This window comes from Asparagus officinalis, chromosome 1 (assembly GCF_001876935.1).
Source record: "Asparagus officinalis chromosome 1, Aspof.V1, whole genome shotgun sequence".
Lineage (NCBI taxonomy): Eukaryota > Viridiplantae > Streptophyta > Magnoliopsida > Asparagales > Asparagaceae > Asparagus > Asparagus officinalis.
Window position 1 is genome coordinate 103,689,209 of NC_033794.1, and position 72,089 is coordinate 103,761,297.

General features: G+C 39.4%; 2 protein-coding genes across 11 annotated transcripts in view; both read right to left on the reverse strand.

Moving 5' to 3' along the window:
- On the reverse strand, nt 31,424-60,367 carry LOC109828831 (altered inheritance of mitochondria protein 21-like). 9 transcript variants are annotated; one of them, XM_020395790.1, is made up of 12 exons: nt 60,319-60,367; nt 60,156-60,241; nt 59,968-60,049; nt 59,270-59,457; nt 57,574-57,980; nt 57,267-57,333; nt 56,788-56,933; nt 44,578-44,710; nt 43,733-44,381; nt 43,278-43,376; nt 39,027-39,175; nt 31,424-31,713 (listed from the first exon to the last, which is right to left on the reverse strand). In XM_020395790.1, exons 8-12 carry the CDS (start codon nt 44,695-44,697, stop codon nt 31,528-31,530), a joined length of 1,203 nt encoding a protein of 400 aa, XP_020251379.1. In that variant the 5' UTR covers nt 44,698-44,710; nt 56,788-56,933; nt 57,267-57,333; nt 57,574-57,980; nt 59,270-59,457; nt 59,968-60,049; nt 60,156-60,241; nt 60,319-60,367; the 3' UTR covers nt 31,424-31,527. The 9 variants fall into 9 exon arrangements, with proteins under 9 accessions (XP_020251379.1, XP_020251377.1, XP_020251378.1 ...); XM_020395788.1 differs by having other exon boundaries at nt 60,156-60,365; XM_020395789.1 differs by having other exon boundaries at nt 44,578-44,706; nt 60,156-60,359.
- LOC109828833 (protein transport protein SEC13 homolog B-like) overlaps nt 69,835-72,089 on the reverse strand; it is a 5,388-nt gene continuing 3,133 nt past the window's right edge. The window contains exons 2-3 of one of the 2 annotated variants that reach the window (XM_020395798.1): nt 71,649-71,751; nt 69,835-71,161 (exon numbers count right to left, since the gene is read on the reverse strand). In XM_020395798.1, the coding sequence (XP_020251387.1) occupies nt 69,958-71,154 (1,197 nt within the window). In that variant the 5' untranslated portion in view covers nt 71,155-71,161; nt 71,649-71,751 and the 3' untranslated portion in view covers nt 69,835-69,957. The remainder of the gene's footprint in view (nt 71,162-71,648; nt 71,752-72,089) is intronic. The other variant, XM_020395797.1, reaches the window with a different exon arrangement.

A 72,089-nucleotide genomic window follows, 5' to 3' on the forward strand; every position in this document is an offset into this window, starting at 1 on the left:
CATGACCTTGATCATGCTTTGCTAGGAGTGGACAAGAAGCTAGAGAATATGACAAGTGATGCATAGTTGAGGTTGCGGAAGACGCATGGTGCAATTCTACTCTCTCTTTCATATGAAGTGGAGTACCACATAATGAAGGAGAAATTGCACTTGATAAGAAAAAAAACTCGAGGAGTATACATAGCTAAGATTAATCTAGCAACTTGTACTAGAAGCAGCAATTATGTGCATTGTGGATGAAGGAATGTACAATAATGTTGGAGCGTTAGGGAAACTATAACAGGATAGTGATCGAGTTAGCAATGATGGAATTAAAACTTAAAGATGATGACAAAGTGGTAATCTTGCTGAGTTTCCTTCCAGCGAGTTACCAATATCCAGAGACATATCTAACCATAGGCAAGGCGACAATCACTATGGATGAAGTCAAAATAGTGCTCCACATAGACGATTTTTAGCAGAGATAGGGTGTTCGAGGGCCGGTGGTGGGTTGGTAGCACATGTGTGAGGGACGAAACCTTCAAGCAAGATGACTACGGACTAAATAGTTTCCCTTCTTCTTCTTCTTCTTCTTCTCCTTTTTTTGTGCCAATGGAAGGTTCATGTGAAGCAAAACTACTTCAAATGAGTAGAGTGGTCAAGGGAACAAAAGGTGGAGGATAGAACGATGGCCTAATCTTCATATGCATTAGGTATTGAGGAAAGTCAAGGAGTGAATGCATTGGTAGTTTCGAAGGATGGATATCAATTTGTTAAGGAGTTAATAGTTTTTGAGAACAACACTTTTTGGGGTAGTTGGGTATTATATTCTAAAATATCAGCTTATATATGTTCCCAAGCAAGCCTATTTGACTCCTAGTGCAAAGAGTCATGGACACTATCTACATGGTGGATGTTACAAGGTGCAATATCACAATTGCACAAGCAATCTTGGTTGTGGGAAGAAGGGGAAGCATGATTTCTTTGAATAATGTTCAGGTAATCTCAAAGGTGAGGTAGAATCTAATATCAATTAAGGTGCTTGACTCTATGGAGTACCGACCTAAGTACAGGGAGGAGTCATCATGATATATCATGGAATGAATGTCAATGTTATTAGAAAGAGGTGTGAAGATGACTTGTATCAGGTGTCTAAAATAGCTGGTGTTCAAGATGGAACTTCATTTTCAGAAGGGCTTTGACCATAAAGAAGAGGGGCATGCTTCGAACTTGAATTCTAAGAGAGAGCTGAAATGGGTGTTTGACTCCAAAATGGAAGAGTCTAGGAGAAGATGGCAACAAATCTAAAGCCGAGCTTAGATGATGCAACAATAGGGACTGATGTCAAGTTGATAGCGGACTTAACATCAAACAGCGAGTGATGATCGCTCTAGTACAATTGGAAGAGGGAGCTTAAGGGGATTTCTTGAAGGTGTTTGTTCTTTAAAGTTTTGCAAGTCTACTGCAAAATATTACAAGGATTGATATCTTCAAAGGTGTCTTCGTACAAGAGTCAAGACTAAGTCGGAAATTGTAGGAAATAACCTGTTCTTTCAACCCTAGACGAAGACATTGAAAAAGTTAGAAACAAAGCGGGAAGCGAAACGAGGAGAAATGAAAGGAAGCAGTGGCAATGGGACCAACCAGTCTAACTAGCAGGACCCCCTCCTAGTTTATCGGCCAGTCAGACCGGTCTGACCGGTTATAGGCTGGTTCAAAGATGTTTACTATTTTGGCTTGTTTTTAAATTCTATTCGGCTTAGAACTCTTATTGGGTTATGTATCCGGTTTTGGAGGCTGTAAAAGAGGCCTTCCATGTCTAGGGTCGGATGATGTAAGCCAAGAAGATTGCATATTGTAAAAGAAAAGTAGAGAGAATCAATGAGAGAAATCTAAAATTTTGAGAGATATTCTGGTGAGATTGAAAGGGTTTCTTGTTGAATCTTTAGGGATGACAAAAAAATTGTATCTTTTTGATCTCTGATATCAAGAAGACAGAGATCTATTCTTGTGGATGTAGGCGATTGCTGAACCATGTAAGTCCTGTGTTTTTGCTCTTGTTCTTTCTGGAGCATATTGTTCTTCCTCTTTAGTTCGAACACAAGTTTCTCGATGTTTCCACATTGCCCATTGATCGATTGGTCTATGAATAGGAGGATATCTAATCGGATGTTCAATGACGCTTCCGCAGCTACACTTCCACATTGAACACTATTTCGCGGCTAGATCGGTGTCAAGTTGCGGGTGGCGTGTGCCAACAGCGTAGTCCCATTCGTTTAGGTAAAGAATTATTTTGCATCAACAGATAGTTTCCGTGCCTACTTAGAGCATCATTTTGCATCAACAGATACCTAAGCATTAGTTAATATCTTTCTCCAATTATACTTAGTCGCCCTGCACAATTGATCTACTTCTGGCGGGTTGTACAGCCGTTGGGGAGTTATTATATATGTTGTCTACATATGTTTCCGAGCTTGGGCATACACGCACAGGCAGCTCATAATGAATCTCACATGAAAATGAATAAGAGCGAAGTATTTGTAATAAACAAGTGAAAAGTTGAGGGGAGAAGGTAAGGCAAAGCACGGTACCTGTGTGCTACTGTAGTCCGCTTTGTTGGATTATAGAGTAAACAGAGGAAGAAGTCTTGACAGGAAAAATTCTACACTTCTTAATAATTCAATTACAACATGCTGAATTTATATCACAACAACTAACTTTAGACTATCTAAACTTGGTACCCCACTACCTACCCTTCTGTTACAATTAGGCATCCACTAAACCCACTACACACACAACTCATGACTTAACTAAATATAGAAACTAAATTCAGCAGTACAGGTAAATATGGAAACTAATTTTGTACCCCACTAACTCAGGTACATGCTACAAAATACATCACAACACATTCCGTCCAGATCTCTAAATCTGGAATATTCAGACTCTAATTTTGTATCAATATTCAACACTCCCCCTTGATACAAAATTGCCAACTCCAAGTGCTGATCGAAATTGTTCAAATTTGCTTCGTGCCAATGCCTTTGTAAGCACATCTGCTACCTGCTTGTCTGAATTGACATATCTGATCTCAACATCACCATTTGTCACAAGGTCACGAATGAAATGGACACGTATGTCAATATGCTTGGTCCTTTCATGAAATGCTGGATTTTGCGCCATTGCTATTGCTGATTGGTTGTCACAGAATATCACTGTAGGCTGCTGCTGTTCCTGCTCAAAATCAGCAAGTATACGTCTCAACCAAACTGCTTGACATGCCGCTGAACTGACTGCTGAATATTCCGCCTCAGAGGTTGACAAAGCCACAGTTGCTTGCTTCTTTGAACTCCATGAAACTGCACTGGTGCCGAGAGTAAACAAGTGCCCTGATGTGCTCTTTCGATCTTCTGCACATCCTGCCCAATCACTGTCACTGTAGCCGATCAGGTTGAAGTTTTTCGAGCTCCCATACCATACACCATAGTCTGCTGTACCTGCAATATAATTCAAAATTCTTTTGGCTGTGCCAAAGTGATGCTTTGTTGGGTTTTGCATGTACCTTGAGACCACTCCAACTGCATAGGAGATATCAGGCCTTGTGTGAGTCAAATACATCAATCCTCCAATTAAACTTCTGTATCTAGTGGCATCAGCTGGGCCTGAGCCATCATCTTTTGCTAACTTTTCATTCACATTCATAGGTGTTGATGCTATTTTGCTTTCTTTAATCCCAAACTTCTTTAGCAAATCACATGCATACTTCCTTTGTGACACAAAGATGCTACCTTTTTCTTGTTCCACCTCCAACCCGAGAAAGAAATGTAATAACCCTAAATCTGTCATTTCAAATTGCTGCTTCATGCTATTTCGAAATTGTTCCAGCAGTGTTTCATTAGAGCCCATATAAATCATATCATCAACATACAAACACACAATCAAAAGCTCTTCTCTTCCATTCCTTTTGATATAAAGATTGGGCTCACTTTTGCTTCTTTCAAACCCAGAATTTATGAAATAAGAATCAATTTTGCTGTACCAAGCCCTTGGTGCTTGTTTCAAACCATACAAGGCCTTTGCTAATTTGTACACATAGTTCTCTTTGTCTTTCACTTCAAACCCTTTAGGTTGCTCAACATAAACTTCTTCTATCAACTCACCATTAAGAAAGGCTGACTTAACATCAAATTGGTATACAGACTTCTTCAATTGAGCTGCCAAAGCTAGTAACAAGCGTACTGTCTCAAATCTGGCCACTGGTGAGAAGGTTTCTTCATAGTCTATACCATACTCTTGTACATAACCTTTTGCCACTAATCTTGCTTTGTATTTTAATATACTGCCATCTGGACCAAATTTAGTCTTGTAAACCCATTTAACTCCAATTGCATTGCGATCTTTTGGTAATTCCACCAACTTCCAGGTTTGGTTTTGCTCAATTGAGCTCATTTCTTCTTTCATTGCTTGCACCCATTCCTTTCTTTCTACTGCTTCTTCATAGGACAATGGATCTGCTACATACAAAACTTGAGTTACTTCATACAATTCTTGTGAGGATCGTACCTTTCTTCCTTGTGTATCCGGATCAACCATCCGATTTGAAGTGCTACTCGAGCTTGGGCTGCTTTGTGGCTGCTCACTGCTGTCTCCTTCTTCTTCTTCATCTTCTATTTCAGCTATTGATGTGTTGTTCTCCGCAATAGACCAACTCCAGCTAGCATTCTCATCAAACATGATATTTCTACCGACTATAATCTTCTTTGTCACCGGATTAAACAACCTATAACCTTTAGATTGTATGCAATACCCAATGAACACACACTTTTCGGATTTTGAGTCCAGTTTTTTTCGGTTTTGTGTACTTATGAGAGTGTAAGCAATGTACCCAAAAACACGCAAATGCCCCACACTGGGCTTCCTTTCAAACCACGCTTCAAACGGTGTTTTGTTCATCACTGCCTTAGTTGGTGACAGGTTTAGAACATATACTGTTGTTGCTACTGCTTCAGCCCAAAAACTATCCGGCATATCTTTAGATTTCAGCATACTTCTTGCTAGTTCTACTACTGTGCGGTTCTTGCGTTCAGCTACACCGTTTTGCTCAGGTGTGTATGGAGTGGTCAGCTGCTGTAACACCCCTTCTTTCTCACAAAACTGCTTGAATTCTTTTGATTGAAACTCACCACCACGATCTGATCTTAGAGCTTTCAGCCTAGCCCCTGTTTGTGTCTCTGCCATGGCTTTGAATCTTTTGAACAACCCAAATGCTTCACTTTTATAACTAAGAAAATATACCCATGTCATCCTGCTGTAATCATCGATAAATAACATGAAATACTTACTTTCTCCCATGGATTCAACCTCCATAGGCCCGCACAAGTCAGTATGCACCAACTCGAGTACCTTGGTTCCACGCATCGACTGATCTTTTGGAAATGGCAGCTTCGATTGCTTGCCAAACACACATCCTTCACATAACCCGATTTCACCAATTTCGGGTAACCCATTCACCATTTTCTTTTGATTCAACACTTTCAAACCATTCATGTTTAGATGACAATACCTTAAATGCCATAGCTCGCTGGAACTAATCTCCTTGACTGCAAGTGCCTTGTCTTTCACCTTGGCTATCTCCATAGGGAACAAGTTGTTTTGTGTCTTCTTGATTGTTGCCATCGTCTGATCCGTGGCTGCATCTACAATTCTGCAGTTGTCACCTTCAAACTTGATGGTACACCCGCTGTCCATCATCTGACCGATGCTGAGTAGGTTCTGGGACAGTTGAGGAATATAGTACACATCATGTAGCATCCGTATATTGTGACTGCTGGTCTGCACGGCTACTCTTCCTTTTCCTTCAACATGAATCTCTTTATTGTCACCAAGCATTACTGCCTTCTTGTATGACTCATCTAATTTATCAAACAGATGTTTGAAACCCGTCATATGGTTTGAGCACCCGCTGTCTAAAAACCAGATTTGATTCACATCTGATTCTTCATCGGTTTTGGCCATGAACAACCGTGCCTGATTGCTCTTCTCTTCAACAAAACTTGCATGTCCTTCTTCTCTTTTCTTCTTGTAGCAGTCGGCCTGCACATGACCGGGCTTGTGGCAGTAATAGCACTCCACGTCTTGACCTTCTTCTCTCTGTTTCTTGTAGCAATCGGCTTGCATATGCCCTTTCTTGTGACAGTAGTAGCATTCTACATCTTTCTTCGGTTGATTAGAATGCGGTTGATTGTAACTTGGCTTACCTCTGCCTCTGCCGCCTTGACTGCTTCGACCTCTGCTGTTACCTTGGCCTCTACCTCTGCCTTGCTGTTGGCTTCTTGAGGAATCGCCCTTGGTATAGAAAGCTTTGGTGTCGTCCTTCACTTCTGATCGGTTGAGACGAACTTCATGGACCTGCAGTGATCCCATCAACTCATCAAACGTGTAGGTGGACAGATCTTTGGATTCTTCGATCGCCGCCACCACATGATCAAACTTGGTTGTCAAGCTGCGCAACACCTTCATCACAACCGTTTTTTCTGGAAGATCTTCTCCACAGCTTCGGATTTGGTTGACTATTGTTGTAACTTGCGTGAGGAAGGATTGAACTGACTCGCCTTGTTTCATGTTCAATGTCTCAAACTCTCGTCTCAAGCCCTGCAACTTGATAGCTACCACCTTGGAACTTCCCTGAAATGCGGTTTTCCTCAAACTCTCGTCTCAAGCCCTGCAACTTGATAGCTACCACCTTGGAACTTCCCTGAAATGCGGTTTTCAGAGTAGACCAGGCCTCGTTTGCTGTTTCTGCTGCTGCAATCTTCGCAAACACCGATTCATGTACGGCTTGCTGAATGAAGAAGAGCGCCTTCGCATCTCGCTTGGCTGTGTCGATTGGTGTTGGATCAGGATCCGGTATTCCCTTTTCTACTAGTTCCCACAAGCCATGAGATTTCAGCATAGTTCGCATCTTGATGCTCCAGAATTCGTAACTCTCACCCTTGAACAAAGGTACCGTCTGTTGAGACATGTTGATGGTTGCATTGTTACCTGCTTCGGTCATTGGATCAATCCTTACGCTCTGATACCACTTTGTTGGATTATAGAGTAAACAGAGGAAGAAGTCTTGACAGGAAAAATTCTACACTTCTTAATAATTCAATTACAACATGCTGAATTTATATCACAACAACTAACTTTAGACTATCTAAACTTGGTACCCCACTACCTACCCTTCTGTTACAATTAGGCATCCACTAAACCCACTACACACACAACTCATGACTTAACTAAATATAGAAACTAAATTCAGCAGTACAGGTAAATATGGAAACTAATTTTGTACCCCACTAACTCAGGTACATGCTACAAAATACATCACAACACATTCCGTCCAGATCTCTAAATCTGGAATATTCAGACTCTAATTTTGTATCAATATTCAACACGCTTTTGTTCTTGTTAATTTGTTGCAGCGTTATGTGAAGCAGCTGACAGCAACATTCTAGATCATGAACTAGCAAGCGAGCATGAGCTATGGATGGTCAAGTATATGTGAGTCTATATAGATGAATACGAGAAAGAAAGAAAGAAGTTTAGAGATATTTCTGAGCAACGTCAAGTTCACAGATGATTTCAACAAGGCTGGAGGGCATAACTCTGGGTGTGAATCAATTCGCCGATCCCACCAATGAAAAGTTCTTAACTACTTACACTGACTGGAGAGTATACCCCAGAGCAGAGCTTGAGGAGTCACTCAGGTCCGTCAAGTATGAGACAGCTACGGAGACGGTAGTAAATGCATCCGGCCCTTCTAATGTTGATTGGAGCCGCGAGGGTGAAGCTACTGCCGCAGAGAATCAAGGATAATATGGTAACTAAAACTGCTCATCTTGAAGTACATTATTGCATATGATAGTATAATTATTCTCAACAATTAGCCATTTTAATATCGAAGAAGCAAGGATCTTGCTGGGCATTTGCCACAGTGGGTGTGAACGTGGGACCCATAAACCACGTGAATGAAGTGAGCTGAGAAAAAAAAAGGAACCGCGTGAAGGAAGTTTTGCTGTGCGTAGGCCCACCCGAAAATCATGAAACCCGATTCCACATAGGCTATAAATAGCCTAGGGTTTCGTGAGCATAGTGTGTGCGAAGGAGCTGGGGAAAATCATTTGGCGGCTGCGGACTTTTCGCTGTGGGCGTGAAAAGCAGAGGCAGGAACAGTGCGGCGGCTGCAGCAAAGAAAAGAAGTCTTAGGGCTTCGTGAAGAGAGTTTTGTGCAGTCTCTTGTGCTGATTCTGTAGAGAGTATTTGTGTGAGGGATCTGAGAGTTTGTGAGAGGGTTTTATTTGTGAGATTGTAAACCCCAATTGTATCTCTCCCTCTATTAGTAGATCTCCCTCCTCCTTGCCCCGTGGACGTAGGCTATTTGCCGAACCACGTAAAAGTTGTGTTTTTGCTGTGATTTGTAATAGCTTGTAGAATCCCTCGACAGGTCAGTCCTAGAACTGATGAGAGGAAGAGCTCGGGATCGTCTCTTTCGAAGGCGATACAGAGTCTGAGCATCAATAATACAAAAATTGATGTTCCGAAGTTCGACGGCAAGATCAATTTCGGTTTGTGGAGGTGTCAGGTGATGGACGCCTTGGATGCACAAAATTTGGAGGAGACTCTTGAGTTACAAGAGAAACCCGCTGATATGGAGGACAAGGTTTGGAAGAAAATGAATAGTAGGGCTTGTGGAGTTATTCGGTCATGCTTGACGCCGGATCTTATTTATGACGTAATGAACGAGACGTCGGCGAAGAGAATGTGGGAAACACTCAATGAGAAGTATCTGACGAAGAGCATTGAGAATCGGCTTCACTTGAAGAAGAGGTTTTACCAATTCAAGATGAAGAGGGGAGTTTCCATTCGGGAGCATGTTAACAACTTCACGAAGCTAATTTCGGATATGGCCAATGTAGATATCATGGTTGAGGATGAAGACAAGGCGATGCTACTATTGTGTTCGTTGCCGGAGGATGATTTTGGAACGTTTGTTCTCACTATGATAAATGGAAGAACTACGGTTAGCTACAAGGAGGTGACCTCAGCTTTGGTGAATTATGAGTTGAGGAAGAGTGATGGCGAACCCTCCGAGAAGGCATCGGGAGATGCATTAGCAGTTCGAGGCCGTGGTCCAAACCGTCGTCCAGGTGATCGCTCAAGATCGAAGTCAAGAGGTGGCCATAGAAATATTGGTAGGAATCAATGTCGCTTTTGCAAAGAAGAAGGACATTAGAAGAACGACTGCCCAAAGTTGAAAGACAAAGCTGGGAAGAATAAAGGGAAAGCTGTACAAGCTTCGGAAGTGAATGTTGTCAAGGCTAGTGACGATAATTCAGATACAGATTCTTCAGGCTATTCCTGCTCTGCACTACCGTCAGTTTGTTACGCTGACTCTACGGAGTGGATGATGGATTCTGGTGCTACATATCATATTTTCCCTAGGAGGGATTGGTTCTCCAGCTTTGAGGAGTTGGAAAGAGGGGATGTCATGCTCATGGGTAATGATCATGTATGCCCTATTGGTGGTATTGGTACAGTACGGATCCGAATGTGTGACGGGGTGACTCGGGAGCTGAAGGAAGTGAGATTCGTTCCTCAGTTGACGAAGAATGTCATTTCGCTTGGAACTTTGGAGGCAGCTGGCTATAAGGTGATCTTGGAGAATGCTACTCTGAAGGTCACAAAGGGGTCCCTGGTGGTGATGCGATGTGTCAGGGAAAACAACATTTACTACTTGAAGGGCAAGACAGTAACAGGGGGTCTGGCAGCTTCGATTACCACAGAGGAAGATACTACCAGATTATGGCACATGAGATTGGGACACACTGGTGATAAGTCCCTGCAGGTATTGGCGAAGCAGGGGCTATTGAAGGGTGCGAAGACCTGCAAGATGGAGCTGTGTGAACATTGCATACTTGGGAAGAAGACAAAAGTGAGATTCGGCACCGCTATTCACAATACCCAAGGTATATTGGACTATATTCACACAGATGTTTGGGGCCCTTCCAAGCACACATCACTTGGTGGGGCCAACTATTTTGTCACTTTTATTGATGACTATTCCAGGAGGAATTGGGTATACCCGATGAAGCATAAACATCAGGTCCTGGATATTTTTGTGGAGTGGAAGAAGAAAGTGGAGCTGCAGACAGGTAGAAAGGTAAAAACTCTACGTTCTGATAACGGTGGAGAGTATAAGAGTGATCCGTTTTTGCAATTTTGCCGGGATCACGGCATTAGGTGACACTTCACAGTACGTGAGACACCGCAACAAAACGGGGTGGCTGAAAGGTTGAACCGTACCTTGCTGGAGAAGGTGCGATGTATGATGACACAGAGTGGATTGTCAAGATCCTTTTAGGCCGAGGCATTGGTTTATGCGAGCCATCTCATGAATAGGTTGTCGTACACTGCGATACCGGGGAAGACTCCGTTGGAGCGTTGGTCTGGTTCGGTAGCTAGTGACTATGAGTCGCTTCGGATATTTGGGTGTCCAGCTTATTACCATGTCAGTGATGGTAAATTAAATTCGAGAGCAAGGAAAGCAGTCTTTGTGGGATTTAGAGATGGAGTTAAAGGCTTCAAGTTATGAGATCCACAAGACAAGAAGATAGTTATTAGCAGGGATGCCACATTTGACGAGGCGTACATGATGAAACCTCAAGTTCCTCAGCAGGTGGAGGAAGACCAGACAGTTGGGATATCACAGCAGGTGGAGGATGATGTGAATCCACCCACTCCAGATAACATTGTATCCATTGAGGCTCCTACAGAGGTGACACTGGAAGGAGATGGGATGACAGCTGGGCATTTAGAGGATACAGTGGATGTTGGGACTCAGGAACAGGGTCATGTTCAGGAGTCCATTGCAACTAATAGACCAAGAAGAAACATTCGTCGGCCAGCTAGATATAACGATGTCATGGTTGCATATGCTTTATCAGCAGAAGTCGTTGATGATTTGGTTCCTTTTACATTCAAGGAAGCAGAGTCAAGCTCTGATTCGAATAGGTGGAGGGAAGCCATGGAGGAGGAGATGTAGTCTCTTCATAAGAACGGCACTTGGGAACTTACAAAGCTACCGAAGGGTAAGAAGGCTATTGGATGCAAGTGGGTATATGCAAAGAAAGAAGGATCTTCTATTGGGGATATTCGGTACAAAGCTAGATTAGTTGCCAAAGGTTATGCACAGCTTGAGGGCGTTGATTACAACGAGGTATTCTCACCTGTTGTAAAGCATTCGTCGATTCGTATTTTATTGGCATTGGTGGCACAGCTGGATTTGGATTTGGTCCAGATGGATGTGAAAACAGCCTTTCTACATGGAGATTTAGAAGAGGAGATCTACATGACAAAACCTATGGGGTTCAAAGCTGCAGGAAAGGAAGAATTGGTATGCAAGCTGAAGAAGTCTCTTTACGGATTGAAGCAATCGCCGCGACAATGGTACAAGAGATTCGACGGCTTTATGATTGGCCGAGGGTACACGAGGAGCCCATATGACCCGTGTGTTTACATGCACAAGCTACAGAATAGTGAGTATATCTATTTGTTGTTATATGTTGACGATATGCTCATAGCTTCCAGGAATACTTCAGCTATTAGAAAGTTGAAAAAGGAGCTGTCATCGGAATTTGAGATGAAGGATCTTGGAGAAGCAAAGAAGATATTGGGTATGGAGATTGAGAGAGACAGGGTGAAGGGGAGGTTTAAGTTGACACAGAGGAGTTACTTGCAGAAGATGCTGAAGAAATTCAGTTATGATGGCAATGCCAAGGTGGTGAGTACTCCATTAGCTCCCCACTTTAAGCTATCAGCTAAGATGTCACCTGTTTCAGTTGAGGACCGGGAATACATGTCCAAAGTTCCATATGCCAATGTTGTGGGTAGCTTGATGTATGTGATGGTGTGTACAAGACCAGATTTGTCACAGGCCGTGAGCATGGTATCCAGATACATGCACGACCCCGGGAAAGGTCATTGGGAGGCCGTGAAGTGGATTCTACGGTATATCAAAGGTACCGTGGATGTTGGTTTGGTATTTCAGAAGAATAAGAAGAACGGGCAGGATTGTATTGGTTACGTGGATTCTGATTATGCGGGGATCTGGACAAGTGTCGGTCTACTAGCGGATATGTATTTACACTAGCAGGAGCACCGGTGTGTTGGAGATGCACACTTCAGTCTACAGTGGCTCTCTCCACTACGGAGGCAGAGTATATGGCGTTGACTGAAGCTGTGAAGGAGGCTTTGTGGTTGCAGGGATTATTGGAGAACTTGGGGATTGCACAGGAGACCCTTCGGGTATATTGTGATAGCATGTCAGCTATTTATTTGGCAAAGAACCAGGTTTATCATGCACGCACGAAGCATATCGATGTCAAATTCCATTTTGTTCGTGACGTTTTGGATGAAGGAGACGTCATGTTAGAGAAGATCCACACGAAGGACAACGCTGCAAATATGTTGACCAAAGTTGTTTCAGGTGTTAAGTTTGGTCATTGTTTGGAACTTTTGAACATTCTTCGGTGTTGAGGCCTTTCGAGACCATTGGATGAACTACGGGAGGCTTGATTCCTTAGGCAAGAGGATACGTAGGCAGTCTTTATGATGCAGCCGGTTTGGATTAGTTGATGGGAGTGAGATTATTTGGACTCTCGTTCGGGTTCCCGACTTGTTGTCGAATGAGTGGGACATTTGGTTTGGTTGGTGTCGGCTCAGTTTTGGAAGAAACTTCACCGAGGTGGAGAATTGTGAATGTGGGACCCATAAACCACGTGAATGAAGTGAGCTGAGAAAAAAAAGGAACCGCGTGAAGGAAGTTTTGCTGTGCGTAGGCCCACCCGAAAATCATGAAACCCGATTCCACATAGGCTATAAATAGCCTAGGGTTTCGTGAGCATAGTGTGTGCGAAGAAGCTGGGGAAAATCATTTGGCGGCTGCGGACTTTTCGCTGTGGGCGTGAAAAGCAGAGGCAGGAACAGTGCGGCGGCTGCAGCAAAGAAAAGAAGTCTTAGGGCTTCGTGAAGAGAGTTTTGTGCAGTCTCTTGTGCTGATTCTGTAGAGAGTATTTGTGTGAGGGATCTGAGAGTTTGTGAGAGGGTTTTATTTGTGAGATTGTAAACCCCAATTGTATCTCTCCCTCTATTAGTAGATCTCCCCCCTCCTTGCCCCGTGGACGTAGGCTATTTGCCGAACCACGTAAAAGTTGTGTTTTTGCTGTGATTTGTAATAGCTTGTAGAATCCCTCGACAGGTCAGTCCTAGAACTGATGAGAGGAAGAGCCGATATCTCACTTGGTTGAGATATCCGCTTCAAATTCTTGTTTCCTTGGTGAGACGGGAATTCTTATCGATCTAATCTCTCTTGTTGTGCTGCCGAAGTGCTGCCGAAGTGCTGCCGAAATTTTCGCTGCGCACAACAGTGGGAGCAGTGGAATTACTAAAATCTCGAGAAATAGACTCTTCGTTTTATCAGAATAAGTGTTTGATTGCAATCAACGTGTCTATAATTGGAGGGGAGGTCGTGTGGGAGAAGCCTTGAGATCGATACGTGAGAGATGAAGGCGTCTCAGGCCAAATTAACTATCCGTATACAGCAGTTAAGGGCGCTTCGACACATACACACGGAACGCGTTCCGTAGATATACATTCGCGGTTACGCAAGCATACCAAGAAAGAGTACTGAGAAACTAGACTCAATCACGCAGTTCTTACTGGGGGATATGAGAACCTGGGTTCCCACAGGTTTTGGACTATGAAGAACTCGTACGTACGGTCCACAATGGGGCGAGAGCATGTATCAGGGAAAAGAAGCTGGATGCCGGTGGAGTAGAAGGGTTATGCGGTCTTGCTGCGTTTCCATTCTACCCATTCTACCTGATTCCATAGTTATGCCGTTTGCTTGAGAGAAAAAAAATAAAAAGAAGCAGATCTTACCTCACTAGCTCTTCAATTAATTATCTGAGTACCTACTTGTGTGCTGTATGTCGTATTTGTTTTGCTTGGCACAGCATAGCTGTATATTTGAATTAGGAGTACGATGAGCTGCATCAGTGGCTTGTATGTTAGCACAAGTCTAAGATTTATGGACTGCTTGATTAACTATCATCCACATTGTTTATTTTTGGATTTATGTTGTGTTTATTCATTTGTAAGCAACAACAATGTTTCTAGTACTGTTTAGTAAACTCACAAACTTTAGGGAGCACATGTGAAGTCTAGTGACTCATTGGGTTGGAGTCAACTTCTCAAACATAGAGATATGGTCATTCTTCATTGGAGGAGTCCTTGTTAGAATTAATATAAAACTATAATCATTGATCATCATCATAACTTCAGCGTTTTTGTATAATAGTTAGAGGAATTTAATTCAGAATGATATTAGAGTAAACCAAATTCAAATCTCACCAACCATGACTTTAAAGTGGAATTTCTAAAATTTACACCGCTACATACCTAGGTCTAGATTTTGACCCATAAAAAAAGACGCTCAACCTGCAAGGCCATGTTAAAATTAGTATAAAACTATAATTCTCAGTCATCACCGTAAATTTGGAGTTTTAGTCTAATGCTTTGAGGGACTTAATTTGAAAGTCCTCTTTGCAAACTCAAAACAAACTAAATTGGTGTGCTGGAGGTAAATTCAAAATTTGTAAAGCATACAAAACATGTGAAGATCGTGGGGGCCACCACGTGCGGAGAGCGGCTTCTTTCCGCGTGAGATAGCGATTCGTTTCTGCTGCGTGTGATGGCCCACCCGATTACAATTATGAAGCTGCTATAAATACCCATGCTAGGGTATTTTTCGATGATGTGCGAAGTGAGGGGGCAAAAGAATTGCAGGCGGCTGATTTGGACGTAGTGCAAGTGAAGGCAGGGGCGTGCAAAGTCAGCTGATTTTTTTTTCTTTTGGTAGCGCGCAGGCAGAGGGGAAATTCGATGCTTGGCGGCTGTGTTTGGTGAAGAAAATCACAGCGGCCTTTGTGTTAGGGTTTTGTGCATCCCCTTTTGAGAGAGATTTTGTGTGAGGGGTCTGAGAGTTTGTGTGAGGGTTTAGATTAAAAGATTATAAACCCTAGTTGTATCTCTCCCTCTAATAGTAGATCTCCCCCCTCCTTGCCCCGTGGATGTAGGCAATTTGTCAAACCACGTAAAATTGTTTGTTTTGTGTTTGTGACCATTGTAATAGTTGGTCAGTCCTAGAACTGTTTGAGAGAAAGAGCCGATATCTCACTTTGTTGAGATATTCGCTTCAGATTCTTGTTTCCTTGGTGAGACGGGATTTCTTATTGATCTTTCTCTCTTATTGTGCACCAGAAACTCTGTCGAAATTTCTGTTGCGTACAACAAGTGGTATCAGAGCTCGGGCTACGCTTGGGCTATTTGGAGGAGTAGATCGATTTAAAAGCTCGTCTAGGGCTTTGTTTGGTGATAAAGGTTGAATCTTTTAGTAAAAGACTCTATCTTTTTAGTTTTGGATCTATTCTTCATTCGTTAGTGTGTTGAGAAAGATGTTGGGGAAAGAAGGTGCTTCGGGTGTCGAGGGTGGTGCTTCAGGCGCGAAGACCATTCAGAGTTTGAATATCCACTCAATGAAGATAGATGTGGAGAAGCTAAATGGTACAAATAACTTTGGATTATGGAGATGCGGGGTTTTGGATGCGCTGAATGCGTAGAATTTGGAGGATACCTTAGAGTTAGATGACAAGCCAGATGATATTGAAGAGAATGTTTGGAAGAAGACGAATCGAACGGCGTGTGGTGTGATTAGGTCTTGTTTGACTCAAGATCTAAAATATGATGTGATGAATGAGACTTCTGCGAAGAAGATTTGGAAGATTCTCGAAAGCAAGTATCTGACAAAGAGTGTTGAGAACCGCTTGCATTTAAAGAGGAGACTTTATCGTTTCCAGTTGAAGAAGGGAACCTCAATTAGTGATCACATGAACACCTACACAAAGCTTCTTGCGGATTTGGTGAATGTGGATGTCAAGATTGAAGATGAGGACAAGGCGTTTCTATTATTAAGTTCATTGCCCGACGAGGAATATGAGATCTTCGTTCTTACTCTGATTAATTGGAATGCATCTCTTTTGTATAGTGAGGTGACTGCTACACTTGTGAACTATCAACTTCAAAAGAAGGATAAGGAGGCTTTAGTTGAGCCGGTAGCAGAGGCGTTGGCCGTAAGAGGGAAGAATCTGAACCGGAAGAATTAGAAGTCACAGTCTAGAGTAGGGCATCCTACAATTAGAAAAAATCAGTGTGCTTGGTGCAAGGAGACTGGTCATTGGAAGAAAGACTGCCCAAAGCTCGACGAATGGATGAACAATATGCAGAAGGGAAAAGGGAAGCAACCATCATCAGAAGCAAACATCGTTATATCGGATGGTAATATATCTGACTCTTCTATTTATTCGCTTTCTATCGGTCCTACAGATAGCTATTCGGAGGAATCTGAATGGATGGTGGATAGTAGTGCGACCTATCATGTGTGCCTTAGAAGGGAATGGTTCTCTAGTTTTGAGAAGCTGGATAGTGGTGTAGTGTACATGGCTGATAACCATGCATGTCAGATCCTTGGGATAAGAAGAATTCGCATCAAGATGTTTGACGAGACTGTTAGGGAGTTATATGACGTGAGATATGTTTCTTCCTTGAGGAAGAACTTAATCTCGATTGGATCTTTAGTTGGAGAGGGTCTGAATGTTCGAATTGAGGACATGGTTCTCAAGATTGTGAAAGACTCTCAGATTGTGATGAAGGGCGTCAGGAGGAATAACCTGTATTACTTGACTGGAGGTATAGTGGCAGGTGGAGAAGTGACGACTTCTATTGATTCGACTAGAATGCGGCATTTGGGGCTTGGCCATTCCAATATTGATTATTCGCATAGATTGAAAGAGGGTGTGAAGACCTGTAGTTTGAAGTCCAGTGAACATGTTGATGTGAGCAAGAAGACCAAGGTGAAGTTTGGCACCTCTATTCACCGTGCTAAGGGTCGTTCTAGAGGAGTTTACGTGGATGTTTGGGGGCCTTCCAATGGAGCATCATTGGGAGGTAATAGGCGTTTGGTTTCCTTTATTGGTGGTTGTTCTATGCGTGTTTGGGTTGTAACCAAATCCCCATTGGGGAAAGTCCTAGTAGTCTCTAATAGATTGAAGAAGTGTATGATAGACAAAAAGGTAAAGGTACTTCATTCTAATTTTGGTGGGAGGTACAAGATGGACTTATTTCTGTATTGGAGTCGAGCTCACATTATTTCGAGACACTTCATTGGAAAGGAAATCTTGGGGCAACGAGATAGGGTGGCAAATTTGGAGAACTGTGCCTTGCTGGAGGAGGATCTATGTTTGTTGTCAAGAAATAGTCTGCAGAAGAGTTTCTGGACTAAGGCTTCGACATATTCGAACCATCTACTAAAGAGTTGTCAACTGCTGTGATAGGAGGTAAAACTCAATTAGGTGTTTGGTCTGGTAGTGTCACTTCGGTTGAGGCTTCGATGATGGAGCTATTTGACTCTCAGCAGGTGAAGAGTTTTGGACAGACCTTAGATGTATCACAGCGGGTGGAGAGGGATGCTACTCCACATTGGGTGAAGATTACTCCAGATCATACCGTATTGTTTGAGATTCTAGCTGAGGTGACACAGCTTAAGGATCATTTGAATTTAGGTGCAGATGATGAGTTGGGTTTTGATTCGGGTGCAGCTGATAGATGTAGTTTGGATATGGCCATTGGTTCACCTCAGGTGGAGGTATTTGATTCGTTACACTTTGGGGTCATTTGGAGTTCTATCAGGCACAGAGTTGATGATATTGGAGAAGGGTTACGAACTCTTCTAGTTGATTGAGGTCGTTCGCGGTCATTTGGATGAACTATATTCGGCTTGATTCCTTGGGCAAGAGGATACGTAGGCAGTCTTTATGATGCAGCCGGTTTGGATTTTGATGGGGGTGAGATCGATTTGGTGAGTTGATACCGATATTTGGAGAGTGTTCGCATTCTCATTTGGGTTCTCGACTTGTTGTGGATTGAGTCTGTTGTCGTAAATTGTTTCACTTCGTACTGGACGTAACAAGTGAGACATTTTGTTTGATTGGTGTCGGGTCAGTTTTGGGAAAACTTCACCGAGGTGGAGAATTGTGAAGATCGTGGGGGCCACCACGTGCGGAGAGCGGTTTCTTTCCGCGTGAGACAGCGGTTCGTTTCTGCTGCGTGTGATGGCCCACCCGATTACAATTATGAAGCTGTTATAAATACCCATGCTAGGGTATTTTTCGATGGTGTGCGAAGTAAGGGGGCAAAAGAATTGCAGGCGGCTGATTTGGACATAGTGCAAGTGAAGGCAGGGGCGTGCAAAGTCGGCTGATTTTTTTTTCTTTTGGCAGCGCGCAAGCAGAGGAGAAAATCGATGCTTGGCGGCTGTGTTTGGTGAAGAAAATTACAGCGGCTTTTGTGTTAGGGTTTTGTGCATCCCCTTTTGAGAGAGATTTTGTGTGAGGGATCTGAGAGTTTGTGTGAGGGTTTAGATTGAAAGATTATAAACCCTATTTGTATCTCTTCCTCTAATAGTAGATCCCCTAGGATCCCTCGACAGGTCAGTCCTAGAACTGATGAGAGGAAGAGCCGATATCTCACTTTGTTGAGATATTCGTTTTAGATTCTTGTTTCCTTGGTGAGACGAGAATTCTTATTGATCTTTCTCTCTTATTATGCAGCAGAAACTCTGCCAAAATTTCCGCTGCGCACAACAAAACAATGCTCTCCTTCTTATCATTTCCCCTCCTACTTAGACTTAGTCCAACACTGTTTGGGGGATGTTAAATTTTCCCAAACATGCGTTGTGGGTCACCATCCATCAAAAATTGCTGACATTTGACAGATTGAGCAGAATGTGGGTTCCCGAAACAAAACTCTACTAACTTCGTAAAAACAGTATTGAGAGTCATCATCATCAATGTTTTGAATGCGTGTCCTATGTTGAGAGATGAAATTCTATTATGAGTTGGCTTGACTTGAATGGAAAGAGCTGCAACTATAATGTTGTGTAAGTGAGGTCTGACAATAATTTGCGGATGGAAATAAAATATTCGTCGTGATGTTCATTACAGATGGATCTTTGGCTTATCCATACGTATCATGCATGGATTTATCCCTTGCAGTGCTAATATTTCAACCAGTGATTGCCATAGCCTGAAAACGCAAACTTCTCTCGAGCAAATTATTGATAAGTTATACGCACAAGAGAATCCCTAATGTATAGAACTCTGAAATAGTAACTAAAATCTACATCTACTTAGGGGAGTCCAAAGGAGCCACCTACCTGGACCTGGCCGGGTGGTCGGCCTGGATCCGGCTAGGCCAGCGCCTGGCCCGGACTCGGGAAAAGCCTGGAAATCCAATCCTAACCGGGCTCCAGGCCCCAATCCAGGTCGGTTTAGTGAAATCTACCCCGGGCTCGGCTTAGCCCAGCCAGAAAAATGGTCAGGCCGAAGTACCCGAGTCCGGGTCTGGTCCAGACCCAGACATGGAAACAGCGGGTAGCTGTTGGACTTAGTCGGGTGTCTAAGCCCGGCCTAGTTCGGGCTGAGAAAATAGCTAATAACATGTATTTTTGGTCATTTGACCAAAATACCGCCAAAACGATAAAAAGACCAAAATTTGCGAGTATTTTGGTCATTTAGTTAGGGGGATACCTCTATAAATAAAGAGGGTTTTCATTTGATTTTATCATCCCAAACTCATCCGCTTCTCTGTAATACTCTCTTATCTCTCTTATATTCTCCAATTCTCTAATTCCAATGGCTTCATCCTCCGATTATGAAGTGCAAATTCTGACTCCTAAAATGAGTCCTACTACTCCTACAGCTACTCCTACTACTACCAATGTTGATCCCAAATCTAGTGGCGATAACCAATAGCTCCTAAAAGGCCGAGATCTGATGTGTAGAGTTTTTTTGAGAAGATAAAAGTCACTATGGATCAACACGGCACCACCAGAAGGCCAAATGTATGTTGTACAGCTATATCTTTGAGGCTCATCATAACAACGGCATCAACCACCTTAAACACTATTTGAAAAAACACAATAGAGCTCAAGAAGCAACGTTTCAAGGAGACATCTGTCAGTCTCTACTCTCTCAATCATCTACCTATGGTAGCCTCGGCTCCTGAAATACAACGTAATTAAAGCCAGGAAATGCATCATCAGATTTATTGTTCTTAAAGACATTCCTTTTAAATTAGTAGAAGATGATGCATTTGAGGGTATGATTAGTGATAGTTTTATCTCACATTTTAAAAAAAAAATTCTCGTCAATCTTATCAACGTGATATTTTAAAACATTATCATGAGGAACAAACAAAAATAATTTCTGATTTTCAAAGCTTGAACTGTAAATTTTCTCTAACTTCTTATATTTGGACTTCTAGAGGCATAAACTGGTTATTTATGTATCACAGCACACTGGATTGATAACACTTGACTAATATTTAAAAGAGTTATTTCTTTTATTAAATTTGAAGATTCACACATTGGTGTTAATGTTGCAAGTTTAAAAATGGAAGAACTTTCAAAATTAGAAATTTTTAAAAAAAAATATTTTCTCTTTCACTAGATAATGCAAGTAATAATAATGTAACTGTAGATCATATCAAATCATCTTTGATATTGCTATGTCATAGTGATATTTTTTATATTAGATGCATGTGTCATATTTTAAATTTAATTGTTCAAAGTACATTTAATGAAATTAAACTCATAATAAAAAAAGTTAGGATTATAACTTATGCTCTTAATGCTTCTGAACAAAGACTTAAAAGATGAAAATAATTATTTTAAAGAAAATTTTAAAACATAAGTTAATTCTAAAAGATGTTGACCACATGTGGAATTTCAATTATGCAATGTTAAATGTAACAATAGAGTATGAAGAAATTATAAATGATTTTATTGTTTTTTATGCTTCTAGTTCTTGCTCTGGTAGTATGTATGGATTAACCGATGATGAATGGACAATTATATGTGGTGTAAAAGAGATGCTATAAGTATTTTATGAATCTACTATGTTATTATCTAGTTGTTGTTATCCAACTATTACTCAAACTGCATTACAAGTTTTAAGTATTCAAACTTTTTTTACTACTTATCACATGGATAATTATTTTAGAAATATGATTATTAAATAGAAAGTAAATTTAATAAATATTTTAGACCTATTCCTATTACTTTTGATTTGGGATTCTTATTGATCAATGCTTGAAGGGTATTGGCCTTCAAAGTTTGTCAAATTCTTTTAGAGAATATGATAATAAACACTGATAATGGTCAAATTATTATTGTTCTTACTCATCATAACACTATTAAATATTATTTCCAAAGATTATTTAATGAGTATGTAGGTAGGTTTAGTGTAAGTACACCTCAACCTATAGCTTCTACAAGCTCAAGAAAAGGCAAAGGGAAGATTTTTGATAGGCAATTGATGATAGCGAGGCTAATTGATAGTAGCGGTGGATCTGGATCTGGATCATCATCAAGAGAAATTTTTGAAGTTAAGCAATATTTAGCTGCACCTTTAGTTAATTCTCAAAATAATGTTGATTTCGATATTTTACAATGGTAGAGAGTATATGGAAGAGTTTCATATCATATATTTTTCATCATGGCTTGTGACTTACTAACAATGCAAGTTTCTATAGTAGCTTTGGAATCCACCTTCAGCATATTAGGATGTTTGATCGACGACCACAGAACATCGTTAGTCCTGTCTACCATAGAGAAAGTAGCGTGCCTACAAGATTGGTAGAGATCGAAGAAGAGAACTCAAGGCATCGACCAGAAAGCTAATATTGAAGATAGACTTAATGAGTTGATAATTTGAGATAGAGAGAAGAAAGTATATTGTAATTTTTATTTTTTAGCTATAAATAAGTGATAAATTATTTTAGAATGAGTTAAAAATGATAGTAATATAGATGAGTAGATGTCAACCTAGTTGGGATGTATTCATCTATTGTGATGCGATAATTTTAAAAAAAAATTATAATTGTTAGTGATTAATAATAAAAAATTTATTTTTATCATTTTAATTTCTGTGATATTTGCAAATTATATAATTATAAGTGATTAATAATATGATTGAATTTTTGTCAAAATTTAGCATATTTTAACTACTCTAGAAATTCCTTTCTTTGTAAAAAAATAATTTTAAAGCAATTTTTTGAAAAAAAAGAAAATAAAAAAAGGAAAAATCTAGGCTAGCCCGGGGCCTCCATGTCCGAGTCCAGGCCACCCATTTTACCCGACCTAGACACAGATTCTCAGGTCAGACCGGGCCAACCCGTTTGGATAGGCCTACATGTATCAAATCCATCATAGGCTGTTATCTTCAAGTAGCTCCCCAGTCATTTGCACAACAAAGAGGAGAGATCGTGTGCAGTTAAAAGTCGCAAGATTTATTAAGAAGTATTGCACACGGTAAAAGCAAGATCGAAATCACTCGATATTTTGTAAAAATTATCACACTCCTGCAGAAAATCTACACAATCACATTAAATTACAAGTGATGCAACTGAAATTGGCATCAAGGCCGAAGAGTGAGCTAACAATATTATCCATTCATTATAGATAGAATGCGACATGTGACATGTCCTAGCTCAGATGGATATAATGCATCCCATAATCAGCTCCACACACTGTATGGAGATAAAACTGGGATGAATTTGTTAAGGGCATGTTTGGTTGTTTCTTAAAAACCAAAGAAAATGAAGTTGGGATGTGTTGTCCTTTTATTTATTTATTTATTTATTTTATTTTATTTGGGGGGGATGCGGGGTGGGTTCCGAGAAGAGAATTATAAAGAGAGCTTCCTCGCACTTCCATACAAAAAAAATCCATGAAATGGTTTTACTTAAGTATATGTCACATCAACCAACAGAAGGATGCTATGTCACCACTTGGTTTGAAGATGATTTCAAGGATGAACCAAACAAGAGAAAAGGAAGTGTTAAGAGGAAATAAGTTTCCTATTATACTTTTCTTTGGGTATTGTTCCCAATCAAACAGCCTCTAAGTACAATAAAAATAAAACTTGAGCATGCATGCCAAAGAGCCTACGAAGCACAAACATAGCTCATTGTGGAATTTGTTCTGCGCAGCGGACGAATCACAAACCAACGAACGAGAAGAAAGTAATCAAAATAACCAAAACTCAAGTGCCAAATAGCAAGATAGCGGATTTACGTGGTTCAGCAATGTGCCTACGTCCACGGTGCAAGGAGAGGGAGATTTTACTAATAGAGAAAAAGAAAATACAAATAGGGTTTACAATCTCACAAAATCTCACAAATAAAACCCTCAAACAAAGCTCTCAAATCTCTCACTAATTATCCCTCAAAAGTGCTCAAAAACCCTCCCAATGTCTGCTCAAATTCGTCCCTTAAAACCCTAAGAAAACGTGTTCCTATTTATATCAAAACAGAAACTCAAACTAATCAGGAAACTGAAACAGGACCCAAATCCGCGATCCGGTCGACCGGGCATGAGCATCCGGTCGACCACAGGACCCAAATCCGCGATCCGGTCGACCGGGCATGAGCATCCGGTCGACCGGCCAGAAGGTCAAAATTTAACCCTGTAAAACAAATAGGGTTCAGTAAAACAAACAGGGTTCAGTCGACCGGGCTTCTCCTCGCGGTCGACCGGCCAAAGGGGCTGATTTCTTAGCCTGTAGTGTGCACGTTTTCGGTCGATCGGCCTACACCAAAAATTGTTCCTGCTTCATTTTTCCTGTTCTCTTTCGCCGTTTTCGCTGTTTCTACAAATCTCCACCTCGATGAAGTTTCCCCAAAATTGAGCCGACCTCAAAAACAACCATCCATCCCACTTGTTGCGTCCAATACGAAGTGGAATCAATCCACGACAACAGACTCAATCCACAATAAATCGAAAATCCAATCTCAAAGAATCTCCACCGTGTCGATGTCAATTCATCAAATTGGCTGCATCAAACTGACTGCCTATGTATCCTCTTGCCCAAGGAATCAAGCCTCACGTAGTTCACCCAAATGGCTGTAAACGACCTCAATCAACTTAAAGGATTCTCAAACCTTCACCAACTTCACGACCGTCACCAAGTGTCTTCTTCCAAGACCATGCACCCAAGTGCTCATAATGTGAACGGTCTGTGACAAATCTTGGCCTTGTATACACCCTTGCACCAATCAAGCTACCTAATAGCTTACAACACACAAACGGGTCAATCAAGCAACTGGTGTAAACTCTGCCAATACTAACAAATCTGCAGCTGATGCACCCCTGATGGTCTCAAAATGAAAAGACAAACTCTCTTTCAAACTTGCATCTCTTCACACCAACTTTGTCTTGGAGCTTAACCCCTCAACCCTATATGTAGAAGAAACACTATTATCAAACATCTCCACCTGAGGTGAGCCAACGACCATAGCCAAATCTAAACTGTGTCCACCTGCTGCACTCAAATCCTGATCCTGAACTTGACCCTCCGGTTCTTGATCCTCAAACTCATCATCTGTATCAACAACAACTATATGATCCTCAATCTGTGTCACCTCAGCTGAAATTCTAAACGATACAAAATGATCTGGAAAACGTGGAGTAATCTCCACCCAACATGAAGTAGCATCACTCTCCACCCACTGCGATACATCTATTATCTGTCCAAAACTCTCCACCTTCTGATAGTCAATAGCCTCCATCATCGAAGCCTCATCAAAAGTGACATTACTACTCAGAACTACAAACTTCATTGCACTTGGATCAATTTTTACATCCTTGATGTGACAATAGGCTAGGCACTTAAATATCCGAAGCAACCCATAATCTGAAGCAACTCTACTAGATCAAACTTCCGATAGAGTTTTACCTCCAATCACAGCAGACGACAACTTGTTAATAAAATGACACGAATATGTCAAAGCCTCAGCCCAAAAACTCTTCTGCAAACCACTGCTTGACAACAAACATTGAACCTTCTCCAGCAAGGCATGATTCATCAACTTCGCCACCTCATCTAGTTGCCCCAATGTTCCCTTTTCATCGAAGTGTCTCAAAATACCTTGAGCTCGGCACAAACGCAGAAACGGATCCCTCTTGTACTTCCCACCAAAATCAGAACAGAGTCCTTTGACCATTCTGTCTGTCTTAGTCTATACACTTCTTCCACATGTTGAAGACTACTATGACTTCACTCAAACGTGACTTGGTTACAACACATACATGCTTAGAACAGTCATCAACAAAGAAAATCAAATATCTATTACCTCTCAATGATGCCTCCTCGGAAGGCCCCCAAACGCTCACGTAAACCACATCTAGAAGTCCCTTAGCTCGGTGAATAGAGGTGTCAAACTTCACCTTGGTCTTCTTGCTCACATCACAATGTTCACAGGACTTCAAATTGCAGGTCGATGCACCTTTCACTAATCCTTACATTGTCAAAGCTTGCAAGGAATCAATACTGGAATGTCTCAGCCTCAAATGCCATAGTCTAGTCAAATCAATAGAAGTCGTCAGTACTCCACATGTCACCGTACTTCCAGTCAAGTAGTACAAGTTATTCTTCCTGACGCCCTTCATCACAATCAAAGAGCCTTTCACAATCTTGAGACTCATGTCCTCAATACGAACTTTTAAACCTTCTGCTCTTCCACCTAACCCCAAGCATAGTCTGGGGCTCTAATACCACTTGTTGTGCGCAACGGACGAATCACAAACCAATGAACGAGAAGAAAGTAATCAAAATAACCAAAATTCAAGTGTCAAACAGCAAGACAACGAATTTACGTGGTTTGACAATGTGCCTACATCCATGGAGCAAGGAGGGGGGAGATTTTACTAATAGAAAAAAAGAGAATACAAATAGGGTTTACAATCTCACAAAATCTCACAAATAAAACCCTCAAACAAAGCTCTCAAATCTCTCATCAATTCTCCCTCAAAAGTGCTCAAAAACCCTCCCAATGTCTGCTCAAATTCGCCCCTTAAAACCCTAAGAAAATATGTTCCTATTTATATCAAAACAAAAACCCAAACCAATCAGGAAACTAAAACATGGCCCAAATACGTGATCCAGTCGACCGAGCATGAGCATCCGGTCAATCGGCCAGAAGGTCAAAATTTAACCCTGTAAAACAAACAAGGTTCGGTCAACCGGGCTTCTCCTCGCGGTCGACCGGCCAGAGGGGCTAATTTCTCAGCCTATAGTGTGCACGTCCGGTCGACCGGCCTAAGCCCTCAGTCGACCAGCCTGCACCAAAAATTATCTCTGCTTCGTTTTTCCTGTTCTCTTTTTCCGTTTTCGCCGTTTCTACAGAATTAACAAGTGAAAGGTGGGAAAAGGTAGAACAAAATGTGATTCAAAAGCATGACACCAGCGTGTTACTGTAGTCTACTTTTGTTCTTGATCTTGCAGGGTTATGTGAAGCAGTTGACTACAACATTCTTCTAGATCATGAACTAGAAGGAAAACATGATCTGTGGATGACTGAGTATGGATGAGTCTATAAAGATGAGTCGGAGAGAGCAAAAAGATTAGAGATATTCTGAACATCGTCAAGTTCATAAATTTCACCAATGCGGGGGAGCATAATTACACTTTGGGCGTGAGCCAATTCACCGACCTCACATGTGAAGAGTTCTTGGCTACTTACACGATAGATTATACTTAGGAGCCAGAGTTTGAGGAGTCACCGAGGTTAATCAAGTATGAGTCCATAAACCTGCTGGCGTTGATTGGAGGCTGGAGGGTGTGGTTACTGCCATCGAAGATCAAGGCAAATGTGGTAATAAAAATTGCTCATTTTCTATAGAAGCATGTTCAATTTAAAGTGTACATTGCATTACTATTATTATGCTTAAACACCATTCTAATTCCGAAAACTATAGGATTGTGCTAGGCATTTGCTGCGATAGGAGTAGTTGTAAGTTTTATTCATCTCACCGAAGTTCCACTCTATAGGGTATCGGAACAACAAGTACTATACTACAATCCTCATGGCCACGGTTGCCATAGAGGTACCCGTGAAGAAGCCTTCAGATACGCCGCATCCCACAATAGCCTCACTCTCAAATCTTACTATGCATATAAAGGAGTGAAAGGTCAGATACGCCGCATCCCACAATAGCCTCACACTCAAATCTTGCTATGCATATAAAGGAGTGAAAGGTCGTTGTGATGAAAGCAAGTTAAACTGGGTTCAAACTTGTGGTATTAGTACTACTTAGGCTATACTGAGAGGTTGCTTATGCACATGATGTCAAGACAGCCTATCGTAAGCTTCAAAGCGGTTTTAGTTTTATCAAAGAGGCATTTTCGATGGACCTTGTGGGACTGAACATGTTAAATTAGATAGTTATTGAATCATGTTTATTTAATGGGATACTCGGTAATTAACTTGTGACCATATCCAGTCTCATACACTATATGTTCTGCTCCTTCTCATGAATAAATTTATTGGTCTATTTCCTAACATGATATCAGAGCACAGGTTATGAAATAGATCTTAACCTCAGCCCTCCATCTAAAAGTCATTCTAATATCCACGACCAATGCAAACCCTAACCCTAATCTACTCCAAACCCTAACCCTAATTTTACTGGTCCAGCAACACTACCAAGGCATGTCGTTGCCACCGGCAACCCTCCCAGCCAGTGTCACCGGCTCCTACCACCGCCCATTAGCCCTTCACCGCTGACCGGAGGGACAAGATTTGCATTACTGCTGCAATTTTCTGTCTAGATTTGTGCTGTTGCTACTTTTTATTCCCAGATCTGCCAAAATCTTAGTGTTTGCTGTTATTTTCTGCCTATAGGCTGTTTTCTACACTGTTGCTGCTATTTTCTGAGATCCTGCTGCTGTTTTCTGGCTGTGGGCTGTTTTCGGCACTGTGACTGATGTCTTCTACCCTATTAATGTTGTTTTCTGCCTGCTGCTGCTGTTTGAGGTGGCTGCTGCTATTGCTTGCTGCTGACCTTTATCTTTTGAGGATCTTAAGTCAACTCAAACCTCTGATTTCTGATTTTAGTTGCTTTATGGAGTCAACTTGATGCTTCTTATGAGATCAACATGCTAATTTATTTATCTGGTTATCTAACTACTGATTCTAGCTACCTATCATTTAGTTATTTAATTGGTTTCATGGCTTCCGTAGAGAATTGGATTGTGTTTATTACATCTTCTGCTTGGAGACTACGGCTCCCAAGACTTTACTGGGAACAACTGTGAAGCTAGATGGATCTAACTAATTGCTGTGGTCTCAATCTTTTCAAATTTTTATTGGTGCGCAAAACAAGTTGAAGCACCTGTTAGAGGATCCACCAGCTTCTACAGAATCCAGCTATACTGATTGGAGATCTGGAGAATACTATGTTATGACATGGCTTCTAAACAACATGGAGGAGAAAATCAGTTGTGCCATTATGTTCTTGAAAATAGCTAGGAAGATGTGGTATACTCTCAAGAAGATGTGTGGAAATGAGAAGAATATGTCGAGGGTATATGAGCTTTATATATGAGAAGAATACATGCAAGTTTCAAAACACTTATGATCTGATGCTATTCTGTGTGCTTTCCATTTGATTAATAGAAAGCCATCTTTTGTTCTTAATGAGAAAATTTCTTTCCAATGTATTTATCCTACCAAGAGCATGTTTTCTATTGTTCTTAGAATGTCTAGGTGCACATGTTTTTATCAGGATTTGAGACCTGGTTTCGGCAGGCTATATGCTAGATCTATTAAGTGTGTCTTTGTTGGTTCAAAAAGAATGTGTTACAATCCATGCGCTGAGTTCTGGAGTTGAAACTAAACCTATAACAAAACCTCTACTAGTGTACATTCGAAGACCAAAACTTCTTGCTTCTTCATAACTCTCAGCTGAATCTCTACTTATAGCTACAGATCCTACACATCATCAATTCTTTGTTCCTTCTAACTTTGATCTTCCCATTGCCCTCAAAAAAGGTAAACGATCTACAATTGCTCATTCAATCTCTCATTTTATTTCTTATGATCATCTTATCCTGTAATTTCTCCAGTTTGCTTTGTCCTTGTCTTCTGTATCTTTACTAGGTCTTATCAAGAGATAACGCTAGTTCCTGCTTGGAAGCAAGCTATGGATGAGGAGATATATGCACTTGTTTCTAGAGTGATTGCAATTTGGTGCTTGCTCCTAAGAGGGCTAACATAGTTCATTGTCGCCGGGTTTGTACTTTGAAGTATCGACCGGATAGTTCAGTGGATAGATATAAAGTCAAGCTGGTTACTAAAAGCTATACACAGACGTATGGAATGGACTACTTTGACAACTTCTCACCTGTTGCTTGGCTGAATTTTACCCGTATCCTACTCTCTATTGCTGTTAATATGGAATGGCCCATGTTCCATCTGAATGTCAAGAATGTCTTTGTATGTGATAATCTACAGGAGGTTTATACAGGGCAACCTCCAGTGTATGTTGCTCAGGGGGAGGATATTGTATGCAAGCTGAAAAAGGCAATTCATGGGCTCAAATAGAGTCCAAGGACATAGTTCAACAAGTTTAGTAAGATATTTTCTGGTGTTGATTTTCAGAGATGCAATTCAGATCACTCTGTCTTCATTCATCATACTACTAGTGGATTAGTGGTCTTAGTTGTATATGTTGATGACATCTTACTAACAGGGAGTGATATAGTTAGCCTAGCAAAAACTAAGGAGTATATGAAGAACAACTTTGCGACAAAGGATATGGACAAGCCGAAATACTTTTTTGGGATTGAAATGGCTCACAAAAAACATGGGTAACTTCTTTTTCAAATAAAGTACACCTTGGATCTTTTGGAAGAGATAGGTCTTATAGGGTGCAAGCTTGCAAGTATCCTAATGGAAGCAGAGGAACTTTGGTGTGAACATAGCAAACTCTTTGAAGACGCTAAACAATATAGGAGATTGATTGGCTAGCTAATATACCTTACAGCTATTAGGCCTGATATATCTTATGTTTGTTTGAGTTATGAGTTGTTTCATGCACAAACCTAGAGAGGTTCATTGGAGCGGCTTCAAGGATCCTTGCTTATGTAAAAAGTTCACCTGGAAAGGGGTTATTGTATAAGAAGCATGGTAACGTACATATCTTAACCTATTCAGACTCGGGCTATGCAGAAGATATGGGAGACAGAATGTCTACTAACTGACAGTACCATTGTTAGAGGAAATCTTGTGACTTGGAGAAGCAAGAAATAGGATGTAGTTTCTCGCACTAATGCGAAAGCCGAGTATAGGGCAAGGCACATACTACACGTGAGATGATGTGGTTGGGAAATCCAATGCTAGAACTTGGCTTTTTACAGCCTCGACCAATGCTCATGCACTGTGGTAATCAGTTTACTATCTACATTGCCAAAAATCTTATTTTTCATGAATAGAAGCATATCCAGATTCACTGTCATTTTATTAGAGACGCAGTGATGAAAATGTGATTTGTAATCCCTTTACACCTACCTCAGAGCAATTGGTGGATATTCTCACTAAGGCGACGTCATCCCAAGTTTTTTTCTATGTTGTGTAGCAAGCTGGGCATGATTGATATCTATGCTCTAGCTTATGGGAGCGTTAAATTAGATAGTTATTAAATTATGTTTAGTTATTGGGTTAGTGGGTAATTAACCCATGACCATATCCACTCTTGTACCCTATATACTCTGCTCCTTCTCATGAATAAAATTATCAGTTTGTTTCATAACAGAACATTTTACGAAAATTGCTTTTGGTTCTCCAAGTTTAAAAACTTGCTCTTTCACCCTCTTCCACATTTTTTATTCAAGCTTCTAATTTCCTTGACCCAAAATTCATCCCCTTCAAACATGTTTGAATGTACTTTAATACACCCTCACCCTCATCCTCTCATCTTCCTCATCTCTCTCATCAACCCATAATTTAACCCTCCTCCTCCCCCTCCTCCTCCTCCTCCTGCTTCTCCCTCACAGATCCATGTACTATCATCGTTTTCAGTTTACTACCTCTATAGTTTTTTGTTGCAAATAGACCCCTAGGTCAAATATAGTATTAACCAGCAATCCAAAAAAAAGAGGAGTTAATCTACTCAAAACTAATAAGAATACCACACTAATCCAAACAGTAATCTATATCACCAGAAAAAATTTTAAAACCATTATGATGACCACCATCTCATTGGAATGAAGAAAATGTATATTGGCACCATGCTTAAAGGCAAAAAGAGAAAGCTCCCTGCTAATATACATTTTATCTCAAACCTAGGAACATGGCCAAAATTTTCAATCAAAACAAAAGATCTCTACTAATATCCACTTCTAAAGCTAAAATGATAGAAGAAGGGCATAAGCCCAATGTTAAGCCAGACTGAGGACATTCCAGCCTATTATTAAATTAAATGTCTTTTATAGGTATAATTGCAGCAAGTTTACCTTCAGACTTAGGTATTTATGCCATTCTGCTATTTTTGATTTACAGAAGCTCCCATCCTGAATCAATGGATTCTTGATTTGACGATAAATTAAGATTAAAATCTCCACTAGAAGCAAATGAAGCAGAACTCATCTGTTTGATTTGCGCTCCTGAGTCATTACTCCTGTACTGATAATTTGCAGAGTTATATCCCTTCCGAGAAGAAAATATATTCCTGAGTTTTTTCTGAAGAAAGTAGAAGAATGTCAGTTGCCAGATATTAACAACTGGACAGAAAAAGGCATCAAACTGGTAAGATGTCAGAAAAAGGCATCAAACTGGTAAGATGTCAGAAAATATATTCCTGAGTTTTTTCTGAAGAAAGTAGAAGAATGTCAGTTGCCAGATATTAACAACTGGACAGAAAAAGGCATCAAACTGGTAAGATGTCAGAAAGTAAACTTCTTAAATTTTATCTTAAAAAAATATTTTCCCCTTCTATATATCAATTCTATCCATATAATCTAGTATATCTATCTAGTCTATTTTAGTATCTAATTTCACAATGCACATGATATTATGTTATGGAGAAGGAAGAAAATAAGTAATATGCCAACATGGCTATTAACAATCAAAAAAGAATATTTCTTTGGGGATAAGTAATATGCACGATGAAATTATATACTAAATACCCTCTGCTATCCGGAACCAATTATGCAGCAGCACTTTAGCTACCTTATGAATCCAGCAAGATTCAAGCCATATGGGTCCTCACAAAAACTTGAAAAGAAATATTAAATGTTTATGAGAAACCTTAATCAGGTTCGCAAATTTATTTGCACAAGAATAGTAATTTTTCTACAATTGAAAATCATCAAATGTCAATTGTGTCTACTATTCTTGTAATTTAGTATTTTTCAATTTTTAAAGCATCAATACCCAGAATATTATAACTCCGATTTGGAAAAAATGAATCTCCTAAAACTATCAAAACAAAACTGCAACATACAGCAAGGCTTAAAGCCTTGCTTGATATATTCTAGAACTATTTTCCAGTGCATGTCATCTAAAAACGCTAGTCACATGCAAGGCTTATAAGAAGGCGAGATTAATTGGCCCTTCGAGAGACTAAATGAATAAACCACGTCATGAAACATAACAGGAATAAAATGGGTTTTTTTTTAAATGACAAATTTTATATCCAAAAATAATAATGCTTATTTCAATGTTAGTCCCTTAAATCTTTTATATTTATAAATTAGCCTCTAAATCATTGAAACTGCTATTATGTGCCTCAGTTCTTAAGTTATATGAAATTAGTCCCGAAAATCAGTAAAATTGCTATTAGGTCTCCCAATTATCATAAGATGTTTCAAATTAATCCCGCAAATTGCTACTACTCTTGATTCAAGGGACTAATTTCAAACTATATTTAGCATTGGGGGACTTAATATTAATATTAATATTAATATTAACTTCAATGATTTGAGAGACTAATTTCAAAATACCTTAAGAATTGGGGGACCTAATAACAAGTTCAATGATTTAACGAACTAATTTCAAAATATAAAAGATTTCAAGGACTAATATCCAAAAAACCAACATCTATCTATCTATCTATCTATCTATCTGTATACTAAAGTAAGGCCCTAGATAGCCACTTGGCAACTTGTGGCTATTTTGACTTTAGTTTGGTTTTTTTTTTTCTTTCTTCTTCCTTTTTCAACCTATTTACTCATAAAAATAATTACTTAAGTAATTAGCAACTAAACTTTTCATCTCTACCACCGTTGTTGAAACCCCTTCAAATTCTTTAACCTCACTCATTTAAATACCTCTTAATTTAGTAGCCCTTTAACACCTATTAATCCTATCAATTTCATGGATCGTAAACTCATTCATATCCCATTACATAACCCCTCCCTCTATTATGCATATACATAATCTCATTTTCATCTGGTAGGCCCCTATCGACATGTTTGATTAGTTCCCTTTTATTTCTATTGTGGAGAGAAGCTTTCTACATTTAGTTCTCTTTTTTATTTCTATGGCGGAGAGAAGCTTTCTACTCTTAGCAATGGACACAATGAGTTGAAAGTAAGTTGTCTCTAATTATAATATACTTTCTTACTTGGGCAGTTTATTTCACTTTACTCTCTTTTTTCATTCTACTTTGCCCCTTATTATGAATATAATTGATTTAATAAATTTCATGCATAATTCAAGTACTAATGGCTAAAAGAAAATGCTTAAAAGGATTATCTCAACAATAAAAATTGTTGTTGTCTTTTTCAATATAAATAATTATATTTGGAATTGTGGGGGGCACAAGCGGAACTTTTCTCGTGAGGAAAAGCAAGTGCTTCGAAATTGCTTCTCAAAGCCGCGTGAAGTGACACCTGCTGCGGGAAGAGATTGGCCAGCTAGCGAAAATACGTGAGAAGATAGCGTGGGGACCACGAGCGTAAGAAAAGCCATGTAAAGCGATGAGTCCAGGGGACAAAACCCGATTACCCGATATCATTTGCTATATATATAGCTTCGTTTCTCTCCTAGGGCGGTGCGCAATGGCTGGGCAAAGGACAGAGGTTTTGCGGCTACGGAGAAAAAGCAAAAGAGGGCTTCTGTTTTGGCAACTGCAGCAGGGGAAATCATAGGGTTTTGTGAAGAGAAAAAGAATTTTGGAGGCTGACATTTTCTTGAGAAGAAAAACAAAGAGCCTATTTGAGGGTTTAGATTGTGAGAGTTATAAACTCATTTGTATTCTTTTTCTCTCTAATAATAGATCCCCCTCCTTGCCCCGTGAACGTAGGCAGTTTGCCGAACCACGTAAAAATTGATTTATTTGTGTTTGTGGCCATTGTAATAGTTTTAGGACCCCTCGACAAGTCAGTCCTAGAACTGATGAGAGGAAGAGCCGATATCTCACTTTGTTGAGATATTCGCTTCAGATTCTTGTTTCCTTGGTAAGACGAAAATTCTTATTGATCCTTCTCTCTTATTGTGCACCAAAAACTCTGCCGAAAGTTTCGCTGTGGCCCCCACAATTTGGTATCAGAGCAATTGTAGGGGCAACAAGCGGAACTTTTCTCGTGAGAAAAAGCAAGTGCTTCGAAATTGCTTCTCAAAGCCGCGTGAAGTGACACCTGCTGCGGGAAGAGATTGGCCAGCTAGCGAAAATGCGTGAGAAGATAGCGTGAGGACCACGAGCGTAAGAAAAGCCATGTAAAGCGACGAGTCCAGCGGACAAAACCCGATTACCCGATATCATCTGCTATATATATAGCTTCGTTTCTCTCCTAGGGCGGTGCGCAGGGGCTGGGCAAAGGACAGAGGTTTTGCGGCTACGGAGAAAAAGCAAAAGAGGATTTCTGTTTTGGTGACTGCAGCAGGGGAAATCCTAGGGCTTTGTGAAGAGAAAAAGAATTTTGGAGGCTGACCTTTTCTTGAGAAGAAAAGCAAGGAGCCTATTTAAGGGTTTAGATTGTGAGAGTTGTAAACCCATTTGTATTCTTTTTCTCTAATAGTAGATCCCCCCTCCTTGCCCCGTGAACGTAGGCAGTTTATCGAACCACGTAAAAATTAGTTTGTTTGTGTTTGTGATCATTGTAATAGTTTTAGGATCCCTCGACAAGTCAGTCCTAGAACTAATGAGAGGAAGAGTCGATATCTCACTTTGTTGAGATATTCGCTTCAGATTCTTGTTTTCTTGATAAGACGAGAATTTTTATTGATCTTTCTCTCTTATTGTGCACCAGAAACTCTGTCGAAATTTTCGCTGCGCACAACAAGTGGTATCAGAGTTCAGGCTACTCTTGGGTTATTTGGAGTAGTAGATCAATTTGGAGGCTCGTCTAGGACTTCATTTGGTGATAAAAATGGGATCTTTTGGTAAAGACTCTTTATCTTTTTAGTTTTGGATCTATTCTTCGTTCGTTGGTGCGTTGAGAAAGATATCGGAGAAAGAAGGTGCTTCGGGTGTCGAGAGTGGTGCTTCTGGCGCGAAGACCATTCAGAGTTTAAATATCCACTCTATGAAGATAGATGTGAAAAAGTTTAATGACACAAATAATTTTGGATTATGGAGATGCGAGATTTTGAATGCGCTGAACGCGCAGAATTTAGAAGATACCTTGGAATTAGATTGCAAGTCAGATGAGATTGAAAAGAATGTTTGGAAGAAGATGAATCGAACGGCGTGTGATGTGATTAGCTCTTGTTTGACTCAAGATCTAAAATATGATGTGATGAATGAGACTTCTGCAAAGAAGATTTGGAAGATTCTCGAAAGTAAGTATCTGACAAAGAATGTTGAGAACCGCTTGCATTTGAAGAGGATACTTTATCATTTCAAGTTGAAGAAGGGAACCTCAATTAGAGATCACATGAACACTTACACAAAGCTTCTTATGGATTTAGCGAATGTGGATGTCATGATTGAAGATGAGGACAAGACGTTGCTGTTATTGAGTTCCTTGCCTGACGAGAAATATGAGACATTCGTCCTTACTTTGATTAATGGGAAGGCATCTCTTTCGTATAGTGAGGTCATTATTGAATTGGTGAATTATCAGCTTCAGAAGAAGGATAAGAAGACTTCGACTGAGTCGGTAGCAGAGGCGTTGGCCGCAAGAGGGAATGGTCCAAACCGAAAGAATTGAAAGTCACAGTCTAGAGTAGAAAAAGATCAGTGTGTTTGATGCAAGGAGACTGGTCATTGGAAGAAAGACTGTCCAAAGCTCGACGAATGGATGAAGAATAAGCAGAAAGGAAAAGGGAAGCAACCATCATCAGAAGCAAACATCGTATCGGATGGTAATATTTCTGACTCTTCTATTTATTCTTTTTCTATCAGTCCTACGTGTAGCTATTCGGAGGAATCCGAGTGGATGTTAGATAGTGGTACGACCTATCATGTGTGTCCTAGAAGGGAATGGTTCTCTAGTTTTGAAAAGCTGAATAGTGATATGGTGTACATGGCTGATAACCGTGCATGCCAGATTCTTAGGATAAGAAGAATTCGCATAAAAATATTTAACAGGACTGTTAGGGAGTTAAATGATGTGAGATATGTTCCTTCTTTGAGAAAGAACTTGATCTCGATTGGAGCTATGATTGGAGAGGGTCTGAATGTTCGAATTGAGGACATGGTTCTCAAAATTATGAAAGACTCTCGGATTGTGATAAAGGACGTCAGGAGGAATAACCTGTATTACTTGACTGGAGGTATAGTGACAGGTGGAGAACTGGCGACTTCTATTGATTCGACTTGACTGTGGTATTTGGGGTTTAGCCATTCTAGTATTGATTCCTCGCATAGATTAAAAGAGGGTGTGAAGACCTGCAGTTTGAAGTCCAGTGAACATGTTGATGTGAGCAAGAAGACCAAGGTGAAGTTTGACACTTCTATTCACCGTGCTAAGGATCGTTCTGGAGGAGTTCACGTGGATGTTTGGGAGCCTTCCAAGGGAACATCATTGTGAGGTAATAAAAGTTTGGTTTTCTTTGTTGGTGGATGTTCTAGGCGTGTTTGGGTTACAACCAAATCCCCTATGGATAAAGTCCTAGTAGTCTCTAACAGTTTGAAGAAGTGTAAGATGGACAGAAAGGTGAAGGTACTTTATTCTGATTTTGATGGGAGGTACAAGAAGAAGTGTAAGATGGACAGAAAGGTGAAGGTACTTTATTCTGATTTTGATGGGAGGTACAAGATGGATCTGTTTCTGTATTGGAGCCGAGCTCACGGTATTTTGAGACACTTCGTTGGAAAAGAAATCTTAGGACAACTAGATAGGGTGACAAATTTGGAGAACCGTGCCTTGCTCGAGGAGGATCGGTGTTTGTGGTCGAGCAATGGTTTGCAAAAGAATTTCTGGAATGAGGCTTCGACATATTTGGATTATTCTATTAAAGAGTTGTCAACTGTTGTAATTGGAGGTAAAACTCTATTGGAAGATAGGTCTGATTGTGTCACTTCGGTTGAGGCTTCAATGAGGGAGCTATTTGACTCTCAGCAGGTGGAGAGTTTTAGACAGACCTTAGAGGCATCGCAACGGGTGAAGAGTGATGCTACTCCACATTGAGTGAAGATTACTCCAGAATCCAGATCATACTGTATCATTTGGGATTCTAGCTGAGATGACACAGCTTCGGGATCAATTGGTTTTGGATGCAGATGATGAGTTGGATTTTGATTTGAATGCAGCTGGTAAACGTATTTTGGATATGGCCATTGGTTCATCTCAGGTGGAGATGTTTGGATTATTTCAGTTTGGGACCATTGGAGGTGCTATCAGCCGTAGACTTGATCGTGATGTTAAAGAAGGGTTACGAACTCTTCTAATGGATTGAGGCCTTTGGAGATCGTTTTGGGTGAACTACGTGAAGGCTTGATTCCTTGGACAAGAGGATACGTACGCAGTCTTTACGATGCAGCCGGTTTAGATCGATTTGATGGGTTGATACCGATATTTGGAGAGTGTTCGCATTCTCGTTTAGGTCTCGACTTGTTGTGGATTGAGTCAGTTATCGTGAATTGTTTCACTTCATACTGGACGCAACAAGTGAGGTATTTTTTTTGTTGGTGTCGGCTCAGCTTTGAAAAAACTTCGCCGAGGTGGAGAATTGTGGTGGCCACAAACGAAACTTTTCTCGTGAGGAAAAGCAAGTGCTTCGAAATTGCTTCTCAAAGCCACGTGAAGTGACACCTGCTGCGGGAAGAGATTGGCCAGCTAGCAAAAATGCGTGAGAAGATAGCGTGGGGACCACGAGCGTAAGAAAAGCCATGTAAAGCGATGAGTCCAGCGGACAAAACCCGATTACCCGATATCATCTGCTATATATATAGCTTCGTTTCTCTCCTAGGGCGGTGCGCAGGGGCTGGGCAAAGGACAGAGGTTTTGCGGCTACGGAGAAAAAGCAAAAGAGGGCTTCTGTTTTGGCGACTGCAGCAGGGGAAATCCTAGGGCTTTGTGAAGAGAAAAAGAATTTTGGAGGCTGACCTTTTCTTGAGAAGAAAAGCAATGAGCCTATTTGAGGGTTTAGATTGTGAGAGTCGTAAATCCATTTGTATTCTTTTTCTCTCTAATAGTAGATCCCCCTCCTTGCCCCGTGGGCGTAGGCAGTTTGCCGAACCACGTAAAAACTGATTTGTTTGTGTTTGTGGCCATTGTAATAGTTTTAGGACCCCTCGACAAGTCAATCCTAGAACTGATGAGAGGAAGAACCGATATCTCACTTTGTTGAGATATTCGCTTCAGATTCTTGTTTCCTTTGTGAGACGGGAATTCTTATTGATCTTTTTCTCTTATTGTGCACCAGAAACTCTGCCGAAATTTCCGCTGTGCACAACAGGAATCATCTTCTTTTTGATAAAAAAAAATGTGCCTTAAAATATCCCGCAGCATTGCCCCAGTACAAGACTAGTTAAGATGTACTAAAATGGAGCCCTTTATGGGTATACCCATGGACAACTGAGCAAGCATTAGCAAGCAGTATAAGAAAACGCATGTTGGCAGCAAAAAATACTTAATATGAAATACAAACATATCTCAGGTTACCTTGAACGGCATATTCTTTTCATTATTTTCAGCAATATAGAAAAAATCTTCATTCTTTATGGACTCAAATTTTTCTGTTTCTGAATTCTGATTAAGCATAGTAGAGGTACCAGAAGACAAATCGTCCCTGCCATCAGAATCTGAAAATTCTGCAACATCCAAAAGTACAAAGACCATAAGTATATTTAGTGAAAGTTAAGTATAATAAAAGGTTAAGGATACCAATTATCCGAAGGTTGGCTTTTATGCCAGATAGAAAGAAAACAATTCAGATACATTCTACCAATATTTGCATGTACTGTTACATATGGAGAATTTTCAGAAGGCCAAGAGTATTATGAGCAAGAAAAAAGGATAAAGCTAGACAATAATAAAGTACACAACTGTAGAATAAAAACTCAGCACAGAGAGCTAAGATCACAAGCTGGATATAAGTTGTGTCCTTTCCCTCAATTCTTATGGTAAAAGATCCAAGTTTTAGTGATTGGAGGGTTCTCTCCCTCTATTCCTTTCTGTTTGCACTTTGTTACTGGTTTTTCATTGAATTTGTTTATTATATGACTGATGTTCTTGCAGTCTTTTTTTATCCTTTTGCTATTTTTTTATTTTTTTTTGGGGTGGGGCCGCGGAGGTGTTTGTTTCTTCAGGTGGGGAGGGGGATTGTGCCCTCACCCTGGCATGTAGCCGCATTTTCTTAGTAGAAACTGTTTTCCTAAGATTTAAAATAGCAGGATTTTATGGGAACACAAATAGAAATAAGATACTAAAGCCATAGATGAAATGAAGCCATGGATATAGGCTACCATTTGCAGAATAGTGGTTCTCTGGCGAAAACATATAATACCATTTGATGCTTTTAGAAAACTTATTCAAAAGACATTTTCTATTAGTTAACCTGTGATGTTTAAAGTTAGAGATGAATTGAAGCTGGGGATGAAGGGTACCATTTGTGGAATAGCAGTTCTTCTCTGTAGAAAATTTCTAAACCTTTTGGATGCTTTAGAAAACTTATTCATGAGCAAAACTCTACGTGTTTACTTTGATTTCAGAAAAACTTTTGTGCCTTCATCATCTTCAAGTCCTTCTCCGTTCGTATATGAAAGTTTAGTCCAGCATTCCATATAATGCCACACCTAAGTTAAACAGATACGCGTACGGTATGGATGCGGGCATGTGTACAAGATACACCGAATTTGTAAAAGGTAGGGCATGTGGATACTGCTATACGTACATATATACATATCCATTTATATATATGTATATCTATCTGTATGTGTATGGGCATGTTTATGTGTATGTGTATGTGTATGTGTATGTGTTATGTGTACATGTATGTATATATAATCATTTACAGGAGATCATTGTTAGTTTCTCATTCATTGTTATGAACATTAAAATTTCTAGAACAGTTTTATATTTATTTTATTTTTTTTTTGTACATACATATACAAATAAGAAAACTGATTATTGTTTAACCCGCTACCCAAAACACCCTTTAAATCATAGTTTTGAACTGGTACAAGCTGAAACAAACTTGACCTATGTCCAATGAGTTTCAAGAAGTGTACGGTATGTGTGTGATATACATCCAAGAAGTGCATGACAAGTATTTTAAATTAAAACATGTGTTATATAATTGAGTACATGTTTGAATAAGTGTATGTATATATCCAAGGAGGGGTATTTAAATTAAAACATGTACTATGTAATTAAGTACACTTTCTTTTCGATATGTTGGTGAATATACAGTATGGGCAACAAATTCCAACTATAGATTATGTGCAAGTGATACACCATTATGTACTGCCATAAATGTATATATATGCAAGCTCTATTTTCAATCCTAATCTATGAGGTTTGGTCTTGGCAGTGGCAGAGCCACATTCAAGTGAGTGTGGGCAAATGCCCCCACTCAAAAAGTTATTTTGCTATATACCCCTTCTATGTAGTAACTCTAGTATTAAGACCCTAGCTAAGTATTTGGCCCCACTTAATAAAGAGTATAATTTATTTAAACTTACAAATGGACTACAATAAAATTAAATTGTAAATACCCTAATAGTTATGTGCCTAAGAGACCAAGTGGGGAAAATGCCCCCACTCAAAAAAATTGTTTTGCTATATACCCCTTCTATATAATAACTCTAGTATTAAAACCCTAGCTAAGTATTTGCTCCCACTTGGTCTCTTAGGCACATAACTATTAGGGGATTTACAATTTAATTTTATTATAATCCACTTGTAAGTTTAAAAAATTATACTTTTTATTACAATAACATGTACTTTAAATAGAGCCCATATTGTATAGTGGATTTTTTACTAATTGCAATTAATTTAATAAGGCCTATTTAACTAAATAAATATACCCATTAATTAATCCTAATTATCTCTAATTGATCCTTCTTCCTTTGTCGTCATTATGGATAAATCCCTTTTGAGAGAAAATCAAAACGAAAGGTGCGACTACAGGAGAGATAGAATGATTTAGGAATTTTCAGGAAAGAATAGTTACAATCTTTAAGCTTTATATGTTCTAAATACTTTGCATAAGATTCTATTAGAATTATTTTTGCACAAGAGCAAATCTTGAAAATTGTGATATAGTGGGTAAAGCTTAGTTGCTTAATAAAAAAAACATGGCCTAACAATGGCTAGAATCGATCGAAACACGTTTTCAGTGGAACTTTTATTTTCTATGTTATTATTATTATCTCAATTTATAGTAGTAGTTTATTGTATCAAATTATACAAAATAGCATTTAATTGTATATTTTTAAATAGGACATGGATAAATTTTGAAAAGATCATAACTATCAAGATAACGTCGAGAGTTCTTTAAAGCAATGACGTCTGATGTTATATTTCATGTATAATTTTTTGCCCCCACTACCTAATGGGTCCTGGCTCCGCCACTAGGTCTTGGAATTCCTGAATGCTTCAATTATCTGCTTCTAGTGCAGATTTATTCACCTTCTTTACAAACTCTGGACATTCAGAACAGAGTAGCATATATCCTTTATGTTCTCACCACCTTACAACAGGTGGAGATAAGTTTCTGACTGTCAAAACTATATTCTTAATACTGACTATAACCGATTCAAAACCTCATGTCTTACGTGGTGAGGCAATGGAAATGCATATCCATTTTCTTATTTATTTATTGGTTCTTACATTTATGCTATATTAGTTTCATTAGGGAAGTAGCCTACCTCAGCTGGGTTCATCTGCTCTCCTTTCAGTCGGGTAATTTTTTTGCTCCTTTACTTCTTTTATAGCAATTGCAAACAAGAACAGATCTCCTGCAGGTCTTCCAACGGGCTCAGACATAAACCTTAATTATTCTGAAGTGATAAGAGACTGCAGCAAAGGAGTTATTTCTGCATGACAAGATCAAACCGAAAGGAGGGACCTCCCCTAAAAGCTACATGTCGAGCACATCAGACAAATGGCTCTTTCATGACTCTATAACACACTACCTTATCCTTCTCAGTTTGGTGATCTCTTTTTAATGTGAGGCCCCAATTCCAATAACTACCTTTGCTGTTGAAGCTGCAGCTATTTTTTGTGCTTGGGAATAGGCAATAGCTTCAGGAGTTACTCACAGACTCAAAAAGCTACAGCGCACTTCCCTGCCTTGATAACACGGAATTTATCTTTCTTAAGATTGTTTCAGTGGGGCTTGCTCTGTTTGGTTGAACAACGACAAGAACCTAAGACTTGGCCCTTCGATTTCACCATAGAAAACCAACTGATAAGTTCTAAAGGGCAATAAAAAGATTCAGGAGTGACTTTCACTTCCTTAAACCTGATTTTGATGAAATTTGATACTAGATGCAATGCTTTCCTTAAGATGCCCACGTAGTTTCTTATATTTATCCTATATGAATTTTGTTAGCTGCGCTTATGTTCCCACAAGCTAGGCGCCATCTCTAGATTCGTGAGATCTATTCTACACAGATTTTCTTGGACGACTTTGACATAGGAAATTGAAATCATCCACCAACATATCATTATCCAGATTGTTTTCCCTTAAAAAAACTTAATAGACAGTACAAAAAAAAACTCTCTGTACCCCAATATCGTATGTATGCACCATGACATATAGCAATATTCCTAATCAAAATGCAAAAATGCAGCTGCAGAGATGAATTTGAAATGTCATCCAATTCTTCTGTGGACAAGGCATATGTGGAGAGCTAGGACCAACAAACATTTAAAAAAATAAGGTGAGAATGTAAATAAAGAAAATACCATTTTCCTCAAATTGCCCAGAAGTGTCAATTTTGTGAGGCCTGACCTGCGGCACATAGTCATTTTCGCAAAATCCCATTGTGTGCAGAGAGGTGCCTGCTATTTTATTAAAATATAAAACAAGAGGTGAGAAATAGCAACAGAGGAAATGAAAAAGGGATATTTTGTATGTATACTCCTTAGATTATGTATATTTGAAAATAAATAGCCCTCAAAGAGACAAATCGTCAACTTTGATGGGCTAATTTGTAACTGCCATGTAAAAATATCAACAAAATAATAAATTTTTTACTCTTCCTATCGAACAAAGTTGATTTGTTGATTTGGGGTGTGTTTTTTTCCAAAGTTGATGATTGCAGGGCAGCTTAGCAAATACTCATGATTTAAGGGTTAAATACACAAAAAAAACGCAGAAAATCATGGTTTCAACTCATGTTCCTTGTTAAAAACAATACCATTATCTTCTGCTGGTGGAGCAAGGACTGAAACAGTTAATGGTCCTCCATCAAGCTGGAGCTTAAGTCGGATGCTATCTTGTTCATGTGGGCTTGTGGGATCATCTAAAGGTTCCTTGCAATTTTCCCCTGTGTTATCTAAAGATTCCTTGTGATTTTTCTCTGAGTCATCTGAATATTCTTTGCAATTTTTCTCTGTCCCATCTGAAGATTCCTTGCAATTTTCCTCGGTCTGATCATCTGGAAGTTCCTTGCAATTTTCCTTTGTGACATCAGAACAATGTCCAACTCCATTTGAAAGTGGCTCCTCGTTGATTCCATCACAAGAAATTCCTTGAACGTGTACTTGAGCTTTAGACTCAGAAGAAAGTTCTACTCGATCTGAATCTTTTGACAGTGAAACAATTGGTTGCTTCTGACAGCTAGCTGGTAGATTTTCACTAGAAGAACTCTTCAGAAGCTCTACTGACAGTTCACCGGGAACCTTACTGGTCGTAACATGCTTCGAATCTAAATCAGAAATTGGCCCTTCATCGTCAAACAAACTTTCATTTTCCCAATCACGTACTTCTTCGTATATCTTTTTTATATGTTCACCAGCAGTATTGACATATTTATTGCAGGTGTCAACATAAATGTTGCAAGATGTCTGTGTATAAAATATATAATTATTATTCAAAAATAAAAAAATAAATTTAAGATCCTTTCAAAATCAGTGTAAAAGAAATTTACTGAAAGTTTAGAGATTTAGGATAATACCCAAATCAAGTACCATCTTACAAACATAACTTAAGTACCAAAGTGTAATAATTAAACGCTTTTTAAGGCTCAGAAACGAAACAAACCTCGAGCGATTGACATATGCTTTTAACCCAGGATAACCCATCACTTGCAAAACCCATATTGAAGAGAGATGATTCTTCTTCAAGCAAATCACAGCTTGTGTTCTTCACCTCGTTTGTCATTTATTATATCTACCTATATTATAATCACAATAGATAACCTCAGCTGTTCAAATAAAATGGTTGTTAGCTCTTAAAAAGCTACAATATAAACAATCAATGTTCTCCAAGGAAAGGTGAAAGTTTTCTATGAAAGCTGCTCTAGGATTGACAACTGTAGTAAATCTAGATCTTAAAACTTTTCACCAGTCAGACTTTTAAATTAGAGGCTCATATTCCATGGAAACAATTCAAGCTGGAAACAAATTTTAATCGATAAAGAAATGAATGATAAGAAATCTTGTGAATGAACTTAGATTGTGTAATACTTTTGCTGCCCAAGAATCAATTGGACTTGACTTGAGCCAGATTCAAACATTTTAAAAAGAGTGTGTAGATTGTACCTGTTAACAGTAACAGTCATCCAATAGAATCAATGAATTTCACTGGATTACATGAAATAGACATATCCGTAGGACACGTGCTTAGATCATGATTCTGATATGTATTATGCCGCTAGGTGCACGAGATATTGTATATGGATACAGCACTATATATTTATATGTGTTCGTGGATGCAGCAGATTTCAAACTTACAAAAATAGTGCATCGTGAATATGACAGTAATATAATAATATGTGTGTAAATCAAAATTACTTCTTGTAGCATTTAAGGCCATCATATCTACAGGAACAGAATAACCCAAAGATATAACAGATTCCAAGTTATATAAATCAATAGCTATGGGAATAGTCAAAATGTTTAGTTAAGTGGACAATACATTTTTTTAGGAAAATAGTAGACAAAATACATAAATGCACGTCAACAAGTAAAATGAAATTACACTAGGTTTAAATTCTCTTAGTCTTGAAACATCTCTATACATTCTATCAATGGAAAGATGACATGTCTTGAATACCTTATGAGATTTTTAGGTATATAATAGGAGTATCTATCAGCTATCCAGGTAACCAAGTACCAAGTAAAAATAGATACCGTATCTGGCCCATACCCATGCAAGATAGTCTGTATTTGTTGATGTAGTTTCGGACTGAATGCTTAGAGTACAACCAAACACAAAAAGAACATATTTATTTTATTGTGGAAAATTTATTGTGGACCTTTTATCTTTATAGAACATTTGAACCGGTAATCCAAGTGCAGCTCATTGTAAACATTGTGTTATATCAGATTAGTCAACTGACCTTAATTTTGACCATTAACTTCTGGTTTGGATCCTAATATCCTATAGTGATTGATTCCATGATAAATAGTATAAAAGGGAAACCATTTCATGAGAACTTCACGAAAATTCTCGATTAACAGAGTTCACAGAGATAAAAAAAACTAAAATTATAATCAGACATTGAAACCATGTCATAGAAAACCTTCTAGTACAATGAATCCAATCCTTCATGTAAGCCTAAAGTACCAAAAAATCAACTTAGTTACAGTAAACTACTGGGAGCTTAGGACCCAAGCATTGAATATGCTACTTTTGGCTTTCAATTATAGAAATTCGGTGAAGAAGAAAGGTAAATTTAGCTCTAGTAAACAGAAGGAAAATTGCATCATTACTTCAATAATATCAGTAAGTATGCAAATGTGGCAAGTAAACTTGTACTACACAAAATAAACTATACGTATTTCACTTATTAGCATATATCATGTTACCATTGCCATTAGAATACAATAGAAATCAGGATGAAGCAATTTTTGTTCCAAATTTATTTACATGTAATATCCAATCAATTACAACATATAACTAGCACACTAAAAAAACAATTGAAATTAGACCATATTGGATATGAATTCGAAATTATTGAAAAAAAAATTAAATCCTAGAAGCAGCAGCTACCCAGTTACATGTTTTCTCAAAGTAAGAATCTCCTTCTGGGTTTTCTCTTTCATGTAATTCAAGGAACATTATTCATGAAATTTCGATATGCCATGTTTACTCTAAAACAACAAAATACAGAAATTATAATTCTATGACCAAATATTAGAGCAATAGAATGAAACCTCATACTATGTAACTTCCAAAATTACGTAGAAATTTAGAATCCTATGTTCCAAAAAAAACAATAACCATTATTGCATGGAAAATAGTTAAAATCTCAATCTGGGTTTTCTTGTTTCCGTAATTTGTAAGTAATACAGTTAAATTTCATGTTGATTTGTTTACTCTCGAACTAAACGCATACACAAGTGGCAATTCTAGAACCAAAACATAAGAATTATTCCTCTACAAACTCAAACAAATTATTGACCAAAAATTGTGCAGACAAATCCGCAAACAAAACCCACTTAGAAAAACTCAAACAATCTACATGAACATAGACGATTAGCAAAAATTCAAACCCATCAAGTGAAAAAGTAAAACCTTTTATGAAGTGTACAGTATATTGTTTATTGAAAAGATAAAAAAAATTACCTCCCAAATTTTCAGGGGAAGAACAGAATCGCTGAAGAAATTCAATCCAATTATATGAAAATGAAGAAAACAAAACTAGAGAGATCAAACAACGGGGGACCTGATCAAGAAGAGCTCTGAAAACCGAAAGAAAACACTAGTGCTAGAAAAAAGAGAACCTTGGAAGTGGTGGTAAGTGGGGTCCACCAGTACATATATGGGTGGGTCCAATCATAATTTCTTTTTCTATTTTTTTTATATTTTTCATATATTGACAAGTTATATACTTGAAATTTAAGTTGCCTATTACATGTATTTAGATAACGAGTAGTAGTTTTTTTTCAATTAAATAAACTCTTATCAAATAACTTCTATATATATTTTTAGAAAAACTTAGTTGTTTTGTTGATAACAATAATGAGGAGTTTGCGAAGGGTTTAGGGTTTTTTGAATACTTTATTTTAAAGAAATAAAAATTTGTTGATATTTTCACTCTCCTTTATGCACTCACTTTGTTGAGTTTCAAGGGCATGACTTTTTATTTTTTTAATGGAAGGACAGGACTTATTTGAGTACTTGATTTTCTAACATTTGCAACTAAATATAGAAATTTTAAATCTTATTGTAATCTTGGTATAAGATATATCAAGAAAGTCCTATCTTATTAACTTTTAATTCAATTAAATTACCAACAATATGTACTTATTAAATTTACTTTAAATTTGTCTTTTCAATTATGTACTTCTAACCATATGTCATTAATAAGTGATCGAAATCATTTAGTTTTCAAAAATATTCTACTTAAAATAATAAGAAATTTTCTATAATTTTACGGGATGGCTTGTTTTTGGTACCGCTCTATGTTTTGAAGTCTGTATATAGCAAATAAAATATTTTTTTGATGTAATATATAGTAAATATTGTACTTTCTTGCCTATGCAAGTGTGTCTAAATGATATTAAACTTAGCGTAAAGCTTTGTAGAAGGTTCTGAGAAGGTTTTATTTCAAATCACCATGATTATTCATCTAAAATGTCTTCATTTAAAAAAATTATGATAAAGAGAAGATTTCTATTCATTTAAAATAATTTTAAAAGTGAAGATTGCTCTTTGTTATAGCCTGCAATTGTGACACGTGTCCCACTCCACGTCAGATTAGACATGATCACGGCCAAGACGACTCGAACCACTACTACGGCCGACTCCATAAGCCGACAACTTACATGGCCGACTCGAAAGGTCGTATTTGCCAACCTACCTATCAGATCGAGCCCACAAGCCTCCACACTCAGTCCACTACCTCAGCCGACAACTCTCGATTCCGACTAAACAGGCGGTGTTAGTCAACCCTCCACCAAACGACTGAAGAGGCGGTACTTCTCGCCTTTCTTGCAAGGAGTTGTCCCTTCTCGACAGGTAACCTGACTCGTCCCTTCTCGCCATGCCGAGTCATCCCTTCTCGCGACGCCGAGTTGAAAGGCAGTCTTGCTCCCCCCCCCCCCGCCAATAGCCAGTCACCATCATATTAAATGTATGGTCAAAAATCATCACTAATTTAGCCCAAAAATCTTTATGACTCATCAGGCTTCGTCAGCACCAAGCAGCTGCTGTCGCTTTATACTAACCCCCTAGATGACCCATCTTCACTAGCTGCTGACACCTGTCAGCTGTTTGCCGAGTCAGTTGTCTGCTTGGACTCAGCTCAAGTTACATATCTGCCCTTATGATCCTCTATAAAGCAAAGTCATGCAGCTCAAGGTAACTTTTTTGGTCTTCCATACAACTTCGAGATTTTCATCATCTCATATTTTCTCACTCAAGTTCATATACTAACTTGATCGTCGGAGGAATAACCGGATAATCAAATTCCAACCTCTTACGAGTTCTTCATATGGAGGGAAGAACAGCGACCTACAGAGCCAGTCATCTGAAGGGGTTTGAGAACCCTAACTCCACTTTAATCCACAAACAAATCCCCTGTTAGATAACTGACATCAACAATTCGACGCCTAATGTGGGGCCTACCATTCTTCTTCATATAAGATGTCTGGTTCTAAGCGTCCTAGTCGAAGTTTCAAACCACTCCCTGAAGAATCCTTTGCGGGCTATGTCACGCAGGCCCAGTTGGAAGAATCTACATGAGAGATCTCAATCTTTTCAGCAATAGTTTAATGCGTTCACCAATGAACTCCTTAGCCGCATGTCTCCCCAACAAGCTTCATCATCATTCATTCATCCACCTCCGGTGGGTTAGCCATTCATTCTCCTACATCCTAGGCATGCAGCCCAAGTTGGACAACAAGAAGACTATGTCGAGCATGTCTCTCCCTCACCTTGCCAACAAACTTGTTTTGCGGCCCCTCCTTGGCAGCATTAGCAGTACATGGAAGCAATAGGGGAGAGCCCTAGCTATGGTCATGATGATTAAGGGCCTCCTACAGTGGCGGCATCACACGATCACCGGCTTCTTCGTACCACTCTAGGCCCCTCATTTACTAATCTTGCGTCTAGTTATGACCGGATCTTTCAGGTATTTGCTAGGACATAAGGGGGAACACTCCCCTCGCTGACAACATCATGAATGCTACTTGTAACAAATTCATGATGCCTCACATGGAGAAATACAAAGGTGAAGGAGATCAAGCTAAGCATGCTCAGAATTATTATGATATAATGATCATGCTACAGGCACTGGAGCCGATCATTTGTAGGTATTTTCCTATTACTTTGTCAGAAAGTGACAAGCTATGGTGGAACTCCTTACCTAAAAAGTCCATCAACAGCTTTGAACAACTCCACCAAAACTTTGTACACCATTTTCTGGCCGATATTAAGTTGAAGCTGCCTCCATGTCTTGCTCTAGATGAGACAAAAACCCTAAGAAAGCCTAATGGACTATTTCAAAAGGTTTCAGGCCAAAAGACCAGAAGTTGATAACCTTGGCAGTACGGTCGTGATGTCAGTCATTGTGGCCGGCCTAGAGAGAAATGAGCGACTTGCTCATTATGAAACGAGTCACCACACTATGTGCAGTTGATGGCTAAGGCCCATAGTTACATGGATGTGAAAGATGCCCGAGCCTACAAGAAGGTGGTCAGGGCAGCTAAAACAGAAGCCACAACAGCAACAACGACATCACCGACGACCTTGTCAGCGACAGGGACCAACCCCTTGAAAACAGAAGCAGCAGCAGCCACAACAGCAACAACGACATCACCGACGACCTTGTCAGCGACAGGGACCAACCCCTTGCCAAGAGAGGAAGCGACAAATGGTCCCTCCAGAACTGACCCTATACCAGACAGAGCCGACAAGAGGGATCGGAGAAAGGAGATTATTAAGAAGCTAGTCTGTTAGCTAAAAGACATTGACATCTTCCTAAGTCCAAGGCACATACTCTAAGACCTTGGTGTCATTACGAGTAAATCTAAGACACGAATCTGAGTCATGCCTTCTCTCTAGGTTAACTCGTCCCTTCTCTTCTTGCCAGGCTGAAGTAGGATTCCCTTCCCAGCCGGTTAAGGCAACCGTCCCATACAACCCAGGCAGTCAAGAACTTGCGCCCAAGATTAAATAAAGAGTACAGCTAAAGAACCGGCAGGGTTGTCATGAAATGCAAAATATTTCAGAGGATACCTCCCTAAAATGTAGTCAAACTAAAATACATAAATAAAAGATTTTTTTTGTAACCTATGTGCGGTCTTAGCCACTCAATCTTCATCGATTCAGTGATAAAAATGAAAGACGTTAGCATCATTTTCATGGATAAGCCCAAGGTGCGTACCAAAGATCTTAGCATCATTTCCATGCCTAAGCCCAAGGCACATAAAACTCCCCAAGGTAATCAAATTAATAGTACTATCTTCAAACAATATATATTTTCCTGCTATATATCTATGTGCAGCTTTCATCAATTGATCATCATCGACTCGATCAGCTTTGACTCAAAAGACCTTAGCACCTACTCAGGGTAAGACCAAGGTACGCCATCAACAAAAGCCATTGGTACCCTCTCGGGGTAAAACCAAGACATGCCTCGACTCGGTCGGCTTCGACTCAAAAGACCTTGGCACCTGCTCAAGGTAAGATCAAGGCGCACCATCGACAATAGACCTTGATATCATCTTTATCAATAAAACCATGGTGACTCATTTTTATGAGTAAAACCAAGGCATGTCACCAACCAAAAGACCTTGGTGCCTACTCAGGGTAAAACCAATGCATATCGACTCGGCCTACGTCAGCTAAAAGACAGTAGCACCTTCCTAAACCTAAGACATGTACCCTAAGACCTTGTTGTCATTGCAGTATATCTAAGGCACGAATCCGAGTTGTCTCAACCCAAAAAGCTGATGGATACTTAAAGGTACATGGTTTAAATTAATAAAGATAAACATTTACACCTAAAATGTTTGCAACATGACCTTGGCATCTTCCTAAGCCCAAGGCATGTACCCAAGACCTTGGTGTCATCGCGAATAAACCCAAGGTACAAGATCGAGTAGCAATACTCCCCACACAGAGGTCGAGTCATCTTAACCCGAAGGACCTACTAGTACCCAAAGGTACGTGGTTCAAATTAACAAAAATAAAAATATTTCTATATGAAAATATTTACAGCAAGACCTTGGCATGTTCATAAGCCCAAAGCACGCATTTTAGAACCTTGTAATCTTATTCAATAAACAAGGTATGAGGTCGAGTCACTCCATTCGCCATAACAGCTAAGTCTCCTCGACTCTATAACAAACATGGACTCAAACAAAACATGAGACAAATGCAAGCAAGAAAGATACACAAATCAAGAAAGCAAAAAAATCTAACTTTTTATTCAACTTTCACCCGTACTAGGCTAGCCGAGTTCGAATGAAAGGGGGTCACTGTTATAGCCTGTAAATAACTAAGTGTTAATCTTTCTTGAGTTGTCGACACGTGTCCCACTCCACGTCATATCAGACATGATCACAACCCAGATGGCTTGAACCGCTACTATTGTTGACTCTATAAGACGACAACTTACTGTAGGCGTCAAAAATTGCCTATAGGTCCCCGTACACGGCTCGACAGAGAGAAGATGATGAACGTTGCTATTAAAGTCACAGAAGCTCGTTTGATAACGACAAACACATGAAGTGAGTCGACGGATCATATGAAGCAACAGAACTTTGGAATAACGGAAACAAGAGCTGATCGGGAGCCCCGCGTCGTTTACGAAAGACAGAGCACCCCTCATGTCCCATTTATTCCACATATGATTCAATCATAGGAGCCTGTAGATCTTCTCGTCGGCTTTCTAACGCATCTTGAACTGCGTAATTTTGAATCCGGACGACGAATTTACGGTGGAAACAAACTCGACGTGCCAAAACCAGAAAAAGCCAAACCAAGACATCCCGTGGTGTCTTGGCTTGGCCAAGACACTTATAATTGTCTTGGCCAAGCCGAGACACTTACAAATGTCTCGGCCAAGCTGAGACACCTCAAGTTCTGGCTTGGACCAAAGACCAACTATGCTGAGTAGCTTGGACGAGTGGCCCGAGACTCAGAAAGTGTCATTGGCCGCTACGCAAAAGTAGTTTCAGTTTCGTTTCTTTTATAGATGAACCTGAAATATTTTGGATATGATCGGTCCAACCTTCAGTCGGTGTAAAAAGACCTGTTGTTAGCTTTGACTCTTGACTCCTTCGATTTTAAATCTATTCGATGTTTTGACGAATAGCTGAAGTTCTCCCGGTGCTGCGTTTATCGTCTGGCCATCGTCGAAGTCTCAAATCGAAACTGGTGAGTTGATTTTGGCTCGTATCATCGAGTTGACTTTGAACTGACTATCTTCATCACGATATATTGATTCACATTAAATTTTATTGTAATGCGTTGACTGGCGTTGACCTTTTCATTGTAACGCGTTGACTAGCGTTGACCTAGGGTTACATGTTGACTAGCGTTGACCTAGGATTTCGGATCGCCCGGCGTTAACTTTTTCATTATAACGCGTTGACTGCATTGACCTAGGGTTACGTGTTGACTGGCATTGACCTAGGGTTTCAAATCGCTCGGTGTTAACTTTTTCATCGTAACGCATTGACTAGCGTTGACCTAGGGTTACGCGTTGACCGGCGTTGACCTAGGGTTTTGGATCGCCCGATGTTAACATAGTTTATACTCGTACGTTTGTTAGAGTATACACAGTTTAAGATCTTAATGTATTGGAGCATAGTAGTCCTAACAGTTGGGGTTGCAGGACCAACTGTCAAAGCTGATTCATCTGTAGATACGAATCTTATCTCGAAGTTGTTGGATGCTCGAGTCACGAGACCAGTTAATAAGGCTGGTGCGTCAATGACTTTTATACTTATAGGATTTTTGACAAACCCTCAGCCATTAACGGATTTGATGAGCCTTTACCGACTACCGTTTGAGTCGGGCTAGCATGCAGATTGTTTAAATCCGTTCTGTATGTAATGTTGTGCTAAAAGAGTTAACTCCTTTAGTGCTACGATATTAAATACGTAGACCTCATCTTTCTTATGGGAATAGACTACCTGACAGCATGTATCAGATGCAGACTCAGGATTTTTAGCAAATCCTCAGCCATCAATGGATTTGATGTGTCTTTACCGATCACCGTTTAAAACATGCTTGCATGCGGATTGTTTAAGTCCGTTCCGCATGTGACGTTGTGCTAAGAGAGTCGACTCTCTTAGTGCTACGATATTAAATACGTAGACTTTGTCTTTCTTATGGGAATAGACTACCCGACAACGCGTGTTAGGTGCTGACTTATCCCTACTTAGGCTTCGGGATAAAATTACCCAGACTAGAATTCTGATGTCTTTTTCAATCGGTGAAAGACTAAACCGACAACGCGTGTTAGGCATTGACTTATCCCTACTTAGGATTCGGGATAAAATTCCTCACGCGTATAAGGCACAGATTATGGTGTTATTAATAACAACCTGTCACAATATCGAATATGTGAGCTTTTGTCTTTTTTACGGTCAAGGATTAACCGACAACGCATGTTAGGCGCTGACTTATCCCTACTTAGGTTTCGGGATAAAATTTTCCATACTAGAATTCTGGTGTTTTTTTTAATCGGTGAAGACTAAACCGGCAACGCGTGTTAGGCGTTGACTTATCCCTACTTAGGATTCGGGATAAAATTCTCCGTGCGTGTAAGGTACAGATTATGGTGTTATTAATAACAACCTGTCACAATGTCAAATATGTGGGCTTTTATCCTTTTTACGGCAAAGACTAACCGGCAACGTGTGTTAGGCGCTGACTTATCCCTACTTAGGATTCAGGATAAAATTCTTCATGCATGAAGTACACGGATTTGGAGTTGAGAATAAGCGGTGCCTTCTCTTGTGGCAAAGACGGACCTAGAATGGGAGGGAAAGAATTTTATATTCTATCTTCCAAAACTGAAGAGGAAGAATTTTATATTCTTTTCAGTTGCAAAGGAGACTCGAAATGGGATCTCCACCTCAAGAATCCGAAAAAGTGAAACTAGGAGTGAGATCTCCACTCTGAAAATCAAAAAGATTCAGATAACCCTAACTTTTATAGGATTAGTTACCTGATTCGAAAATAAAATTCTGACTCCAGTCCTAAATTTTATAGGTTTGACTGAAGGGGAAAGAGAGAGTGAAAGCCTTTCGTTCATAGAAATGGAATTCTGATTTTGGTCCTAACTGTCTACAGGTTTAACCGAGCGGGGATTTGAGACAATCCTAACTTTTATAGGTTTGATCGCTCAATTAGTGGACCTCTCGTTCATTGAAGGAATCGAGAGTGGATTTTGGTTGTGATCCTAACTATAGGAAGGTTTGACCAAGTGAACAGTGAGAGTGGGAGTACAAATCATAGTGGGAGTGTTGATTTGTAAAAATCACTCAAAGGTTGTTCTTAATATTAAGTGACAAATACTTAATACGGAGAGGTTTGACAATTGTTAAAAAAAAGATGATTAAAATCCCGAGTACTATGTCCAGACTCTAACAATGGGAGTGTTGAGTGCACAGACGTAGCGGGAGTTTGAGTGGGAGCTTAGTGTTTATCACTTTGCTTATAATGATCAGGTTATCCCTAAGAATATTACATTTAACATTCTTCCGGGAACTTACCGTTACATGAATTATCTACCCCCAGCTTTCTTTGCGAAATTGGGTTTATCATTGTATTCAGTTGAATGACCGAGTTATCCTTAAGAATACCAGGCATAGCACTCTCCAGGAACTTTCCGTGAAAGAAAGGAAATAGTTTAGACTCATATACCGGTTAGAGTTTTGAGGAGCAGTTTATACTTGTACACTCTTCGGAGTGTGAATGAGCAGTTTATACTCTTATACTTTTCAGAGTGTGAAAGAGCAGTTTATACTCTTATACTTGTCAGAGTTTTCATTCGCTTAATTGAGCGTTATGACGCTGGCTTCAACCAATGTTTGGATGCTATTTTTGAGAGTAAAGAAATCCTTGGTGGGATGAAGGATCCTCCTGTGATACGCACAGTACTTTGGATTCGAGATATTATCAGCTTCCTTCTGATTTGTGATAGGTAACAGCTTGATCTTATTGTTTTTAAGGAGGGATTCGAAAATAGCTGAAATATCTTCATCCTTGAATGAGTACTCTTTTTGGAGTCTCGGACCCGAAGTCTTCTCACTACAAGAAATTACGTCTTTAACGAAAGGATTTCCCTTTGTTAAAGAGCTGAAAACCGTCGTTATTGTATGCTAACGACATGAAAAAATCCCTTCGTCACCCGTCGTTGAATCCCTCTTCGCTAAAGGGTCACGAAGGGATATAATACCCGTCGTTATAGAGTCTATAACGACGGAACATATTACCGTCATTAATATTTACGACGGTAATTATCACCGTCGTTACCATTAGTGACGGGGTTATTTTCCCGTCGTTACCATCAGCGACGGGAATATTTTACCGTCGTTACCATTAGTTACGGGGATATTTTCCCGTCGTTACTTTAAATGACGGGTTTTCATTCCCGTTGTTATTGTGTAATGATGGTTTTGTAGCCCGTTATTATTGTGTAACAACGGGTGACAACCCCGTCGTTAAAGACCAATTAATGACGGTTAGATACCGTCGTAAAAGTCCTCATGATGAGTAATTAGTAACCTATCAACGATGGTGCTTTCCCTTCGTTGATGAACAAAACGTGATTTATAAAACCGTCATTATAGACTACAAATTTCTAATTTACATTAATGATAATTTTTTCATTCATAGGCAACTATCATATTATTCTCAACATGAAACTAAGATTCACAACACAAATATATTAAAAATACCCAATAATGAATAAAAAAGAAATCAAAAACTCCATTCATTAATAACATCAATAAATAAAATTCCACCATCCTCAAATATTCAACACTAATAACAAGTGTTAATATCCCAATTGTTCTAAAGGAAAATACGTGAGACTATCTAAAACAAATTAAAATAGAAGTCTGGGAAAGACACATCGTTTCATCTCTAATCATCGTCAAAAGAAGACTTGAGCTACCCCCCCTCTCCTAATATTGCATGGATAGCCTAGAAAATTAAAAAAAATCACATAATTAAAAAATATCAATTAAGCAGTTATTATCTTATTAAGTAAAAATCTTATTTTCTCAAGTGCAAGTAGTCAATCATAAAAATATATAAGAGATTTTATAAAAAATTAATTACCTAGTCCTGCACATGGTCTCGAGTTTGAGGAGTCAATGAAGATGGCTGCCTAAAAAAAGTTCCTGTATAGCTTTCACTTGTGACTCTAAGTCAGACACCATTTGTTGTTGTTGATGTTGTTGTTGCTCCTGCTCATATTTCATATCCTTCAAACAGAAAAAAATGTTCAGCCGAGAAAATAATTATGTCTCTTTTGTATGATGTCCTCTACAGATACAACAAATGACAGTCTCCTGCTTAATCTTCTAAATTTAAAATCGACATCTTTAATGGTGAAACACAAAAGGAAACGGAAAGTATGACCCTTATTATGCAAGATAGATAGGAATAACATGCCATATGAGTAAAAACCATGGTAATAGAGAAAGGGTAAGCTACTGGCATCAGGGTTGTCATGATTTATAAAATAAACTAAAATTCTGATCCTGATTGAGAAACCATAATGACAAAGAATAATAAAGGAAGGACAATGTAATTACCTCCTGATCTGCTTCTTCTTTTGTTGCAAAAGCCGTATGCCCTTCTTGCCAAAGAAACTCTTTACTCCTACATACATTTAAATTGGTACTAAATATGAAATATACAAGTGAAAATTTTCAAGCTCACAAAAGAAGCAATAATTAGCATTGGATGACCAATATATGTCATCTTTCACCCCGTTTGGACACCATGCAATGGGAAAATACTTTATTTGTGGCATTACGCCCATTATATATGTCTACAAGGGAAAATACTTCATTTAAATTAGTACTAAATATAAAAGACATCTGCTAAGGTAATCTTCACCTAGTCCTAATTCCTGGGATATTAATTTTAGGATCCTGGCGGCCGATCCTTCTACCTCTGCTACGAATTTGACAATGATATCCCTGACAATATAGAAACCCACTTAGCTGTAGCCCCAGCTGCATGAAAACTTTGTTGAGTCGAGTATCCGAATGTGGTGGGCTTTTGGGGATAGAGGTGCATGAATTCATCGCCAGGTCCATAGTAAACAAGTCGCAAGCAGTCCCTCCTTAATTGTCTTTCGTGATTGCTGCAGCCATGGCTCGTGTAAAGTCTGGGGACTTTTTTGAAATCCTCTGAATAAGTGAATAGCATACGGCCTTGTCTTCCATAGGCATGTCGAAGAATTCTTTTGCAACTTCCATCACAGCACTGATCATTTGTTCCGATATGCTGTGGTCTATCACCTGCGAACAATTACTATAAAATTCTAATGTATTTTCCCGGAAAAGAATCTAAATAAAAGTTTTTTTAGGGAAGGTAATGAGGTTTGATTAGGACTAGAGTTGACATAAATTTGGGGCTTAATGACGACAGGGGTTAACAAAATATGGGGCCTGAAGAGAACACAAATTGTCAGGACTTCATCAAGGCGTATTCCTTGTACGGAGTTAATTTTGTTGTATATTTCATGAGCTTGAGATACAAATGTTTTGAGATGAAGCACAACAATATTTATTAGCATATAATCGATTAAAGATTCACCTTGGTGATATTTCGTTTGAAAGGATGTGTTGAGGCTAACTGGACAGAAGTATCCAATTGCGCATATCCATTCTTTACTAGTGAGTGAGAATGATTAAATTGATATATATGTTAAGCTTGGTCAAAATGTCAGTTTTATTCACCTTCTGTAAATTCTTTTACAAAGGAAATAGAAAAGCATATACTTTTCTAGTACCAAATAGAAAATAGCTTTTAGATCTTCGTAAACAATAGATGGTGTTTCCAAAATCAACGTATTCCTATGCGTATAGCCTATAGAGGAATTTCCAATTTAGACTAATGCAAAGACAGAATGTACGGTACCAGGTAATAATGTCTTGAAATGGTTTGAAAAACATAAGATATCCATTTGAGATGTGAGCATTTTCGATCAAGAGAATGAAGTTGATGTTTTGGAGGTGCCTAATATGTCTGTCCTTTGCGTCCGGCTAACGAGAAGTCAATTGATCATGTCATCTTTTTATATATTTGAACTCAGTAACATGATCAGAGCAATTTAAATTAGTACTAAATATGTCTACTTTCACCCCGTTTGGACACCATGCAATGGGGAAATACTTCTTTTGTGGCATTACTCCCATTATAAATTAGTATCCCATGATAAAAATCACATATTTAACAGGTGATTGATCCATTCAATTTTCTTTTCAATCATGATAAAAATAAACTGCTAATATATATAGCAGGAATATCAGATATCAAATGAAAGATGCATAATATGTCTTGCATATCATACATAAAGTAGTTTAGAGCAGTTGAGATAAATAGAATAACAAGACTAGAAGAACATTATCTCATGGTAAACTACATGTGCGTGTGTATTTAATTGTCTTAACAACCCTCATTTAAGTTTATTTCCTGTTCAACAGGAAGCCCTGAACTTCTTAAGCCTTTCTTATACGAAATTTAGGATTATAAAAGCTTGCAGCTGAATTCCCAAGCACGTGCAGAAGGATTATAATATAAATACCTAATGAAAGGAGCAGGATTGCTGAATTCCCAACGCACGACATTGCCCCATTGGTTAAGCTTCAAAGGCAAGTCCCTGTGACTTCTAATCCACTTAGAATAGTATGGATACATAACAGTCTCACTTGTGGGACGAATTGCAATAGGAATTTCCAGTTCACTCTGACCTGAATTTGTAACCCATGCAACCTAAAATAGTCATAAAAAATAGAGACGGAATGTGTGTCACAAAACCAGGAAAATGTATACATTATTTAGAAACCCAAATAAAAGAACACATAAGAATTGAAAGAAAAGCATAACACAAAACAAACATTCATGCACAATAGAACCATCTGTGCACTTATACACACAAACAACACAAGCAGAAATATATGCAAAAGTTCCATAATTACAACAAAACATCTAAGAAGACCCGTATTAAATCAGATGTGGAGGAACTACATGAAAGATGTTAACCCAATAATCCAAATTTTAATCCAAAAATCTAGTATTTGAATATTAAAAAAAGTCCAAGTTCTAGTCAGAATCCTAGAAAGAAATATTAATGTTGGTATGAGGGTTATGATGTTCTGTAAATAAGTAATTTTTTCCTTTAGTTTCTCGTAGTTAAAAGTGTCAATGGTTGTTATAATTATATAATATTCCATCATAATAACAAGTTTTAAGCACAATAATATGCAAAATCTAAGCACTCACTTGCATGCTTTCCCAAATTGCCATTGTCCAAGGCCTTTGTATATAACATCCAGAAATATCATAATACTCGATCATATCACCACTAACAACCACCCGAAAATAAAAATAAAATTGAAAAATAGGAAGTTAGCAAAAAAGAAATCAGTAAAACGTCCTGTTCAAAATATGAGAAAAATATGCAATAATACCTCAGAATGTCATTCACCAAAGTTTTCATCTTTCTTAAACCTCATCCCAAGTCCTGTCTCTTTCTTCACTTCCTTCTTCTTTCTTGCTGGTAAAAAAATTAAAAAAAATCAAAATTTGAGAAGAAAGATTATTGAACCGAAACAATTGGGATGGTCGGCGAACAAGCGGAGGTGTCGAACGAGGGGAAGTGAAGGAGAGGCAGCTGGCGGGGCGGAGGCGGTGGGGGCGGAGGCGACGGGGGTGGAGGGATCAGATCTCCGGCGTACTCGGGCGGCGTCAACGATGGCTATGTAGGCGCCGCCGTCGAGGAGGACGAATTAGAGGGGGCGGGAGAGGAAGGCGTGGACGAGGAGGAAGCTAGAGAAATTTTGAAAGGGAGGGTTTTGGAAATTTTGAGCATGTTTGAGGAAAACAGAAGGGGGAAAACTTTTAGAAGCGGGGTTTGGAAAATTTGGGAGCCCGCTCAAACAAAAATAAAGGATCTAAGACGGAATTGGCGAAATATGGTGGACGAGCCTTTTAGCGACGCAGATGCATAAAAAAGCGTCGTAAAAAAGTAGACCTTTTAGCGATGCTAATCTAACAAGTTGCGAAAAAAAGATTTTTAGCGACGCTAACGTAACATGTCGCGATAAATGCATATTATTAGCGACGCCAACCCTAAAAAATCACTAAAAATATATATTTTTACTGATGAAAATAAAAAACGTCGTGAAATCCATACACTTTTACCGACTAAAGTTAAAACGTTACAAATAACATACACTTTTAGTGACGCTAATTATAAACGTGGCGAAAAATATATGTTTTGCCGATGCTAATTAAAATCGTCGGGAAAAACATGATTTTTGGCAACGTATTTAACCATGTGTCGGGAATAAGCGTGTGGAAAAGTGCAATTTGTTGTAGTGCTAGGAGAAACACGACGAGTTTTAGAGGTGGGGATGATAAAGAGAACGGCGGATTTTTATAACTAGGGTTTAATTGATTATTATTGCGGTTAGAGGATGATTAGGAGTTAAGGGGTTTGTAAAATTGGGGCTTCGGGTTTTAATGTGGGGCTTCGGATTTTAATGTGGGATGTGTTAATAGCAATATGTTAATTTTAGTCTAATTATGATTAGGAGTCCCATCAATGAAGGTAATGAATCCCTTCGTTTTTAAGGAGACCCAATAACGACGGTATTAGGATCAAATCAACGAAAGGATTATAAATCCGTTATCCCATATCACATTATTTCTCTAATGTTTGTAATCACTCGATGAAGGGATTAAAACCCGTCGTTATTGTATGCACATTAATGACGGTCAACTGGTCCCTTCACTAATTTTGGTCGTTAAATAACAGATTTCTTGTAGTGTCTGCTGTCTTCGGGGTTACTGTTGTGATGTCTGATTAACGTCAATAGCAGCTGCAGGGGCCTTCCCTTTACCACGAGAGACGAAGCTTGAGTTCGGAGAGTTAGTCGTTGGTTGGTTTCTCTCGGTTTTCTTCCTTCTGAGGAAGCGTTTGGCCTGCTCTCCGTGCGTCTTCAACTCTTTCCATGTGTTGGATGGTGCGACTCCCATAACTTCTAATATCTCAATAGATAGGTTGCTATGACATGTTTGGAGGATGAAGTCCTCCGTGATAAGATCTCGACAGTTCATCGCCTTATTCCGAAAATGTTTGATGAAGTCGTCGACTGTCTCTTCGTCTTCCTGTTTCTCCTTAAAGAGTGTCCTGATGGATATCTCGGCGTCATCATCAAAGAAATTACCGAGGAATAAGCTCTCCATATCGTCCTAGCTGTTGATACTTCCAGGCTTGAGACGGCGGTACCAATTGAAGGCAGGTCCGCGAAGGGTGCCGATGAATGACCGAACCATCAAGGCTTTATTATCGGAGATTGTGCCCAAGTATGACTTAAAGTAGATTAGATGTTGAGTGGACGAACCCTTCCGGTCAAACAGCGTGAAGTTGATCAGGTTGAACTTCGCCGGTTACGGAATCGAATCCTACTCTCTCGGGTAAGGACACGAAATGTCGGTCTTCTTTACCTCTCGAGTAGACATTAGAGCGTTACTTTTTCTCTCGAGGTCTTTCATTTTCTCGTCCTCGTCTGTATCATGTTTTGAATGATTTCCAAGAGGAACAATGTGGTCACCCTCGGAATTATTATCTTTGGCTGGACCACCCCCAGCATTGTTATTTGTAGGGGACGCATTTGAACCACCCCCAGTATTTTTGGGGGGTGCGTCGGCCATGATGGTTTCATCCACTTCTGGATCGCTGTCAACTGTGACGTTCTGGGTGCGGCGGCTGGATTCACCAAGTTGATTGGACAGAGCCTGTCGGTCATGCTCTTCCTTCATCTGTATCATGGCTATTTCCAATTCGAACTTCAAGTTCTCTTTTTGTTTAGCCAAAGCATCCTCGATGATCTTGATCATTTGTTCCGCGTTGATCATGAACGCCTCACGAGATTGTCCTATGCTGGACACCGTATCGTCAAAAGCGATGGCAGAGTTCGCATCTGATGCTTCATCTGAGGATAATCCACTATTCATCCTCTGATAGTCCCCACGCCTAGTAGTTCCTACGTGTAACCGAGTTATACATTAGGATACGTCCGAAAAATGACGAGAACTAAAACTTCGCATTGACTTCCCTTTATCAACCATATTGATAGTGACCTCTGGGAGTTCGTCGTCTTGCGCAGCTAATCTTTTTCTACGGAAATGCCTTAGCTTAGTTTCCGACGCTTTATAGGAAAGCCTTTGGAATACCGAGACCCTCTGTGGAGCGGTCTTGGGGCAGCTACACGCTAATAATATTGCCCTAATAATTTTGGTACATGCACAGTGAGAGTTCGCTTTTCGAGTACCTCTCTTTCGAGATTTATTCGTACCCCCAGCCCGATAGTATAACTCATCGACGTTGCGGTCAGAGTAACCTATCGGCTGTTTATATGAATTCTCAGGTATAACGCGTTCGTCTGCTTGACACGTTTTCTTCTAAGTAAACAATGCCTTGTTGGCGTCTGCAGGAGTCACTCGTTTGGAATCACACTTTTCTAAGGGTGAAACCTTAATGGGCTCCTGGCCTTCTGTACACACCCCCAAACGGGCGGTTACAGAAATCAACTTGTTAGGAGGTCATGTACAACCCCCAGTCTGGATGTTTGCTCGGGGTTCCTTCAACAGTCCTAAGCGTTCCTTAACAGGCGCCTTGCCTCAATCTTTGGGTAGAGAACCGAGGTGATACTTCAATGGAATTCTAACTCTGGGGAGGTCCATACCGTCGTAGGGTTCTACCGGAGGCGTGGGAGCGGAAGGAGCGGGATCCGAAGTTGACGAAGGCTGGGGAGCAACGTCGCATGCTTTTGCCTTAGGAGTTGATTTAGCCTTTGGCATACAAGTTTGTTTGGATCTCGACGATCTCTTAACCACCTCTTCCTTTTGCATTTCTTGTGCTTTTCGCACCAGGTTCTGGGCATGCGCAAGAAGTGCCCGACGCTTCTGAATGCGCTCCTCAAGAGTGGAACGGTTCCATTTGATACGAACCCATTCGTTAGTAGGTGGTTGGGAGGAGGTTCCCGAAGCTTGATGCTGGAACACTTGGCGCCTTCTGAGTTTCAGATCCGCATCATAGCAGATCTCGTCAATAGGCTTCAAAGCCTTGGCAAATTGACGCGCGAGATGTTGACGGCGCCTTTGACGAGCCCTCTTCGTCAGCACTGGTGCACTTTCAACGGGTAACTCTTTGACTTTCGAAGAGTTATCACGAACGTTGGATCTGGTTTCTTTGGAGGCCGGAGAGGGGTCTTCCACTGCATTCGGGTTCAGATCATCAGCTCTGGTCTTCAAATCTGAAGGCATGTTCTTCGCGGTAGTGGTTTTCCTGCGTTTGCAAGAAGAAGATCTGGAGGAGGAGGAAATATATTCCTCGAATTTCTGGTAGTCGAATTCGTATTCGACCTCTTCGAACACCAGGATCTTGATCGTCGGCTACGGTACGACAGCTTCGGCAGCAAAGCTGTAAACTCTCACTGTGGTCACCAGCTTGTTTGTGGTAAAAGTTGATATCTTCATTGCTGAATCCATTACACGTTTATCGATTACAAATTCAAAGTAAAATTAGTCTTTTTATAAGACTTTCTTACACAATGAAAATAAGAAAAATACTACTCTCTTCAAACAAACGCAACAGGTGTTTATCGCCTGCTGCTTGCGTGGGATCTTAGCCTGTGACGGGAATGTTGATATCCGTGGACCACCAAACGATCAGACCAAATCCGGAGGTTCGTTGATTCGCGAAGGAATCAAGAAACCTAAGTAGTTATCTCAGCAATGGCGAGATAACCACTCTTCTCGAGATCACCGCAACGGGGCGATCTCAAGGAAGGAACCGGGAAGTGTAGATCTGACGAGCTCCCCTTTTTTATGATGACAAACTCGATCCGATCTCTCCTCCTCCTCTCTGAAATCTGTGGCTCTTCAGTCCTCAATTCGGCAGGACTTCGCCGACGCTCGAGAATTCCATATCTGAAAAAATAAAGGCCCTGAGGCTGCATTTATAGGCTTCAGGAGCCCTGTTTTCAGGAGCCCTGTGTCTGCAATACAAAAAAACACTGATTTTGGTTGTTTTCAGTGTTTTTTCGATCGTTAACCGCCTGGATTTGCTCCAACTAATCTGATAATGTGGTTAAGTGGTTTCAACTGAAGATAAGAGAGAATCAGCCGTTTTTATCCGAACACAGGGCTCCTGAAGCCTATAAATAAAGCCCCAGGGTCTTTATTTTTTTAGATCTGGAATTCTCGAGCGTCGGCGAAGCCCTGCCGAATTGAGGACTGAAGAACCGTGAATTTCATAGAGGAGGAGGAGAGATCGGATTGAGTTCGTCAACATAAAGAAGAGAAGCTCGTCAGATCTACACTTTCTAATTCCTTCCTTGAGATGGCCCTGTTGCGGTAATCTCGAGAAGAGTGGTTATCTCACCATTGCCGAGATAACTACTTCGGTTTCTTGATTCCTTCGCGAATCAACGAAGCTCCGGATCTGATCTGATCTGATCGTTTGGTGGTCCACGGATATCAACGTCCCCGTCACAGGCCAAGATCCCACGCAAGCAGCAGGAGATAAACACCCATTGCGTTTGTTTGAAGAGAGTTGTATTTTTCTTATTTTTATTGTGTAAGAAAGTCTTATAAAAAGACTAATTTTACTTTGAATCTGTAATCGATAAACATGTAATAGATTCAGCAATGAAGATATCAACTTTCATCGCAAACACTTACATGGCCGACTCGAAAAGTAGTATTGCCAACCTACCTATTAGATTGAAACCACAAGACTGCACGCTTGGCCCACTATCTTAGCTGACAACTCTCGATTCGGACTAAAAAGACGGTGTTAGTCAACCCTCCACCAGATGACTGAAGAGGCAGTACTTGCCGCCCTTCTCACAAGGAGTTGTTCCTTCTCAACAGGTAGCCTGACTTGTCCCTTCTCGCCAGGCTGAATCATCCCTTCTCGCTAGGCCGAGTCGAAAGGCGATCTTCTTCGAGCCCCCCTACCAATAGCCAATCACCAGCATGTTAAATATATGGTAAAAAATCATCACTACTTTAGCCCAAAAAATCATTATGACTCATCAGGCTTCGTTAGCACCAAGCAGGTGTTGTCTCTTTCACTAACCACCTAGATGACCCATCTTCGCTAGCTGCTGACACCTGACAGTTGTTTGTCGAGTCAGCTGCCTGCTTGGACTCGGCTAAGTTGCCTTTCTGCCCTTTTGATCCTCTATAAAACGAAGCCATGCAGCTAAAGGTAACTTTCTGCGCCTTCCACACAACTTTGAGATTTTCTTCTTCTCACGTTTTCCCGCTCAAGTTCATATACTAACTTGGTCGTCGGAGGAACAATCGGAGAACCCAACTCCGGCCTCTTAAGAGTCCTTCATGTGCTGGGAAGAACAACGGTCTATAGAGCCAGTCATCTGAAGGGGTTTGTGGACCCTGACGCTACTTTAATCCACAAACAAACCCCCTATTAGATAACTGACATCAACACTCTTCATTTTTTTTCTCTTCCTATTATTCAATCAATTTTATTTTGTTACTTTGGAAATATATTTTAGAATTTTGTATTATTCAATTTTTGCTAATAACTATTCGAAAAAATTAATCGATAGCTGTTTATGATGAGAAAAACTGGATGTGTAGACTTTGTGAGATTGGATTCAAATTGACGGTCGAAATTGAGTGCCACTCGATCTTCTTTTTTGACTGAATATGATCTTTGTCTTCAATAATCTCAAGACAAGACAGAAAAACCTCAGATTGACAAAAGGTAGCCAGTCCATCAACCTCTCTCCAATGCCTATGTTAGCCTCTTAATGAAGAAGACTAAGCAATGGAGAATAAATTAGGGTTAACAGAGGGATCATCAATTAGATCGGCGGAGATAAATTTGGATGAGATCTTCTACTCGTGCATGGGATTGTATATTTATAATGATATGTCTGGGAAAATCCAGTGCTCTAACTCATTGGCTGAGGAAAGCTCCTCCGACTTTGTATAAATCGAGGCAGTTGTGGTTGCTGCCAATTAAAAAAAAAATGATAGAGTTACACTCTAAGGCACACCACCAACCATACTCCCTCTCTCTCTACAGTGCAGGGGGCCCCACATGTGATTTTTTTAAAAAATCACATGTGGGGCCCCCTGGGAAAAAGACTAAACCGACAGCGCGTGTTAGGCGCAGATTTATCCCTGCTTAGGATTCGGGATAAAATTCCCTGTACCTGTGAGGCATAGATTTTAGGATTTGAAAAAGGTGGTGTCTTCTCTTGGGGCAAAGACGAACCCGAAATGGGAGAGGAAGACCCACATGTGATTTTTTTAAAAAATCACATGTGGGGCCCCCTGCACTGTAGAGAGAGGGGGTGTGATTGGTGGTGTGTCTTAGAGTGTGACTGTAGCGCCTCTCTTAAAAAAATGATTATCAATTAATATCTCTTTTAACATTTGAGTTAAGATATATTGTACGATTTGATTACGAACTTGACGTTTCTAAAAATCGTATTGAAGTTTTGTTACACGTGACAATATCAAACCCCCTCCACATCACCCAATAGTTGTCAAAGATTCAAAGTAAATAAATTCACGGGCGTGATGATTGCTTGTACACGTAGACAGAAGCAGCAATAGTGGATGACCCAACTTTTTAGCTTTCAAAGGAAAGTGAACTTTTTTTTGTTCCTTTTAACGGATGATCCAGATACGTGTTGTTCGTCTCTTACGTTTTTAAGCACCTCGCCTTAGATAACTAACAACATTGTTAGTGATCAAATATAATCCTAAAAGGTGATTAATAACTTAACGAATGAAATTTGCAGAGCTCCACTATGTGGTTTTCATTTTCATTTTGAGTATAATGGTTATGAAAATATATGGTAGTCATATCATGATATTATAACTCTATATAATATATATAATATATATATATATATATATATATTATATATATTATATATAATATATTATATAGGTGAAAACTGTGTCAACTTAAGTGAATAGGGAATAGTGTGTCACCAAAGTTTTTTAACCCGCTCATATTGTTCTAGGGATCCTTGTATTATAAAATGATGTTTTATTATAAAATGTGTGGCCTAGGAACTTTGGTGGACATCAACTTAAGTTGAAGTAGAGTCTTGCTCTCTCTCTCTATATATAATATATATATATATATAATTATATGAAAATGCCCTTGAGCTGGGGAAAAGAAACATAGAAAGACTCTCACACTCCCAAAAACATACAAAAAGTCCCACAAATTATTTATTCTCTTGACAATTTGACTACAACACTCATCCATGTCATGTGTTATACGATCGCGTGCACCAGGGTATTAGTATCTTACAATGCGAAAGATAGACAAAAACATGCACATTGAGACCAAGCAATAGATTTTGACAAGCCAATATTACGAACTGTTAAGGATCTTTGCATGGCTACTGATGCTCCAAAACAAAGTAACTCCTATCATAGTGAATAAAGCACAGCTCCGCATAACTAAGTTCAAGCAAAATAAAAAAATAATAAAAATAAGAAATAAATAAATAAAATAAAATAAAAAACAAACTTGCAGTTGCAGCAAAAACCATGGCAAAGCAATTGACCATTTAAATCAAGTAATTTTTCTCTGAAGATATTAAAAGAAGTGCAACCTGAGAATGTCTTGACCATAGGAACTGATTTTGGGCTAAACATACAAATAGAGCAATTCCAGAATCAAACAATATTGTAGATCAATATAATCAACTACTTGTTTAGAGCAAGATACATGCTCAAGATCCTAAACAGAGAAAAGAGTCTTCGCTCAAATCAAACATCAAACACAAAATAAATGTCCACCTAAGCGGACAGTATCAAACCAAAGAATATATTTCTTATTTACGAGAGAAGAAATTTCGTGCATAAACTCGAGCAAGAACTTAAACCAAACACAAGGAGAGTGATACCAAAGAATATATTTCTTATTTATGAGAGAAGAAATTTCGTGCATAAACTCAAGCAAGAACTTAAACCAAACACAAGGAGAGTGATACCTCAAGGTTGAAGACTATGAGGGTTGAAGTTACTTGTACTCTTTTTAGTTGACCAAAATATTGATGCACGGAGGATATATTACATGTCGAGAAATATGCATATAGACACTAATATTATACCTAAAATAAGTATATCGACATGAAAGAAATCATGCAAATGTAACCAATCAAAAAGAAAATCACCTAATTGATGTCTGCGTCCTATATACTTAGAGGATGTTTGGGTGAGATTATTCTTTAAAGCTTGTAAGTTATGCTAGCTTTTATGATAAAAATGCTATAAAAACTGTTGGGGCGGAATAATATTTTTTTAGTCAAGCCTAGCTTATTTAGATGAGCTTATAAGGTAGTTTTTCAAAAGCTAGGGTATACCAGCTTTTTAAAATAGGGCTTATAAACTAACTTATTTGATTTTTGACTAAACAAGTAGATATTAAAAAGCTAGCTTAAAAGCTAGTTTAACCAAAAAATAAGCTCCCCCCAAATACCCTCTTAGTTTACACATTTTACACTACTTGACATGCGAATGTAACAAATCAAATTCAGAAGTTATTAGCGCAATAATTGTAGTGTTGATTTGAAAGAGTATTTTCGTCTTTTAACATTAACCACTAACTCTGTTTGGGGGTCCTTGAGGGAAACTTGAAGTAACAAGGGCTTTAGCGGCACACCCCAAGGTTCACCATGCGTTGTCTAATTTTGAAAGTTCATGGTATAGTTTTCTGCAAACGCTCCAAGTTCACAAGTGCTCAGTGAAATTTACCCTAAGACAAATGAGAGCCTACATTTGAAAGAGAGAACAGAAACAGGTAGCAAAACCTCTAACAGTAGCATCCAAATCTTGCACGTCTACTCTACCCTTGAGAAGCTAAGAATTATGGTTTCATGTTCAATATAGAACAGGTTTTCCATTTTTTGGTAAATTGAGGAGCAAGTTCATACCACCCTTCAACCAAACACAAAACTAACGAATTTTAAACTCCCAGTTCACAGAGAAATGCTGCAAGTAAAATTCAATCAGGAAAAACACCTATGCTAAATGTCAGTTATCAGAAACATGCATGCATCTTCAAATGAATAACACTAAAAACAATATGTTGTTCGGCATGTTCAATAAAAATTCATAATATCGGTCATAAACAAAAAGTTATGTCAATACAAGTCAATTGCAATGGAAAACACAAAACTCGAGATGAAACAAAGATTGTCAGCAATTCCCGAAGTAAAGGGAAGTGAAATCCTTAAAATTATCGGTCCTCTTCCTAAACATTACTAGAGATCTAATAGACACTAAGCAACATGACACAAAGCTCGTAAACAGAAGTTTAGGAAAGTGAAAACTCCATTTGAGGTAGAGGAGGAAAGAAACATAGATGTCTGCTCTTTTTGTTCCTAAAATTAGAGACACAAACAGAGAAATAGAAAATAGAGAAACAAGGAGCAAGATGCTCTGAGCGTACAGAACAAAAGGAGCGCATGGTACAGCAAGAAGTTCATGCAAAGCAAAGAAAGATACCCAACCAGAAATAGAATCTCTATGGCTCAACGGTAAGGTCACGTTGTTGTTCCCATCAGCAACAGCCAATATATTCCCTGTCAAAGACCATGATACCCTCCAAACAGGAGTCTTGAAATCATTCAAAATCCTACCTTCCCACTGATCACCTTCTTTTGCCACAGTCCATATAACCACCGTTCCATCCTGCGACGAACTGGCAATCGTTGATTTAGGAAGACCAAGGTTTGGTGCCCAAGCAACATCCCTTACCCAATCACTGTGCATCTGGAGTGCAGGAAAACAATCCATCTTCCAACTTCCATTAAATAACTTCCACACTTTAACTGTGTTATCACAGCCACCAGAAACAAGCTTATAGACAGGATCAAGCAGGCCTGAACCAACTAAGGCACCAGGAGCTGTAGATGGGGCCCACGAGACAGAAGTCACTCCGACTTGGTGTGCCTGATCGATCTTTGTTGTATCCCAGCCACCATCAGGTCGAGCTGTGAAGACTGAAATGTTTCCATCAGAGGATCCACATGCTAAGGAGAGGCCAAGCTCATGTGGAGCCCATGCAATAGAATTAACAGAAGATTTGTGCTCGGTAAAAATGTGGGCCTGAATCCACTCTTCTGGTTTATTTCCTTCCTTCCATATGATCACACGGCCATCATAACTGCAAGAAGCAAGCATGGTTCCGAACTTTGGGTGGGTCCAGGCAACCTGCCAGACAGGACCTTGGTGCCCACTCAGGACGGCGAGATGCTGACTCGAGGAGCCACTAACACCAATTATCTTAATAGTAGCATCAGATGAGGCAGTTGCAAGTCTCTTGCCATAGTAATCCATGCAAACATCGTGAACAACATCTTGGTGGCCAGTCTCTATCTTCTGAGAAGGCATTGCTCAACTGTGTAAAAGTGATAAAGTTTCAAGGAAGTGATGAGTGAAAAAAGCATCCAACAAGGAAAAGAAAATTAGCTATATATATAAGATAGTGACTCCAAACAAAAATGAAAAGAGTTCATGATCCAAGCTAATTGTCAGGCCTTCAGATGCCAACCCATAAATATGTAGCAGTTAACAGAAGACTGAACATCCACAATATTGATTTAAGCATGGAAGATTAGTGTTCTAACTGAAGCACTAGAAAACAATCCAAAAAGAAGAAGGAACCAATAAACTGTTGACAGTCTCAGAAACTCTAGCATCTATTTAACCTGGGTGAGCTGACAAAGGCCACAAAGCCAAACAAGTGCAACCCTATAGCTATTATTAAGAAAAAAAAAATAAGAAAATGCTAGTTGTGAGGAACATACTACTTTTCTAACAGAACAAGTACCATATACTAAAATGACTTTCAACCAGCACCAATCTGCAATAGATATCTTTCTTACCTTTTGGAAAAAGGAAAATATCATTTGTGGAACCTTCTAGCCTGAAAATTCCTTGCACATGATGGGACCTTCTTTTTGGTCATTTGACTTGCAGTCTATTTCCCTGGACTTGAATCAATGAGTTTCTCCGAACGGAAAATGGTTCACATATCACTTCGTCATTAAAAAAACATTTGAAACCTATTAACCTAGGAATTCACATTAAGGTGCTAATGCTAAGGAAAATGAAAGCGATATGCACATCACCGAACCATTCAGCAAAGTTAGGTGTAAGCCTTGGAGCAAAAAAACAAAGGATCATGAATATTTTATTTCCGTTTTAAGGTTGTGTGTACATTAATTTCCAGTTGCCCCATAGACCATTCAACAATTTACAACTATGCTTTAAACCCTGTGTTGCTTAGACAGCATCCGTAAATAGGAATACAACACACTGACAAA

Excerpts from the sequence above, each read along its gene's own strand:
- LOC109828831 (XM_020395790.1), bottom strand. The coding sequence starts at position 44,697 with ATGACAAACGAGGTGAAGAACACAAGCTGTGATTTGCTTGAAGAAGAA. Across the intron at positions 39,176-43,277 it reads TGGGCAATTTGAGGAAAATG|AATTTTCAGATTCTGATGGC; the intron begins GTATTTTCTTTA and ends TGGATGTTGCAG. Across the intron at positions 31,714-39,026 it reads AAAAGAATATGCCGTTCAAG|AAAAAACTCAGGAATATATT; the intron begins GTAACCTGAGAT and ends TACTTTCTTCAG.